The sequence below is a fragment of the Triticum urartu genome, chromosome 6A, assembly GCF_056163025.1.
Source record: "Triticum urartu cultivar PI428250 chromosome 6A, HENAU_Tu73, whole genome shotgun sequence".
Lineage (NCBI taxonomy): Eukaryota > Viridiplantae > Streptophyta > Magnoliopsida > Poales > Poaceae > Triticum > Triticum urartu.
In genome coordinates this window covers 392,619,479-392,691,567 of record NC_141878.1, presented here as the reverse complement: position 1 = coordinate 392,691,567, position 72,089 = coordinate 392,619,479, and positions in this window count along the sequence as shown.

Genomic DNA, 72,089 nt, shown 5'->3' with positions numbered 1-72,089 from the left:
CTAGACAAGCATGACCACATGGTAGTCTTACCATGAAACACTATCAAGTTCAGGTTGGGACCATCATTGCGGAAGACGAAGTCCTTGCATAAGTCATATGATTAGCTCTTACGAAGGAACTCCTTCTCCTTGAACAAATCAGTCAGTGGCTTGGTGTACTAGGAGATACATATGGAATGGAGGTAGCGAGCCTATCAAACCATAGAATACTTCGTACATCCATGACTGACTTGGGATGATACCAGGGGAAACAAAAACAATACTTCTCGAACTCACGGCGGCAACTTGCACCAAATGCACGTGAATCGGAGAAAGTCGCTTCTTTCATCCAACATATGCTTCATGAACGGAACATGAAGATAATGCTTATATAAGTTTCCAACACTAGCTGGATGTTCAACATGAATCATGGAGGAGAAAAAATGATGCTGATGGGCTCAACAACAAGTCATCGAGATTTCCATATAGATGGACTTCCACAATTATGTGAACAAAGTGATCGCATTGGTCAGAACAAAAGATATAACGGTGTATGCTTGAGGAAAAACCACGAGTAAGACAACATTACGATCATCGTTGGTTCTGATTTGATTTGAGGATAGCCCACGCTCAAATCAAAGTTTTGGCAAGACAATAGATCCAACAACTAATCAGAGGACCAATCGATGAAGAGATCACCTTTCTTCAACACACACACAAACACAAAGATATCCCTTCAGAATGAACTAAATTCGGCGAAGCTTTTATCTTCCAACTCTCCAACTTGTTGTTTAACTTAAACAACTACCTCAGGAGTATCCAAAATAGATTCTTGGAGAAATGGTGGTTTACAAGAAACCAACTTGATCACGAGCTCAACATAACAGTCAGGGAACAACCTGGTGATACTTTCGAGAAGATATTCGGAAAATCATGAACCACCGATATGTTATTGAGGTCGGGAGTAATCTTGCTTTTGAGGCAAGATGATGTGATCAAAATAAGAAAGGAATTGACACAATTCTAACTCTTTGATCAAAGAGTGCACCAAAATATGGACTAGGTAGCACGATCAATCTTAGGATGATGATTCAATAACCAACATGCTAAGAATGAAATTATTGTCCATTAACTACCAAGCAACGGAGTTGCTAGGAGTATTGATTTCACGCATCACAATTCACTTGTCGTCATTCTGGTTACAATAAAACGGAAATCAAGGAATGAACAATGATGGCAAGAAGTATCACTACATCAAGAATTCATAAGATATGGTGCAATTCTCATGACAATCCTCACATAAAGGGGGTAATACTCCAGGGTAGAACAAAACAAAAGCTTGATTGGAATTTTGATCTGCGGAGCACAACTACTTTGACCCAATACTGGATATGGATGAGGTACTGGAGTTTGTTTCTCCTAGTCATTCTTAAATAGAACGGATTGACAGACCACAAGAGTAATAAGGCATCGATGAACACGAATGAACACAAACTCTTCACTATCAATTGATAGACGAGGGACAGAAAATAACTAAAGAGGGACAACTCAAAGGAACATATGATTTTCTGAGTTGTGGGTGCATAGATTAGCATGTCGAATGAGTTCAACATATTTCTTCCGGATAACCCATGCAGAAAGGTAGAACTGGCAGATTCATAATATAATGGAGAAATCATCAAGAGCACTCTTGTTGTGATCATTGGCTCATCGAGCTTCTGCCATAATGGTTCATGGTATTGGAAGAATGATATACCATGAATCTCGAGGACTATGGCAAAGGTTACTAATATCCTAAAGGAACGAGCAAACACTATCAACATGAGGTAAGTAGAGTGAATCTTGGGTCCAAGGACCCGGAAATAAAATACCTACTAGCTAAATAACATCACGAGATGCTTTCGAGAATGGTGGCTAGAATCATCACACTGGGAACACGAAACATGGCTAGATTACTAACTCTAAGATACCCTAGTGTCATAATAACAACTCCAACGTATATGTCGAGGCAATAGAGTACCTCAACTCACCGATTAGTGTGCTTAATCTGGCCCAAAAGGACATCAGGAACGGGAGGAAGGGATTTGCAGATGTATCATATTGTTTAGAAACCTCGGAGGACTCAGACAGCATAACGGTTGTAAATGCTCAAAATGATTTGAGACATCCTGCAAAATGGTGGCATAACCACTCAACATCACAATATCAAGGTTCTGAGGCCATCTATGAACATAGTAAAGTAGTAGAACTGAACTGAGGCTTGAATCCATCAATCCTATGAGTCTACGGATTAGTAATACGTGATCCTGATAGAAGATGAGAAAGCCTAGTTCCTAATCCCCGTAGAAAAAAAGAAATTGACTCAGAGCAGAAGGGCATAAGGTAAAGGAGTAAAAAGAACCTTACGTTCCCTTCCATAATCAATTCCCTTATATAACTAAAGCATTTCTAGATTCAACTCCGACCAGCTTGTCTTGGTAATCTTACAGGCAGTCAGGCTCTGATACCAACGCTGTCAGGACCACGATTCTAAGTCACACCAATCTAGCATGTAACACATCATATCACCTTGCAGCCTCACGCACGGTATTCCCACGGGTGCCACCTTACCTGGCCCGGGACCGTTTGCGCCTTTTGGCTCACGTATATGATAGTGTCGCTAGCATCCATATGACAGAGAACCCGGGCCGACATGACTAGTCGGGAACCCAAAGTGACACTAACTTACGGGGACAAGCATACATGAATCAACATCGAGCATGTCGGTTAACAGCGTGTGAATCCGGGCAGTAGCACTAGGCTAACAGGACTCCGGTGAACCGGGCTGTAGCAGGCTAGGCAGGACTCTGGATGTCACTGCGTGACATTTCCCCGAAGGGACAGACACAGGAACGAAGTGAATCACATGCCGGCCAGTCAAGTGTTCCGGAGCAGCAGTGCTGGGCTAGCAGGACTCCGGTGAATCGGGCTATAGCGGACTACTATGGCTCATGGAAGCACAAGACTACATTTCCCCATAAGAGAGGCTACCCAGGATAAACAACTAGGTTGTCGAATCCCACACATACCAAGCATTTCAATCATACACACAATATGCTCGATATGTGTAAATACAACATGGCATCACAACATAACTCTACAACTCAATTATTTATTCATTAGGCTCCGAGGAGCGAGATATTACAAACATGGGTCTCATTACCCAACATTCAGAGCATACAAATCAAAGCACATGCGGAAGCTTAACATGTCAGAGTACAGACATCAACAAATGAAAAAGGCTGAGAAGCCTGACTACCTACCAGATCCTGCCGAAGGCACAAGATCGTAGCTGAGGTATCAAGCTAAACGTCGAAGTCCACATGGAACTAATAGCGAGACTGACGTCTCTCTGCAAAACATAAAATAGGCAAACGTGAGTACAAATGTACCCAGCAAGACTTACATCAGAACTAGCTACATAGGCATCAGTATCAACAAGGGGGGTGGTGGAGTTTGACTGCAGCAAGCCAGCTTTGACTCAGTGGCTATCCTAAACTATGACTACAAGTAACTCTTCTGAGGTGGCGCACACGAGTCCACATATTCACCATATCAATACACCACTATGGATCTGCTCCCGTCTCCCTACGAGAACGCCATCCATAGCACTCATGCTTATCTTGTGCATTTTCACACACTCCTCTCGCCACTTACCACCATGTAAACGTCGTGTACCTCGACAACCTTCAAGCGGAAGTCTGGCGAGGGAGTCGGCCACGACCTGACTAACCACACAAGTCTCTCGTCCAGGTTTATCGCCTATTCGGGTTCCATCCGCAAGGAGATCCGGCCGGGGTGTCGCTCATGGCCCCAAACGATGTTTGCAGGGTTCCCAAGCCCACCATCCGGGTGCCACTTTGTACACCGTGCCACTGTGCCTAGTCTGTCCCAAGCCCACATGTACCGGGTGCCACTTGGTAGACTACTAACACTACCTACAAACACCAGAAACTAGTTGCAACTCCTGGATAGAGATCGAGTTGATTAATAAGCCGAGAGGGGCCGAGTTACCGAAACCCAATGTGTGGTAGTAACTGTTCATGGATCACAAACACAGAACTCAGTTCCTGAGAACGGCTGCAATGAAACAACCCACCATGTACTTCTACATGGCCTCTCACCGCTACCTTACCAAATCGTGTTCACACACTTAGCTCTCAACGGTACGACATGTTCACCATGTTCCAATTCATTCCCGATGAATCAGACCTGACTCAACTCCAAGCAGTAGCAGGCATGACAACAAGCATGAATGAGTAGGCACATTAGGGCTCAAACAATTCCTACTCATGCTAGTGGGTTTCATCTATTTACTGTGGCAATGACAGGTCATGCAGAGGAAAGGGGTTCAACTACCGCAGCATGTAACAGTTGAATCGTTGTTGTCCTAATGCAGTAAAAGAGAGCAAGAGCGAGAGAGTGGGATTGTATCGGAATGAACAAGGGGGTTTTGCTTGCTTGACACTTCTGAAGAGGAACACACTTCATCGGTTTCATCGTTCTCGTCGTCGATACACGTCTACCGAGAGGGGACAAACACCAGCAAACATAGAAAGAATACAATCAATGCAATGCACAATATGATGCATGATCATGACATGTCAATATGCTGTGATTTGAGATAATGCAACTAAGAACAGAAGGGTTTGAGTTGATTTGAACTCAAGGTTCAAATTCAGATTCAAGCTATGAATTCAAATAGTGCATGATCATGTTTTGAACTAAACAGTGAGGTTAAGTTGTTTAAACATGCATGAAACTAGTATAGATGGATAGATTTGATTTTTCTGATCATTTTTCATATATAAATTATTTCATTTGGAGTTACGGTTGAATTTCTATGATTTTTAGAAGTTTATACTATTTTCTGGAATTTCCTGGTTTATTTTAATCCAGAAAATGTATTATGACATCAGCACTACGTCACTGCGACGTCAGCAGGTCAACTAGGTCGGTCCAGGTCAAACCTGACCAGTGGGGTCCACTGGTCAGTGACTCAGTCAACTAACAGGGTTAATTAGCACTAACTAAGAGTTAATCTAGGCTAATTAGTCCCTGGACCCACACGTCAGTGACTGTGGGTTGTAAATTAAGTTAATTTAACACTTAGCTAATTAACAGGGGCCAGGGCCCATGAGGGAGTCCTGGATTAGGGGGTCTCCGGACAGCCGGACTATATCCTTTGGCCGGACTGTTGGACTATGAAGATACAAGATTGAAGACATCATCCCGTGTCCGGATGGGACTCTACTTGGCGTGGAAGGCAAGCTAGGCAATACGGATATGGATATCAACTCCTTTGTAACCGACCTTGTGTAACCCTAGCCCCCTCCGGTGTCTATATAAACCGGAGGGTTTTATTCCGTAGGACAACATACAATCATACCATAGGCTAGCTTCTAGGGTTTAGCCTCTCTGATCTCGTGGTAGATCTACTCTTGTAATACTCATATCATCAAGAACAATCAAGCAGGACGTAGGGTTTTACCTCTATCAAGAGGGCTCGAACCTGGGTAAACATCGTGTCCCCTGCCTCCTGTTACCATCCGCCTTAGACGCACAGTTCGGGACCCCCTACCCAAGATCCGCCGGTTTTGACACCGACATTGGTGCTTTCATTGAGAGTTCCACTATGTCGTCACCATAAGGCTTGATGGCCCCTTTGATCATCACTAGCGATGCGGTCCAGGGTGAGGCTTTCCTCCGTGAACAGATCTTCATATTCGGCGGCTTTGCACTGCGGGCCAATTCGCTTGGCCATCTGGAGCAGATTGAGAGCTACGCCCCTGGCCATCAGGTCAGATTTGGAAACTTGAGCTACACGGCCGATATCCGCAGAAACTTGATCGTCGACGGATTCGAGCCCATGCCGGACGCGTCGCGCAGTTGCGACGAGCAAGACATAACTCTACCGTCGGACAGTGTTCGGGAGATTGCATCTGCAGCTACTCCGGCCTTTAATCCGGAGCAAGTCGCGCCATCCGAGAGCGGAGGGATGGACCCTGCCATGTTGGCCGCACTCTCAGTAGAGATAGAGCCGGATACTAACTTCACCCCGTACGAGAGCCGTGTCGCCGAACCACTGGATTTATCCCCGGCCACGGACTCCGAGTCGCCTACATCTGTGCGTGTCGAAACCGATGGGGCACCGATCATGGAGTTCACCTCCGCGGATATCTTTCAGCACTCACCTTTCGGAGATGTGCTAAATTCATTAAGGTCTCTCTCCCTGTCAGGAGAACCCTGGCAGAACTATGTCCGGCTAGAATGGGATGCGGACAGCGAAGAAATTCGCTACCCACCCACCACCCACTTAGTAGGCACTGTCGCTGACTTAACCGACATGCTCGACTTCAACTCCGAAGACATCAACGGTATGGATGACGATGAAGGAGACGAACCGGACCACCGCCCACAGGGCGCTGGACTGCTACTTCATCACATGACGTATACATGGTGAACACCCCCAACGAAGCCAATGGCGATGAGAAAGCGGAGGATGACCCCTCCAAGAAGCAACCCAAGCATCAACGTCAGCGGCGCCGCTCTAAGTCCTGCCATAGCAAAAACAGCGATAATAATAGTCCACGCGACTCTGGAAGAGACAACAACTGCACCACCTCGGTGGCAGAACGCGATCAAGATGCAAACTGCACACATAGTACGGATCCAACGTCCGAACACAATGACGCCAAAGATACGCCTCATCAATCCCCGTCTAGGGAAGAAAATAGTCCGGACGAAGATGCACCCATCATCCCGGAAACACACTTGGAGCAAGAGAACCTCTGCAGAAGGCTTATTGCCACAGCGAGAAGCCTGAAGAAACAGAAGCAAAGGCTCAAGGTCACACAAAATACGCTCAACAGCAAGTGGAACAAAGTAACAAAGTATGCCGGAAGTTACCATCCAAATAGCTATCGAAAGCGCAAGCTATTACCGGAATTCGACGATGAGGCCTTCGAGCCCATACAGCCGAAAAGTGATACGGCCAACAGGCCGGATCCACCACCCCGTGAACACGATAGAGCAACTAACAAAGTCACGCATAAGTCAACACACGATCTACATGAGAACATGCGTCAAAAATCCGGCGTGACCAGATCTATCTATGGATCTATTAAGCGCGCTACGGTACACAACCAACACCGAATACTACAACCGTCCGAAAACCATGGCGCATCCTAATACAAGGGTGCCACACACCCCTTATGTTTCACTAGTGAGGTGCTGGATCACGAATTCCCAGAGGGATTCAAACCGGTGAACATAGAGGCGTACGACGGAACCACAGACCCTGGAGTCTGGATAGAGGACTTCATCCTCCACATCCATATGGCTCGTGGAGACGATCTCCATGCCATTATATACTTTCCCCTCAAGCTTAAAGGGCCAGCTAGTCACTGGCGGAAAAGCCTCCCCGAAAACTCAATTGGAAGTTGGGAGGAGCTTGAGGACGCTTTCCGAGCCAATTTTCAAGGGGCTTATGTTCGACCTTCGGATGTAGACGATTTAAGTCATATAATCCAACAGTCCAGAGAGTCCGCCCAAAAGCTTTGGACCAGGTTTCAAACACAGCGTCCGAGACGAATGGCTCGCCAGACACCTCGGTCAAGAAAAACCGAGAACAATGGCAGCCCTAACAAGCCTCATGACCCGCTTTTGCGCGGGTGAGGACAACTGGTTGGCCCGTAGCAGCACCAGTGACCCAAGCACATCTGAAGTCAGGGATGGCAATGGTAAACCACGACGCAACAAAAACAAGCGCCGAAATAAAGAAGGTAGCCCAGATAACACGGCAATAAACGCCGGATTCAGGGGCTCTCGACAAGGTCAGTGGAAAAAGCCTTTCAAAGGCAGTAGAGAAGGATAATCTGGCCTAAATAAAATTCTTGACAAACTCTGTCAGATTCACGGCACCCCAGACAAACCTGCAAATCATACCCATAGAGAATGTTCGGTCTTCAAGCAGGCCGGTAAGCTAAACGCCGAACACAAAGGAGAAGAGACACCAAGCGAAGACGAGGATGAACCTCGCCAGCAAAGCGCCGGAGGAAAGAAAAAGTTCACACCAAAGGTTAAAACAGTAAACGTGATCCATGTGACAATGGGGAGAAGCAGTCACGCACCCCGATGCACACGCGCCATAAAGCTCGTCACCCCCAGGCTCAACCCCTGGTTGGCCTGCCCGATCATTTTTTATCGTAGGGATCACAATACAAATATCCGACGCGAACGACTGACGGCCTTCACTACTAGGAAAAGATCTACTAGTGGCGCACCAGTTTTGCCTCCTAATGTCGCACTACTGGTGCGCCACTAGTACCACGCCACTAGTATTATATACTAATGGCGCACCACGCCGTGCGCTATTAGTGTAGACCAACATGCGCCATTAGTATGCCTCCCAGGGGGCCATATTTACCCATGTGCTTTGGCATACTAATGGTGCACTATGGGGTGATGCGCCACTAGTATCCTTTGGCATACTTATGGCGCACTGTGTAGTGATGCGCCATTAGTATCCTTTGGCATACTAATGGCGCACTTTGAGGTGATGCGCCATTAGAATGAATATTAGGTTTTATTTTATTTTATTTACTTTTCTGATTTTTACAGAGGTTACAAAATATATTATTGGACAGAATATAGACAGCACCACACAACAACAGCAGATTCATCGAATACAATAGAAGATTAGTCTCCGAATACAATTCATCATATTAGTCTCCGAATTCAAAAGACCGGACAAAGATAGAACATTACAAGTCTCAAGACCGCGAGTAGCGAGTTTGTCTTCACATTACAAGTCGATATCGATCATCTAAACTACCATCACATAGAAGAGAGCTGCGGTCATCACGATGAGCATAATCGTGATGAAACTGGTCCTCATCCAGTTCCTCCAACGCTCCCTCCGCTCTCCCGCTAGATAGCGGGCATATCTAGATTCCGCCTCCGCCCTAGTGGTGTACCCTTTGTAACTGTTACCGCTGAAACGATGAACGTGTCTCCGACACTCCTCCCAGTTGTCATAGACTCCGGGAACCTTACCCTTGTACACGACATACGACGGCATCTCTATGCATAAGACAAACACAAGACAATACATAAGCAATATATAAGTATGCAACAAAAGGATCAGAAGAGAAAAGCAAGACATTAATAGCACGATTCATGGTCCTACTAATAAATATCATCGATTACATCTAAGTTGAACGACTGTCCAAATCAAAGAGACATACAATTCATTAAAGTTTAATTACAACATGAGCCAATCAATATTTCAGAACTACACATAGCATCACTACTTTCGACTCGACTCATGGGACCAGAGCATGGATGAAGCCGCCGTCTGTCGTGATGGTCATGAAATCGCGGGCGTTGTCAGCCTGCATTTGTAGCATTGTGTCTATCTCACTGTTGGATGGTTGATATCTAAGGTAGAACTGCCCCGAGGTATGAAGGACATATTGATGGATGATTTCCGCAAACTCCGACAGAATGCGAAAGAATTCTTGTCTGATGTCCGCGTCCTGGATTGCCGACAAGCTCGCGGCCCAATCTTTGAGATTATCTGGTAGCAGAAGGTGATGAAGGTCCTGTACGATCGCCCGCATGTGATGTAGGGCGTAGTAGGCATCCTTCTGACCGCCAGACGGCTGCTTGACGCAGGACAACTTAGTATTCTGGGCGAACACGTGCCTGCCGTACCTACGAACTGGCCTGCTGAAGGTGCCTCCAGATTTGGCGTAGCCGGGGAGAACATCATCAGGAACTTTCTTGATATTTGTGTAGTCTATCTTGGAGTCACGGTTCGGGTCGAAATACGTGGCCATGGAATATTTCGGGCTTAAGAGGATGAGTGTGCAATGTGTGTCACTGCACAGAACACGGAATGTTAGAAAAAAAAGAACGATCAAAATCTAAGAAATCATATGTTACGGGGCGGTTAGGGGATGACTTACTCGGGAAAGTAAGGCACGAGGAAGTTATCCTTATCTGGGTTTGCGAGAATAACGCCTTCGAGGTATGAACTAGCGACTTGGCGGTCCCCAGCGCTGCCCAAGAGCTTGGCACGCATGTAGAAGGGGTCGACTATCACGATGTCCGGGGTCTTATCTCTAATGATCCGCATCTCCATACTTAGCGAAAACAGCCGAAGGAAGGTGTAGTGCAGCGGATGAAGGTTAAACATAGCAAAGATGTCATCAAACCGCAGGACGATTGTACCCCCGATGGCGCCATCCACAAAGCCCTTGCCCTCTGGCACCTTGGCCATGAAAACCGGGTATGCCACATCATTCTCTCTGAGATGCCGCTTCTCCAAAGAAAGAACACTGTCATGTAGACTCCGCATAGCACCGGTTGCAGCATTGAGCATATTTGTCGGTAGCATCGCCCTACCCGCCACATGCACCCTCCTCGAGATATCCTTAGGTGAAGGTGGCCCGTTGAAAGTGCAACTATCCCTGGGTGGTTTTGGTAATTCCTAACAACATATAGCTCATTGAGCTAACATTATGCCAAGATTAATATTTCAAGAAAAGCTCAATGAATGGCATGGCATGGATGAGGAAAGTGGATCCCTCAAAATTCGAAGGACAAAAAGTTTGGCTCAAGCTTGAAGCTCAAGACTCTACATTTTATATTTTAGTGATCCAAGATCACATTGAGTCTATGGAAAAGCCAATACTATCAAGGAGGGATAAGGTGTTGCTTAATGGCTTGCTTGCTCAAAATGTTTAGTGATATGCTCCAAAATCCTCAACTACCTTCCCACATCCACATATGACCTAAACCAAAAGTCAAACTCGGCCCCACCGATTCTTTCTATCCGGCGCCACCGAGTTTCAAATGTCATAGCCACTGCCACAAACCCTAGGCAAATCGGTCTCACCGATAGGGATCTCGGTCTCACCGAGATGGGATTGTAATCTCTCTGTTTCCCTTCGTAACGTTTCGGTCTTACCGAGATGAGTGATCGGTCCCACCGAGATTGCAATGTAAACTCTCTGTTTCCCTTTTGTAACATTTCGGTCTCACCGAGATGAGCGAATCGGTCCCACCGAGTTTACCTGACCAACTCTCTGGTTAGCTTATTACCAAAATCGATCCCACCGAGTTTGTGTAATCGGTCACACCGAGATTACGTTATGCCCTAGCCCTAACCATATCGGTCCTACCGAGTGCATCTCAGTCCCACCGAAAATCCTAACGGTCACTAGGTTTGCTGAATCGGTCCGACTGAGTTTAACCATTCGGTCCCACCGAGTTTGGCAAATTGTGTGTAACGGTTAGATTTTGTGTGGAGGCTATATATACCCCTCCACCCACTCTTCATTCGTGGAGAGAGCCATCAGAACATACCTACACTTCCAATACACATTTTCTGAGAGAGAACCACCTACACTTGTGTTGAGGTCAAGATATTCCATTCCAACCATATGAATCTTGATCTCTAGCCTTCCCCAAGTTGCTTTCCACTCAAATCTTCTTTCCACCAAATCCAAATCCTGTGAGAGAGAGTTGAGTGTTGGGGAGACTATCATTTGAAGCACAAGAGCAAGGAGTTCATTATCAACACACCATTTGTTACTTCTTGGAGAGTGGTGTCTCCTAGATTGGCTAGGAGTCACTAGGGAGCCTCCGACAAGATTGTGGAGTTGAACCAAGGAGTTTGTAAGGGCAAGGAGATCGCCTATATCGTGAAGATCTACCGCTAGTGAGGCAAGTCCTTCGTGGGCGACGGCCGTGATGGAATAGACAAGGTTGCTTCTTCATGGACCCTTCATGGGTGGAGCCCTCCGTGGACTCGCGCAACCATTACCCTCCGTGGGTTGAAGTCTCCATCAACGTGGATGTACGATAGCACCACCTATCGGAACCACGACAAAAACATCCGTGTCTCCAATTGCGTTTGAGTCCTCCAAACCCTTCCCTTTACATTCTTGAAAGTTGCATGCTTTACTTTCCGCTGGTCATATACTATTTTGCATGCTTGCTTGAATTGTGTGGAGATTGCTTGACTTGTGCTAAGATAGCTAAAATCTGCCAAGAACTGAAACTGGAAACAGGCTTGATTTTTATTTGGTCAAGTAGTCTAATCACCCCCCTCTAGACATACTTTCAATCCTACAAGTGGTATCAGAGCTTTGGTCTCCATTTGCTTTAATTTCCATAGCTTTTGGCGGTCATAGCCTTGGTTTCACAACCTAGGAGAGTATGGCGTCTAGAGAGGGAAATTATCACCATAGAGGTCCTTACTTTGATGGCACTAATTTTGCTAGTTGGAAGCATAAAATGAAAATGCATATTCTTGGACATAACACCGCCGTTTGGGCTATTGTGTGTATTGGCTTGCAAGGTGAATTCTTTAACAGGAAAGAACCGAACCGTGAAGCCACCACGGAAGAGTTGAAAATGCTGCAATACAACGCTCAAGCTTGTGATATCTTCTTCAACAGATTGTGCCCTGAAGAATTCAACAAAATCAGCCGTCTTGAGAATGAAAAAGAAATTTGGGATACTTTGATTGATATGCACGAAGGTACCGATTCCATCAAGGAATCCAAATTGGATGTGCTTCAAAGTCAACTTGACAAGTTCAAAATGAAGGATGGTGAAGGTGTTGCTGAAATGTACTCTAGGCTTGCTCTTATCACAAATGAGATTGCCGGCTTAGGGAGTGAAGAGATGACCGATAGATTCATCATCAAGAAGATCCTAAGAGCCTTGGATGGAAAATATGATACCGTGTGCACATTGATCCAAATGATGCCAAATTACAAAGATCTCAAGCCAACGGAAGTCATCGGAAGAATTGTTGCTCATGAGATGTCACTCAAGGATAAAGAGGAACTTCACAACAAATCAAGTGGTTCTTACAAAGCCTCATGTGAAGCCCCCACATCATCGAGTGAGAAACAAACCTTCAATGAAGAATTGAGCTTAATGGTGAAGAACTTCAACAAGTTCTACAAGAGTAGAAGCAAAGAGAGAAGCTCCAAGTCAAGGTCCTACAACGACAAAAGATCTTATAGTCGAGAGAGAAATTGCTACAGTTGTGGAAGGCCCGGACACTATTCCAATGAGTGTACGACCCCCTACAAGAGAAGACAAGATTCTCCCAAGATAAGAAGTAGAAGAGAAGAATCACCATCTAGAGAAAGGAGTAGAGATGATCGTTATGAACGAAGACCCTCACGGAGAAGCAAGGATTCGGAAAGAAAGGACAAGTCATCAAGGAGCTACACAAAACGAAGACATCAAGCTCATGTTGGTGAATGGGTATCCGGCTCCGACTCCGACAACCACTCCGAGAGAAGCTATCACTCCGACTTCGAATATACTCAAGATGAAGGTGTTGCCGGTCTAGCACTTGTGACAACCAACTCCTACGACATATTTGACTCACCAAATGAAGGAGTTGGAACATGGTTCATGGCTAAAGGCCCAAAGGTATCACACCCCGAGTATGTTGATTTCAATAGTGATGAAGATGACTTGTTAGGTGATGATGATTTACTTGTTGACAACTCTAGTGATGAATACTGTGATGAAACGTCAATTAATCATGCTAATCAAGATAAAATGAATGACAATGATAAGGAGAAGATTGAGTCTCTAACTAAAGAACTAAACATTCTTATGTTAGCTCATGAAACTATCTTAGGAGATCATCGAGAACTTTTAAGGACTCATGAGAAATTACGCTTTGAAAAGCTCAACCTTGAGCAAGAGCATGAGTTCTTAAAAGCAATCAATGATGATCTTTGTAAGAAAAGTTCTTCTTATATTGCCAAGCGTTTACTCTTATCCACTTACATGCCTCAATTCAAGTCTAGTAACAAGAACAATAAAGATTCTTCCTCTAGTAGTAACAATAATCATGCTAAATCCAATATTGTTGCTTCTAGTAGTTCTCTTGATTCCACTAATGATTCTCATAGCCAAGTTACACTTGAGAAAGAAAATAGCTTATTGAAGGGAATTATAGAGAAAGGTGTTTACAAGAGCCTTGCCGGAAGTAAGCAATTCGAGGAAATTGTACGCAAGCAAGGAAGGCACTGGAAGAATCAAGGTGTTGGTTTTGAATGAAAGTTCAATGCCAATGGAGTTGAGTGGGAAGAAGATCAATACCCCAAGACGAAGTTTGTTCCTCAACAAGAGAAGTATGATCCTACTTCTTTGAAAGGGACACAAGCTCAAGATGATCTTCCACCACAAGACCACAAGCAAAAAGGCAAGGACAAGCTTCAAGAGGAAATTGATGCATTTGAAGAAGCTCCTAAGGCCTTGGTCAAGTGGGTTCCCAAGACTACTTCAAGTTCCACTTCATCAAGTACAACTACAACACCGAGGATTCCCATCAAGATGGTGTGGATCCTGAAGAAGAAGAACTAGAGAGTTCTCGAGGGTGACTCCGCCAACATACTTCACACTTATCATCTTGGCAAGAACAAGTGCAATCAACTTCCACATCTTGCACTAGTTCAAGGAGTCACAAATCCTCTTGTTGGTAAGACAAGGGACAAGGTAACCTAAAATCTTTCATAGACATCATCTTGTGTGTGCATCACTTTATGTCTATGGATATCCTTCTTTGTTCCTTATGGGACTAACCCGTGTAGGTATTGAAAGTGCAACTCACTCCAATGGATAGCTTCAAATGATCTACGTCAACATTGAGCATCCACATCTTCAACATCTACATGAAGTCATCATCGACAAAACCCAAGGTTAGTTCATCCCTCTTAGGGGGGGATCTCACATCTAGGGGGAGATTTACTCTAAGAATTGAGCTAAAGCAACTCTAATGGTGTGAACACAACAATGCTTTATGTAAAAGTGGTAACCCCACTTGTGCTTAAACGATGAGTATGACCTATGATCAAATGTTCTCATTTGACTCCTAAGTCAATATACTCATATATAGATGACCTGGTCATCGCAAATTGTTTGATAGATGCTAGAATTGGTTGTGCATGCTTTGCCACATATTTCAACTGCCATTTTATTGTGTGAGCATGTTGATTGCATATTTTACTCATTCGAGGACATCCACTTGTTGTTTTGATTGATTGGTTTTATTTTCTTTTGCCAAGTGGATGGACAAGAATGCCTAAGAACCCTCTCTAGCTATCTATGCTTTTCTCATCTCAAACTCTATTCATGCTACATCACAAAATTTGATCAAGTCAGATTCGAACCACTCTGTGTGAGGAGCACTCGGAGTCCCCGATTCGTCATAGACTTAAACTTCCAAAACTTCTCTATGCGTTTCGGTCTAACCGATTCATCCATTTCGGTCATACCGAGATCACTAAGTCGATCTAGGTTTTCAATCTCAGTGCAACCGATTTGAACCTTTCGTTCACACTGAGTTTCAGTAATTGATTGCAGTTATGAATCTCGGTGCCACCGAGTTGTTCCACTCGGTCACACCGACAGGGTCGGGCTATATATACCCACGGGTCAAATTTTGGAAAACTTTCTGAACCTCCTCGACCCGCGCTTAGCCCGCTCTGCCTCCAGGGTCTCCGTATCGTCTTCCTCGTTGCCAGCCGCATCCTGCCGCTGGTCTCCGCCGCCGTCAACGGGAATCATCCCCGCCGTTGCCGCCATAGAGAATTCATTGCCGAACTAGGGTATGAACTCGATCACTATGCTATCCCTATCTGATTCCTAGCACATTGTGTTCGCCATGTATCTTGCCACGATTGAGATCATTATTATCCAGTCAAAACACTCCGTAGTTTAGTCGTGAATTGAAAATTTAGGGTTAGGTTTCCGCTGAAACCATCTCGGACCCACCGAGTTGTGGAACTCGGTACCACCGATTCGGCTCAGGCCATTGCACATGTAATTTTCGGTCTGACCGAGAATTGCAAATCGGTGTGACTGAGTTTAGGACTTTGTGAAACCCTAGCAGTCTCGGTGCCACCAAACTGTGACTCGGTCTGACCGAGTTCCCTAGTTTAGGTTCCAATAGCTGCTTCGGTATCACCGAGTTTACAAATCGGTTGATCCAAAATGCTTTCTGTGGAAAACTAAAACTAAGTTTTTGACTCATTCTTTTGCAAAAACCTCCGCATTTTGTGATGCTCATCCACTCTATCTCATCTATATCTATTCACAGGGTCTGCTATTAGTGTTTGCAATATGTCTGATCAGAGTGACAACCAGAACATGTCAAAGGAGCAGGTTCACCTAAGTGAGGGCACTAGTCCCTCTAGCAGTTCAGATGATGGTAGCAGGAGGGGCCGCTTGCTGGCAAGGTGCCGGCCGGCGTACACCCGGGTGCATTAAGCTCCAATGCCCGTGTCAGCGTCGGAGACACGAATACCGCCTCCGCCGGCGACACCAATGGCGCCGCTTGCGCGTTGTGCGAGTTGCTGGCCGTGAAGCTGGGAATCGAGGGAGGCCCCTGTTGGCCGCCCGCAATCCACGTCGTCAGCCCATGAATCAACGTAGGCACCATGGCGTTGAGCGTCGTTCCCAGTTGTTGTTGCACTTGCTCTTGGACAATCTCCGGAATCCGCGCCACTTGTGCCTTGAGTGCTTCAACCTCGCGCGACTGGCTTTCCGAGTTGGTCTATTTCTCCTTTCGCCCACCAGCGGTATAGTATGACGACCATTTTGTGGACAAGCCTTTGCTGGCCACACGACCAGCAGACGCCGGCTTACTAAGCTTATCCTTGTATTTCATTATATAAAGTGGTGTCGAAAGGGGAGCTCTGAGACGACCCCGTGCTACTGCTTTCATTGTCCTGCGGAAGGAACATGAACCATTTAGAAATATTGGGATTAATTAGAATGCAACCATATGGAGCTAATTACGCGGGGGTGTATTCCTTACCAGAACAAGCTCAAGCGCCCTATCTTCGGATCTGTGGTAAGATCCTTTGTTATTGGGTCCTTCTTGTACCAGGCCCTGAGAAAGTTCCTGGTCTGCTTGTCACGGTATTTCTCGAAGCGGGGCGGTAGGCCTTGCTCGGCACGCTCCGCGTCCTCTTTCTCCCATACAGGCTCTGAAGGAAATATGCCCTAGAGGCAATAATAAAAGTTATTTTTTATTTCCTTATATCATGATAAATGTTTATTATTCATGCTAGAATTGTATTAACCGGAAACATAATACATGTGTGAATACATAGACAAACAGAGTGTCACTAGTATGCCTCTACTTGACTAGCTCGTTGATCAAAGATGGTTATGTTTCCTTTCCATAGACATGAGTTGTCATTTGATTAACGGGATCACATCATTAGGAGAATGATGTGATTGACTTGACCCATTCCGTTAGCATAGCACTTGATCGTTTAGTTTGTTGCTATTGCTTTCTTCATAACTTATACATGTTCCTATGACTATGAGATTATGCAACTCCCGTTTACCGGAGGAACACTTTGTGTGCTACCGAATGTCAAAACGTAACTGGGTGATTATAAAGGTGCTCTACAGGTGTCTCCAAAGGTACTTGTTGGGTTGGCGTATTTCGAGATTAGGATTTGTCACTCCGATTGTCGGAGAGGTATCTCTGGGCCCTCTCGGTAATGCACATCACTCAAGCCTTGCAAGAATTGCAACTAATAAGTTAGTTGCGGGATGATGTATTACGAAACGAGTAAAGAGACTTGCCGGTAACGAGATTGAACTAGGTATTGAGATACCGACGATCGAATCTTGGGCAAGTAACATACCGATGACAAAGGGAACAACGTATGTTGTTATGCGGTTTGACCGATAAAGATCTTCGTAGAATATGTACGACACAATATGAGCATCCAGGTTCCGCTATTGGTTATTTACCGGAGACGTGTCTCGGTCATGTCTACATAGTTCTCGAACCCGTAGGGTCCGCACGCTTAAAGTTCAATGACGATTATATTATGAGTTTATGTGTTTTGATGTACCGAAGGAGTTCAGAGTCCCGGATGAGATCGGGGACATGATGAGGAGTCAAAATGGTCGAGACGTAAAGATCGATATTTTGGACGACTATATTCGGACATCGGAAAGGTTCCGAGTGATTCGGGTATTTTCGGGAATACCGGGGAGTTACGGGAATTCGTACTGGGCCTTAATGGGCCATACGGGAAAGGAGAGATAGGCCTCAAAGGGTGGCCGCACCCCTCCCCATGGGCTGGTCCGAATTGGACTAGGGACGGGGGCGCCCCTTCCTTCCTTCTCCTTTTCCCTTCCCTTTCCTTCCCTCCTACTCCTACTACATGGAATGGCTCCTAGTTCTACTAGGAAAGGGGGAATCCTACTCCCGGTGGGAGTAGGACTCCCCTAGGGCGCGCCATAGAGAAGGCCGGCCCTCCCCCTCCTCCACTCCTTTATATACGGGGGCAGGGGGCACCCCAAAGACACAACAATTGATCTCTTAGCCGTGTGCAGTGCCCCCCTCCACCATAATCCACCTCGGTCATATCATAGCGGTGCTTAGGCGAAGCCCTGCATCGGTAGAACATCATCATCGTCACCACGCCGTCGTGCTGACGATACTCTCCCTCAACACTCGGCTGGATCGGAGTTCGACGGACGTCATCGAGTTGAACGTGTGCAGAACTCGGAGGTGTCGTGCGTTCGGTACTTGATCGGTCGGATCGTGAAGATGTACGACTACATCAACCGCGTTGTGCTAACGCTTCCGCTTTCGGTCTACGAGGGTACGTGGACAACACTCTCCCCTCTCGTTGCTATGCATCACCATGATCTTGCATGTGCGTAGGAAATTTTTGAAATTACTACGTTCCCCAACAGTGGCATCCGAGCTAGGTTTTATGAGTTGATGTAATATGCACGAGTAGAACACAAGTGAGTTGTGGGCGATGTAAGTCATACTGCTTACCAGCATGTCACACTTTGGTTCGGCGGTATTGTTGGATGAAGCGGCCCGGACCGACATTACGCGTACACTTACGCGAGATTGGTTTTACCACCCTGCTATGCACACAGGTGACTAGCGGGTGTCAGTTTCTCCAAATTTAGTTGAATCGAGTGTGGCTACGCCCGGTCCTTGAGAAGGTTAAAACAACACTAACTTGACAAACTATCGTTGTGGTTTTGATGCGTAGGTAAGTACGGTTCTTGCTCAGCCCGTAGCAGCCACGTATAACTTGCAACAACAAAGTAGAGGACGTCTAACTTATTTTTGCAGGGTATGTTGTGATGTGATATGGTCAAGACGTGATGAGATATAAGTTGTTGTATAAGATGATCATGTTTTGTTGAAGTTATCGGCAACTGGCAGAAGCCTTATGGTTGTCTCTTTATTGCATAAGATGCAAGCGCCAAATAATTGCTTTACTTTATCGCTATGCGATAGCAATAGTCGCAAGAGCAATAGTTGGCGAGACGACCATGTGATGACACATTGATATAGATCAAGATGATGGAGATCATGGTGTCATGTCGGTGACGACGGAAATCATGACGATGCTTTGGAGATGGAGATCAAAGGCACAAGATGATGATGGCCATATCATGTCACATATTTTGATTCCATGTGATGTTTATCTTTTATACATCTTATTTTGCTTAGTTCTACGGTAGCTTTATAAGATGATCTCTCACTAATTATCAAGGTACAAGTGTTCTCCCTGAGTATGCACCATTGCGAAAGTTCTTCGTGCTGAGACACCACGTGATGATCGGGTGTGATAGGCTCTACATTCAAATACAACGGGTGCAAAACAGTTGCACAAGCAGAATACTCAGGTTAAACATGACGAGCCTAGCATATAACAGATATGGCCTCGGAACACTAAGATCGAAAGGTCGAGCATCAATCATATAGTAGATATGATCAACATAGTGATGTTCACCATTGAAACTACTCCATCTCACGTGATGATCGGACATGGTTTAGTTGATATGGATCACGTGATCACTTAGAGGATTAGAGGGATGTCTATCTAAGTGGGAGTTCTTAAGTAATATGATTAATTGAACTTAAATTTATCATGAACTTAGTCTTGGTAGTATTAGCATATCTATGTTGTAGATCAATAGCTCGCGTTTAGCTCCCCTGTTTTATTTTTGATATGTTACTAGAGAAAACTAAGTTGAAAGATGTTAGTAGCAATGATGCGGATTGGATCCGTGATCTGAGGTTTATCCTCATTGCTGCACAGAAGAATTATGTCCTTGATGCACTGCTAGGTGACAAACCTATTGCAGGAGCAGATGCAGATGTTATGAATGTTTGGCTAGCTCAATATGATGACTACTTGATAGTTTAGTGCACCATGCTTAAACGTCTTAGAATCGGGACTTCAAAGATGTTTTGAACGTCATGGACCATATGATATGTTCCAGGAGTTGAAGTTAATATTTCAAGCAAATACCCGAGTTGAGAGATATGAAGTCTCCAACAAGTTCTATAGCTAAAAGATGGAGGAGAATAGCTCAAGCAGTGAGCATGTGCGCATATTGTCTGGGTACTACACTCGCTTGAATCAAGTGGGAGTTAATCTTCTAGATAAAATAGTGATTGACAGAATTCTCTAGTGACCATCACCAAGTTAGTAGAACTTCGTGATGAACTATAATATGCAAGGGATAACGGAAACGATTCCCAAGCTCTTTGTGATGCTGAAATCAACGAAGGTAGAAATCAAGAAAAGCATCAAGTGTTGATGGTAAACAAAACCACTAGTTTCAAGTAAAGGGACAAAGGGAAGAAAGGGGAACTTCAAGAAGAACGGCAAGCAAGTTGCTGCTCAAGTGAAAAAACCCAAGTCTGGACCTAAGCCTGAAACTGAGTTCTTCTACTACAAAGGGATTGGTCACTGGAAGCGGAACTACCAAAACTAATTGACGGATAAGAAGGATGGCAAAGTGAACATATGTATATTTGATATACATGTTATTGATGTGTACTTACTAGTGTTTATAGCAACCCCTCAGTATTTGATACTAGTTCAGTTGCTAAGAATAGTAACTCGAAACGGGAGTTGCAGAATGAACAGAGACTAGTTAAGGGTGAAGTGACGATGTGTATTGGAAATGGTTCCAAGATTGATATGATCATCATCGCACACTCCCTATACTTTCGGAATTAGTGTTAAACCTAAAATAAATGTTATTTAGTGTTTGCGTTGAGTATGAATATGATTGGATCATGTTTATTGCAATACGGTTATTCATGTAAATTAGAGAATAATTGTTGTTCTGTTTACATGAATAAAACCTTCTATGGTTATACACCCAATGAAAATGGTTTGTTGGATCTCGATCGTGGTGATACACATTTTTATAATATTGAAGCCAAAAGATGCAAAGTTAATAATGATAGTGCAACTTATTTGTGGGACTGCCATTTAGGTCATATTGGTGTAAAGCGCATGAAGAAACTCCATGCTGATGGACTTTTGGAATCACTTGATTATGAATCAGTTGATGCTTGCGAACCATGCTTCATGGGCAAGATGACTAAGACTCTGTTCTCTGGAACAATGCAGCAAGCAACAGATTTGTTGGAAATCATGCATACTGATGTATGTGGTCCGATGAATATTGAAGCTCATGGCAGGTATCATTATTTTCTAATCTTCATAGATGATTTGAGCAGATATGAGTATATCTACTTGATGAAACACAAGTCTAAAACATTTGAAAAGTTCAAAGAATTTCAGAGTGAAGTGGAGAATCATCGTAACAAAAAAAAGTTTCTACGATATGATCGCAGAAGTAAAATATTTGAGTTACGAGTTTGGCCTTCAGTTAAAACAATGTGAAATAGTTTCACTACTCACGCCACCTGGAACACCACAATGTAATGGTGTGTCCAAACGTCATAACCGTGCTTTATTAGATATGGTGCGATCTATGATGTCTCTTACTGATTTACCGCTATCATTTTGGGGTTATGCATTAGAGACAGCTACATTCACGTTAAATAGGGCACCATGTAAATCCGTTGAGACGACACTGTATGAACTATGGTTTGGCAAGAAACATAAGTTGTTGTTTCTTAAAGTTTGAGGTTGCAATGCTTATGTGAAAAGTTTCAACCTGATAAGCTCAAACCCAAATCGGAGAAGTGCGTCTTCACAGGATACCCAAAAGAAAATGTTGGGTACACCTTCTATCACAGATATGAAGGCAAGATATTTGTTGCTGAGAATGGATCCTTTCTAGAGAAGGAGTTTCTCTCAAAAGAAGTGAGTGGGAGGAAAGTAGAACTTGATGAGGTAACTGTACCTGCTCCCTTATTGGAAAGTAGTTCATCACAGAAATCTGTTCCTGTGACTACTACACCAATTAGTGAGGAAGCTAATGATGATGATCATGTAACTTCTGATCAAGTTACTACCGAACCTCGTAGGTAAACCAGAGTGATATCCGCATGAGAGTGGTACGGTAATCCTGTTCTGGAGGTCATGTTACTTGACCATGACGAGCCTACGAACTATGAGGAAGCGATGATGAGCCCAGATTCCGCAAAATGGATTGAGGCCATGAAATCTGAGATGAGATCCATGTATGAGAACAAAGTATGGACTTTGATTGACTTGCCCATTGATCAGCGAGCCATTGAGATTAAATGGATCTTCAAGAGGAAGACGGACGCTGATAGTAGTGTTACTATCTACAAAGCTAGAATTGTCGCAAAAAGGTTTTCAACAAGTTCAAGGTGTTGACTACGATGAGAGTTTCTTACTCGTATATATGCTTAAGTCTGTCCGAATCATGTTAGCAATTGCCGCATTTTATGAAATCTGGCAAATGGATAAATAAAACTGCATTTCTTAATGGATTTATTAAAAAAGAGTTGTATATGATGCAACCAGAAGGTTTTGTCAATCCTAAAGTTACTAACAAAATATGCAAGCTCCAGTGATCCATCTATGGACTGCTGCAAGCATCTCGGAGTTGGAATATATGCTTTGATAAGTTGATCAAAGCATATAGTTTTATACAGACTTGCGGTGAAGCCTGTATTTACAAGAAAGTGAGTGGGAGCACTACAGCATTTCTGATAAGTATATGTGAATGCCATATTGTTGATCGGAGATAATGTAGAATTATTCCGCAAAGCATAAAGGAATGTTTGAAAGGAGTTTTTCAAAGAAAGACCTCGGTGAAGCTCCTTACATATTGAGCATCAAGATCTATAGAAATAGATCAAGACACTTGATAAGTTTTTCAATGAGTACATACCTTGACAAGATTTTGAAGTAGTTCAAAATGGAACAGTCAAAGAAGGAGTTCTTGCCTGTCTTACAAGGTGTGAAGTTGAGTAAGACTCAAAACCCAACCACGGCAGAAGATAGATAGAGAATGAAAGTCATTCCCTATGCCTCAGCCATAGGTTCTATAAAGTATGACATGTTGTGTACCAGACCTATTGTATACCCTGCCCTGAGTTTGGCAAGGGAGTACAATAGTGATCTAGGAGTAGATCACTGGACATTGGTCAAAATTGTCCTTAGTAGAGTAAGGATATGTTTCTCGATTATGGAGGTGACAAAAGGTTCGTCGTAAAGGGTTACGTCGATGCATGTTTTGACACTGATCCAGATGACTCAAAGTCTCAATCTGGATACATATTGAAAGTGGGAGAAATTAGCTAGAGTAGCTCTATGCAGAGCATTGTTGACATAGAAATTTGCAAAATACATACGGATCTGAATGTGGGAGACCTGTTGACTAAACTTCTCTCACAAGAAAAACATGAACACACCTTAGTACTCTTTGGGTATTAATCACATAGTGATGTGAACTAGATTATGGACTCTAGTAAACCCTTTGGGTGTTGGTCACATGACGATGTGAACTATGGGTGTTAATAACATGGTAATGTGAACTATTGATGTTAAATCACATGGCGATTTGAACTAGATTATTGACTCTAGTGCAAGTGGGAGCCTGAAGGAAATATGCCCTAGAGGCAATAATAAAAGTTATTATTTATTTCCTTATATCATAATAAATGTTTATTATTCATGCTAGAATTGTATTAACCGGAAACATAATACCTGTGTGAATACATAGACAAACAGAGTGTCACTAGTATGCCTCTACTTGACTAGCTCGTTGATCAAAGATGGTTATGTTTCCTAGCCATAGACATGAGTTGTCATTTGATTAATGGGATCACATCATTAGGAGAATGATGTGATTGACTTGACCCATTCCGTTAGCTTAGCACTTGATTGTTTAGTTTGTTGCTATTGCTTTCTTCATAACTTATACATGTTCCTATGACTATGAGATTATGCAACTCCCGTTTACCAGAGGAACACTTTGTGTGCTACCAAACGTCACAACGTAACTGGGTGATTATAAAGGTGCTCTACAGGTGTCTTCAAAGGTACTTGTTGGGTTGGCATATTTCGAGATTAGGATTTGTCACTCCGATTGTCGGAGAGGTATCTCTGGGCCCTCTCGGTAATGCACATCACTCAAGCCTTGCAAGAATTGCAACTAATAAGTTAGTTGCGGGATGATGTATTACGGAACGAGTAAAGAGACTTGCTGGTAACGAGATTGAACTAGGTATTGAGATACCGACGATCGAATCTCGGGCAAGTAACATACCGATGACAAAGGGAACAATGTATGTTGTTATGCGGTTTGATCGATAAAGATCTTCGTAGAATATGTACGACACAATATGAGCATCCAGGTTCCGCTATTGGTTATTGACCGGAGACGTGTCTCGGTCATGTCTACATAGTTCTCGAACCCATAGGGTCCACACGCTTAAAGTTCGAGGACGGTTATATTATGAGTTTATGTGTTTTGATGTACCGAAGGAGTTCGGAGTCCCGGATGAGATCTGGGATATGACGAGGAGTCTCGAAATGGTCGAGACGTAAAGATCGATATATTGGACGACTATATTCGGACATCGGAAAGGTTCAGAGTGATTCGGGTATTTTCGGGAGTACCAGGGAGTTACGGGAATTAGTACTGGGCCTTAATGGGCCATACGGGAAAGGAGAGAAAGGCCTCAAAGGGTGGTCGCACCCCTCCCCATGGGCTGGTCCGAATTGGACTAGGGATGGGGGGCGCCCCTTCCTTCCTTCTCCTTTTCCCTTCCCTTTCCTTCCCTCCTACTCCTACTACATGGAAGGGCTCCTAGTTCTACTAGGAAAGGGGGAATCCTACTCCCGGTGGGAGTAGGACTCCCCTAGGGCACACCATAGAGAGGGCCGGCCCTCCCCCTCCTCCACTCCTTTATATACGGGGGCAGGGGGCACCCCAAAGACACAACAATTGATCTCTTGATCTCTTAGCCGTGTGCGGTGCCCCCCTCCACCACAATCCACCTCGGTCATATCGTAGCGGTGCTTAGGCGAAGCCCTGCGTCGGTAGAACATCATCATCGTCACCACGCCGTCGTGCTGACGATACTCTCCCTCAACACTCGGCTGGATCGGAGTTCGAGGGACGTCATCGAGTTGAACGTGTGCAGAACTCGGAGGTGTCATGCGTTCGGTACTTGATCGGTCGGATCGTGAAGACGTACGACTACATCAACCGCGTTGTGCTAACGCTTCCGCTTTCGGTCTACGAGGGTACGTGGACAACACTCTCCCCTCTCGTTGCTATGCATCACCATGATCTTGCGTGTGCGTAGGAAATTTTTGAAATTACTATGTTCTCCAACAGGCTCCGCCACTCTGTAACCGCCGGGACCGAGTTGGTGGACCCCTAAGTTCAACTGCCGCATTTCTTTCCCCCACTGACTTGATTCGGAGGTTGTGCTGCTCTCGCACTTGATCTTTAACTCCTTGTAGTCATCTTCGCTCATCAAAGAATATTTCGCCTTGATCTTCTCATAACTATCACCTTTTTCAATCATTGCCTTCACCGTGCTTCTCCAAGTAGACAGGGCCGTGCTCATCCTCGTGAGGGCGGCATTGTTCACTTTATTCCCTGAGAGGCATGTGTTTGCAAAGTCAGTGGGGAACTTGCATCGTTCGTGCAGCTTCGTGAAGAGGAGGCTGCGCAAATTCCCTCGATCCTTATGCCTTAGGTTCTCGGTGTTGATCGAGACGGTGCTCCGGAGAATGCACCCGAGCTGAACCGAGTACCCCTTGACTACTTCTTTGGGCGCCGTCGGATGCCCGTCGGAGTTCACTTCAGTAAATTCCTCCTTGACGGTGTCGAGCATGCTCGGGCGCCGGTCCTTCCGTTGCCTATTCGGTTGGCTGCCATCTGTGCGTTCGCCGCCATCATCATTGGTGGCATCCACGGCGGCACCATCAGTGGTGTCATCCCCGGCGCCACTAGGGCTTGTGTAGTCAGGATCGGTGTCTTCTGCGGCGTCCTCATAGCGGTGAGGTTCTTCCTCCAACTCCTGGGATAGCTCCCAGAATTGCTTGCCGCCCGAACCGCCGGCCTCATCGTTGTGGGCCATGTTTCGCTCTAAATAGGAAAGAAGTTTGGTCAAAAAGTTGGTTATTGTCAAGGAACAAGATCATGGTCTCATCATTTAGGGTTTGTCGACACCGAGGCATCCTAAAAGCTAAGCTTTTATCATTTAGGGTTTGTCTATGCCGAGGCACCCTAAAAGCCTAAGCGTACATCATTTAGGTTCTCATCGCGACACCGAGGCACCCTAAAAGCCAAGGTTTCATCATTTAGGGTTTGTCGACGCCGAGGCACCCTAAATGCTAAGTTAAGTTTTCATCATTTAGGGTTTATCGTTGCCGAGGCACCCTAGGTTGGGCCTAATCACTTGACACTAATCACTTGGCTCTATTGCCACCTATGTTGGGTTTATCATCTAGGGTTTATCGATGCTAAGGAGAATTCTAAGTTGGGCCTAATCACTTGGCTCTATTGCCACCTATGGTTTAATGCAGCAAGAATGGCAGGGTAGTTGATCCTACTTAACTAAGTACTAAGATACCCCGGCCCATGCATTAGTCGCAAGTACCCCATATGTCCTATTTTTAGCAAAGTCATGCTAAAATTCACGGAAAATTTCAGCACGACCTTTGCTGAAAATAGGACATATGGAGTACATGAATTTGCCGGAACGGAAGTTAATCGACATTCCAGCAAACTCAAGGGCCTCTCGGGGTACCTGCAAAATCATTATCCCCGAGTAATGAAGTCGCCAATGGGTCATTTCAGAAGATCACAAGTAGCATCATCACAAGTACAACATCATTACAAGTACAGCAGCAGCAACAGTGAATACAGGCATAACAGCAGCAGCAGCAAGTTAATTCTTATTTTTCATAAACATTAATTCTAGATGCCATAATCAGATCGAAATTTCAAACCACACACTTACTTTCAACTATAAACAAAACTGACTTGCTGTTAATGAACAATGGCTATATATATATATATATATATATATATATATAACTCCATTGCAAATGTGCCATGTCAATAAAACAACTCATGGAAGTAAACAACTCATTATCATGGCAGTCCACTATATATTTTTATGACAAAATACATCATTATCAGGGCACATTAACAGCAAGGTGAGACTAGGCACTGATGCAGCAGTCTAAGTAGACTATGAAATATGCAATGTTAGAAGTAAAATGAGTCAATCATCACATCATCCTAATGTGACTACTGAAATAACACAACCATCAACCGGAAAAATCTGGTAACATGAAAACATACTTGCAACAATCAGTGCATGCTTTTAGTTTGGTCACTGAATGTAGTCTGTTTTGTTCACTAAACACAACTACCCCAAAATAAACAAATACACTACAAGCCTATTGTTGAAGATTCTTCAGATCAAACAACCCCATTATTTGGTTTTGATGGCTTGGACAACGGGAAGTTGCTAAAACATGACTATAAACTGGTAATGTTGTGCCTTGGATATATTATACTAAACTGGTAATGGAATAAAGATGCTTAAAACAAAACTTTTGCCTAACTATTTGGTCTGAAAGTGTTTCCTTCTGGTAGCCACTTCACAACTGCACATTACAAACAATGACCAATACCATATTAAATTCTCACTGTTGACAATTTGGATTCAATCACCTTCATTTGATCAAAGATGTTCAGCAACACTACAGTTGTCATAACTAAACAAGAAAAAGAACAGAAGCCTCACACTATCCTCAAATTAGCAAGCATATTGTTAAGACAATTTTTCAAACCAAACAACCTCAAAAAATTTGATCTAGAAAGAACAGCGGAGGCTGTTCCGAATGAATTATTATATGTAAAAAAACTAGGCACAATGATTCAGAAGCAAGAAAAGCTCAGCTGATAATTTGCAGAGTGACAGTATTAATGTTCTGTGTTGTGAGGACCAGCAGGAATCAAGAGGAATTTGTTCGGTTAATCCACACTAATTATGCATCAGTCAATAATACTAAAATGTATGGAGAGAAGTAATTAGACTTGTAAGCCATTGCTAGCGAGTACAAGCATGCAGGAGAAAAATTATAACATGCCGCCATGGCCCTAGGGTTTGCAGGGGAGGGGTGGAGGAGAAGGGAAGAATCGCCAGGGAGGGGATGGAGGAATGGAGGAAGACGCCGGCGTTGAAGCTCCGGCAGCGGCTGGGCGTTGAAGCTCCAGTGACACGTGGCGGGCTCCTCCACTCGCCTGTCTCTGCATCTCGGCTTGGGCGGGAGGATGTCGAGGGCGCAGGCGCGGGCGGAGGGGGGACGGCGAGGGAGGCGGCGCTCGGCTCGGCGTCGCGTGGCCTTGCTGAGCTGAGGTAGAGGCGGTCATCGTCTCCTCCTCCTCGTCGTCCTCCTCCTAGTCCTCCTCCACCGGCTTGGGGCACGGTGGAGCTGCAGTGCTGGGGGCGCGGGGGCGGGGGAGCTGCGGTGGTGGGGGCGCGGGGGCGGCGGGGGTGGAGTCCGGCGGGGGTCGGGGCGGCGGCGGCGGGGCAACACGCGGGTGGATCTGGCGAGGGAGAGGGACGAAGGGGATCTGGCGAGAGGGAGAGGGAGGAATTAGCTAGGGGGGAAGCTTACTAATGGCGCACCCCGCAGCGGTGCGCCATTAGTATGTTTTTTGGATATCAATGGCGCACCCGTGGTCGGTGCGCCATTAGTAATCCTTTTTATATATTAATGGCGCACCAGCCAGAGGTGCGCCATTAGTAATATTTTATATATATATATATATATAGCAATGGCGCACCAGCCAGAGTTGCGCCATAAGTAATTTTTTTATTATTTTTTGTTGCATCTAATTTTTTTTAGAAAATGAATATGAATATGAAACAGTAATAATTTTTAATAAAAACAGTAATAAGTTTTTAAAAAATATCATCAAATTTGTTATTTGAAAATATTTATGAATATGAAAAAATATCATCAAATTTATTATTTGAAAATATAATCAAATTTGTTATTTGAAAATATAATCAAATTTGTTTTTTCTTGCAATTTTAGTTGCATTCATTTGTGACGGTGGAGCGGGTCGGGGAGGGTGCGGGGGGTCATCGGCGGCAGTGGAGCGGGGGAGGGGTGCGGTGGGTCGGCGGCGGCGGTGGAGCGAGGGAGGGTGCGGGGGGTCGGCAGCGGCGGCCGGTGGAGCGGGGGAGAGGGTGCGGGGGGTCGGCGGCGGCGGCCGGTGGAGCGGGGGAGAGAGTGCGGGGGGTGCTCGGCGGCGAGGGGGGCTGGATCTGGCGAGGTGGGATAGCGATTGAGATGGAGGGGGATCGAGATCGAGTCTCCATGAAATTTAAAAACATTCATGAGTTCAAAAAGTGCCCATGAAATACAATCGAGAAATGAGGGCTACAATTTAAATACAATCGATCTTAGCTAGCTATCTGTTCACAATCTTGTTGCCCTTATTTTTCGTAAATGGAGTTCTTCTCTAGAACGGACGTCCTTTAGGTAGGGTGGTCCTGCTTCTTCTTGTGGTGTATGCTGATACTTCATCGTCGTCGTCATGTTCCATCTTCGGGTCGCCGCACTTGTCGAAGTCTTGCTCATTGGCGACTCCATCCATTCCGATGATCTTCCTTTTGCCTCTCCTCACGACAACACGACTGGGTTTGGCAGGTCGGTAATGAGGAAGCATTGGTCCACTTGGGAAGCCAGTACCCATGGCTCATTTTTCGCGGTGACGTTTGCGCCCGCGGTCTTGGATTTGGCTTCGGGTATAACCATGGTGGTGAAATACCAGTCTTCTTTTATGACATTGTTGGCCCATCTAACACGGAACATCGGAACCTTCTCTCCAGCGTAGCTCAGCTCCCAGATCTCCTCGACCCTTCCGTAGTATCTGTCCTTGTCATTACCGGTGTAGGATTCCATCGTTACCCCAGAATTCTGATAACCATCGCTCTTCATGTCTTTTCCCTCGGTGTAGAATGTGTAGCCATTGATATCGTACGCCTCATACGTCATCAGGTTGTGCTCGGCGCCCTGTGACAAGGCGAATATGAGTTGTTCTTCCGCGGAAGAATCCTCATGTAAAGGGTACGACAGAAGGTTTTGCTTGAACCAACGCGTGAAACATGAGTTGTGCTCTTTGATTATATCTCCGTCCGTCCTCTGTTGGCCTCGGTCATTGTACGTCTTCGCAATAATGGTTTTGTGCTCTACCACCCAAGGATCGACCACGTCTATGTGTTGTAGCGCGACTAGGTTTGCTCTTTCAAAGTCGGCGAGTCGACCCTCGAAGTCGACATGCATTTCGCGGCGACCCTCACGGTGACCCCATCCAGCGAGCCTGCCGAGGTTCCTGTTGATGGGCAGACCAACGGGGTTCTCGATGCCTAGATAATTCGTGCAGTAGGAGATGCACTCTTCAGTCAGAAAGGCCCTGGCTATGCTTCCCTCTGGACGTGACATGTTGCGAACGTATCCTTTGATGACACCATTCATCCTTTCGAACGGCATCATGTTGTGCAAGAACGTCGGCCCGAGTTGGATGATATCCTCCACGATATGGACCAGCAGATGCACCATAACGTCGAAGAATATGGGCGGGAAGTACATCTCAAGCTCGCATAGTATCACCACGATCTCTTCCTGTAGCCTTCTGAGTTGCCTCACGCCAACCGACTTCCGAGAGATGACATCGAAAAAGTTGCATAGGCCAAATAGCGTTTCACGAACGTGCGCGTCCATGATCCCACGGATTGCAACTGAAGTATCTGCGTCATCAGCACGTGACAGTCGTGAGACTTCATCCCGCTGAACTTCTGCTTCGCTGGGTCTAGGTATCTGCTTATCTTCCCCGAGTAACCGTAAGGAAGTTTTACTCCTACGTGGCAGGTGAAAAACTGATCGATCTCCTCCTGACTTAGAGTGAAGCACGCGGGAGGGTAGTCATTTACGGTCTTCTTGGCCTTTTTGCCTTTGCGACGACTTTCCGTGTCCTGCTTCGCCTCATCATCATCATCATCATTAGTGTGAAGCTCCTCCCTGATGCCCATTGATTTCGAGTCTGCCCTTGCTTTCGGCCCATCTTTGGTCCTCTCTGGCATGTTGAGCAGGGTACCTAGCAGACTCCCGCACACGTTCTTCGTGATATGCATGACATCAAGGCTGTGAGGCACACGGTGGATCTTCCAGTACGGCACGTCCCAGAAAACAGACCTCGTTTTCCATACCTTCAGCAGCGGCTCTAGCGCCTTTCGCTTCTTTCCCGGCTCTGGCACCTTTTGCTGCTTTCTCGGCAGTGGGCAATCTTTCCAAGTTTTCAACAGCTCGTCTATTTCCTTGCCGCTCCTCATATGCGGGCGTCTTTGGGGTTCGGTTTCACCATCGAACAGATCCTTGCGTTTCCTCCACGGGTCATCATCGCGAAGCCACCTTCGATGTCCCATGAACACGGTTTTCGAAGACCCGGGATCTCTATCTAGCTGGCGATACATTGTGTCAGCCATGCACCTGACGCATCCAGAAAATCCGTGGACCACCTGCCCCGCGAGATATCCGTAACCGAGATAGTCGTGCACCATCATGAGCAGTACGACTCTCATAGGGAAATATTCTTTCTCTGCGGCATCCCACGTATTGGCTGGCATTTTCAACAGCGTGTCTAGATCCTCTTTCAGCAGCCCCAGATACAGATTGATGTCGTTCCCTGGTTGTTTCGGCCCTTCAATTAGCATACTCATGTGAATGTACTTCCTCTTCATGCACAACCAGGGGGGAAGGATGTACATCCACACAAACACAGGCCAGGTGCTATGTGTGCTTCTCTGGCTGCCAAATGGATTGACTCCATTGGTGCTCGCACCCAGCACGATGTTCCTTGGATCCTTCCCAAATTCTGGGTGTTCGAAGTTCAACGCTTGCCACTGGCTCCCATCCTTAGGGTGACTCAGCATCTTGTCTTTTTTATTTTTCTCCGGATCATTTGCGGCATCTTCTCGCTTCTTCTCCTCCCTATCCGCGTGGCAATGCGGGAGCTTTGCTACCTTAGGTCCGCGAAATACCGCTGCACACGAGGAGTGATCGGAAAGTACCACACCGATCTTCTTGTATCGAGTGACGCCGCACACCGGATATATGGTAGACTCCGCGTGCTCGTCCCGATAAATGATGCAATTGTTCATGCACACATGGTATTTCACGTGCGGTAAATCCAAAGGACACACGATTTTCTTCGCCTCCCCGAAACTGGTCGGGCACTTGTTCCCCTTGGGAAGACGTTCGTGCCAGAATGACATGTTCTCATCGAAGCATGCGTCGGTCATTTTGTGTTTTACCTTCATCTCCAGAGCCATGAGCGTTACTTTTAGGTGGGTATCCTCGGGCCTGCATCCTTCATACAATGGAGTAACCGCGTCTATCTCCAGGTGATCCAGCTTGGCTTTGTCTTGGGCGGCATCTCTTGCATTATCTGTCTGCTTGTGAAGCAGCTCTTGAATATGAGGGTCCTGCACCCAGCCCATCGATGGTCCATCGTCGTCTGCTCCGCCGGCATCTTCATCTTCATGATCATGCCCTTCGTCTGCTCTGGCATCTTCCTCATCATCATGTTCGGCATCTTCTACATGCCGACTGTGTACAGCATCACCGTCGTGATCATGTCCTGGAGATTCTTTGTCTTCTCGCCCGCCCGAGCCGCGGTGGTTGTCTTGCTTCCCTTCCTCATTTCTTGCCCGTCCCCCATGGATGACTTCATAGTCATGTTCATCACCTTGCCACCGATAGCCATCCATGAAACCACGCAAGAGCAGGTGATCCCGCACCTGCCCGTAATCCGAGTCCGCAATAAGGCTCTTCAGCTTGCATCTTCGACACGGCCAACTTATCTCCGTCTCGTTCTTTTGAAGCATCTCAGTCTTCGCGGAGCTCAAAAACCTATTCACGATGCCTTCGGTCATCGTGCGGACCATGGTCGCCTGCGGGGTAGAGCAAAACGATATTTTAGAACCAAGAAAAAATTTGACATGACTTTCCCTGAAATTAGGACCAAAAAGAATGCATAGTGCCAAAATTCTCGCCGAAACGGAAATGAATCAACATTCCGGCAAAATATTGGCAACTATCGCATTTCAAATACCGGTACCTGCAAACACAAACATATATGCAACACCACAAACATATGCAACACCACAAACATACATAGATCTAGCTAGGCCACAAAAAGTGCATGGGCACGTTGTTGGAGGGAGAACAACATAAAGATAGCTTCCCCCTTACTTACCTATCAAAAAAAAGGTAATTTAACCAATTAATTTGGATGAATCTATGGTGCAATGAGGTGAGGAGGAGGAGGCAGCCGAGACAAGCTTGGAGGAGGAGGTGGAGAGAATGAAGTGGGGAAAGTGAGTGGGTAGGTGTGGCTGTACAAAATATCTTGTTGGTCCCAGGTTACTAATGGTGCACCACCTGAAAATGCGCCATTACTAACCCTGGTTACTAATGGCGCACCTGTTGGTGGTGCGACATTAGTAGTTTCGCAAAAAAATAAAAAAAAATGTATACTAATGGCGCACCATGGCATAGTGTGCCATTACTAGTTTAAACTAGTAATGGCGCACTATGCCACGGTGCGCCATTAGTAGTTTTGCAAAAAAAGAATTAAAAAAATACAGTAGTGGCGCACTGTGTGGCTGGTGCGCCATTACTAGTTAGAACTAGTAATGGCGCACTGTGCCTGGTTGCGCCATTAGTATGTTTGGAAAAATGAAAGAAAATTGTTACTAGTGGCGCACCATGTGTCTGGTGTGCCATTAGTGTCTTCCACACTAATGGCGCACCTGCACATGGTGCGCCACTGCTATATAGTAGTGGCGCACCACATGTCAGGTGCGTCATTAGTATGCATTTCATCTATAGCCCTTTTCCTAGTTGTGGTTGGTGTTAGACCCAATAATAAACGGGTACCATTTCACAAGGGTCCTAATGGACGGCGGCAGTGATCTAAATCTGATATATCAAGACACAGTCCGTAAAATGGGGATACACCCGACACAAATAAGCCACAGTAATACTACCTTCAAGGGAGTAATACCAGGCCAAAAGGCCCGCTGTACGGGCTCTCTACCACTAGAGGTGGTATTCGGTTCTCCCGATAACTTCCGAAGCGAAACGTTAACTTTTCACGTCGCTCCATTCCGAAGTGATTATCAAGCACTGCTCGGAAGAGCGGCTTTCACTCGTTTTAACGCAATACCGCATTATGCTTTTCTCAAGCTCAAGATGCCCGGTCCACGAGGCGTCATCACAGTTAGCAGAAATGCCAACTGTTCTTTACGTACGGAAGAGGACGCAACGGCTCTAACAATCGCACACTAGACGACCTCACTAACCAGAAAAAAGGCAGGTCATCAAGACCATGGACACGGTTAGACGAGTCCGGCGTTCCATCATACATGCATGAGATTGGTTTTCGAACCCTCATAAAACGACACCAGGGGCTTCTCGCATGCAATTAGGGCCAGCCCGGCTCAACCAGGCCTCTCGGGAATTTTGATAATTCATTCTTCTTTTTGGCACGGCAACTTTCACCTAAGTTCTTTCCTTTTCCAGGTGACAATCGTGCTACACCCGTCCAGGACACTGCACAACGGAGACACAAGCGCAGACGTGCAGCAGGGACCCGCCCAAAGGTTTCTTTTAGATTAAGGCCCTGTGTAAACCTTTTTTACTGTCTCTTCTTGCTCACATCCTCCGGATACTCCAGACAACCGAGAAGGATGCCGGCGTTATTGGCATGTGGCCACGCCAGGATTTTGCACGTACCTGGACACATGGGGTTTCTTATAAAGGGCATTTTTAGCCCGATATATGTTATAAAGACCAAACACCTTAGGGAGTGTTCGGCATCACGAGTTTGGCCCTATATGCATCAGCTCCGAATCATGTCTTTGGTCAAATGTTGGGTTTGCCCAGCTCCCACGTTTTGGTACCTTACGTTCCTTTATATCGGCTAAGGTAGCACTGGGAGAACTACTGCGATTGTGCCCTGGTTCATCCGGATGAGAACCTCAGTAGAGAAAGCCGAAAACTGACTGTCATTATTATAGTGAGAGACTGGTCAACCACTTGATGACTAATCGGAATCTTCGGGATTCCTCCGCATTAACGAAGGGCCATTTCCTGGTCATGTACGTACGCACCCCGTATTCGGACGAGCGCAGAAGTACCAGGGGCTATATAGTAGCCCCACTGTTAAACTCCTATGGGTAAGTGAAAGTATTAAAGCAATATAGTCCGATTGCCTCGTTCGCTACGCTATCACCTCCTTAACGGACCAAGACATTGGATCAAGTGTGGATATGCATCTTTTGCGAACACCCCCTCATTATATGCATGGGGACGGGAGCCGACTACTGCAAACTGTCAGGTTATATACATATATACATAGACGGCCGCACCTAAGGCATCATAGTACTTTCGGGCAAAAGTATAAATACAACCTTGATTAATTCAAAAAAACATTGTTTGTACAATGGGACTACATGTCACTGGAAAATAATATTCTTCGAGCACTGAGCCTCTATCGAACGAGCGCCTTCAAGGACTTCTTCAAAGTAGTGCTCGGCAGCCACTTGGCCTATGGCCGTACCCTGTGCCACAACAGTGGTGGCCTCCATCTCCACCCAGTATGTTTTGACACGGTCAAGGGCCATTCGCGCACCTTCTATGCACGCCGATCTTTTTATAGCATCGATGTGTGGCACAGCATCATGGAATTGTTGCACTAACCTAAAGTAGCTATTCGGCCTTGGCCCTCCCGGCCACAGATGATCCACAACGGACCTCATGGCAAGTCCGGACAACCTATGGAGCTCGGCCCAACCGGTCAATCGCTCATTCAGCAGCAGCAGACGGACTGGAGCGTGAAACTGTGACCAGAACAGCTTTTCCTCTTTGGGACCTTTCGGATCCTTGAAGTACTCGGCTGCATCAGCAACACTTGCAGCCAAATCCATGTACGCGTCCGCAGAACTCCATAGCCGGTCCAGAGGAGCATACTTCAGATCTCCGAACTTAGTCCGCAACAAGAAGGGCTTCCCTGACACAATATCTCCAGCTTGATTCAGCTCCTCCTTCATCGCTCTAATTTTGGAGCGGGCTTCCTTGGTAGCCACCTGGGCCTTCTCCAGGTCCGTCGCCTACGCCCGGTTTTTCTTCTTCAAGAAGCTGGTAACGGTCAGCAGCATCTTTTAACTCTATAACCATCTTTGCTATTTTTCCTTGCTCTCACAATGCGCGCCTTGTATGGCCCTTAACTCTTCGGCCGCCTTTAAAGCGGCCGCATTGCTACTCCTTGCTTGCTCCTTGGCTCGGGCGAGCTCCGCCCAAAGGGTCTCCACGGTGGCAGCTCCATCTGCAGTCACAACATATTAAAGATACTAGCATCATGCTTCTCTTATTATGTCACGATCACCAGAAAAATCACTCACCCCGAGCCTCGTCAAGCCGCTTGTTGACAAGCACGATGTCGGCATCTGCCGCATCCAGTTGCAGCCTTAGTTTGGCAAACCCATCAGTCCGGCTAGCCGCCGGAGCTTCAACCACTTACACATAAAGGCGGTCTGGTTATTACCTGGGACTATGATCCTCTGTTTGCCACCATTCTCGACGACAACCAGAGTCTCAGGGGCTACTATCTGCATGGGCATACCTAACATATGCGGTACTGTTAAAAGCAAACATTATTTCACGTACCTCAAAGCCTTTCAGCAGACTCATAAAAGCTTCATGCAACCCGCTTTCAGTGGATGAAATCCTTTCAATTACCGTATCCATTAGCGTACGATGTGCTTCCGAGATGGAATCTTGCCTCAGAAGATCCTTCAGCATGTCCGACCACACACTGTACGGACCCTTGCTGTCGCTCTCCTTACGAGCCGGATACTAGGGATTTCGGGCAGCCAAATGGTTATCCTCTGGCCCTAGTGGATCCGGAGATACCCTTCGCGACGACACTTCAAGGTTGCACGCTTCTTGAGCTGGGGAGTCCGGGGGAGGCGTTTCTCTCTCCATCATCTCCGGAAGAAGATCCCCCAAAGATGAACTCTGTCGAGAAGGGTAGCGATCCGGACTACAATTTATAAGCATCAGTTATTGTCTTCGGAAGTAAGATAGGATATCATCACTATTAAGTACTTTTTGATTACTTACAACTCGGTAGAGGGCTGATCCCCGCGCGGACATTGTGCGGCAAGAATACCCTCCAAGGCAGGACCCTCTGGCTGAGATTTCTTCTCCCGTTTGGAAACCTTAATTTCCGGATCATCAAAGGTAGTCCTCTTCCTTCCCCGGGGAGAGAGAATGTCAGATTCTTCCCCTGTGTTATCCTCCCTCGCGGAGGCGCTCATTCCCACGGTTGGAATAGGTAGCGAAGGAGGCGCGCTTTCGCCCTCTTTATTCCCCCCATCATCTTCCTTTGAGGGCACTAGACAAGGTGTTGGCTCGAACATCTTTTCCAGCACCGGATTGTCCAAGCCCTCAGGAAGGGGGGACGAACACCGGATCATCTTCGTCTTTGTTGTCCAGTCATGGTCAAAGAACGATTCTTCAGAATGATGTCATGATAAATAAAAGGACAGTGTGTTCGGCCATGGGATTACTTACTTGGGCAGCGGTGCGGTCGCAGCTTAGGCCCATGTCCTTGGTGGTGTCCGGGCACTCTATTTGGGGTCCGAAGAACGATTTGTACATCTCCTCTTGCGTCATGCTGAGGAAATGCAGAATAGTGCACGGTCCTTCCGGGTTGAATTCCCACATGCGGAGGGGTCGGCGTTTGCAAGGCTGGACTCGACGAACCAGCATAACTTGCATTACCATAACCAGACTGAAGTCTCCCTCGAAGAGATCCCGGATATGGCTCTGCAGTACTGGCACGTCCTTGGCTGGACCCCAGCTCAGCCCCCTGTTGATCGATGACATTAGTTGTGGTGGGGGGCCCGAGCGAAAGGTGGGGGCAGCTACCCATTTGGCACTTCGGGGAGCTGTGATGAAAAACCACCCCCGCTGCCACAATCCGGACACCTCTGGAAAGGAACCCTTTGGCCATGGAGCGTCAGCAATTTTGCTTATTAAAGCACCTCCGCACACTGCGTACTGCCCCTCGACCGTCCTCGGCTTCACATCGAAGGTCTTGAGCCACAGGCCGAAGTGAGGGGTAATGCGGAGGAAGGCCTCACATACGACAATGAATGACGAGATGTGAAGAAGGGAATCCGGGGCCAGATCATGAAAATCCAGCCCGTAATAGAACATAAGACCCCTAACAAAGGGATCCAGAGCGAGGCCTAGCCCTCGGAGGAAGTGGGAGACAAACACAACCTCGGGCGGGTTCGGGAGTAGGGACGACCTGCCCTCTGGCGGGCAGCCTATGCGAAATTTCGGCAGTCAGATATCTGGCCTCGCTCAAATTCTTTATGTCCTCCTCCGTGACGGAGGAAGGCATCCACTGGCCTTGAAGGCTGGATCCGGACATGATTGAAGGTCCGAAGCACCTGACCTGAGCTTTGGGTGTTAGAACTCGAGGCGGGGGAAGGATTCGATTGAGCGCGGGGAAAAAAAGAAAAAGCCTTGTCCCTTTATAAAGAGGGTGAATATCAGGCGTCCTCTGTCGTGGTTCTAAGTCTGATAGTAATGTAGGGGGGTAAGTATGGAGAGGCAAGATCTTAGCTATGGAGAAGTTGTAAGCACACAAAGCTTACGAGTTCAGGCCCTTCTCAAAGGAAGTAATAGCCCTACGTCTCGGAGCCCTGAGGCAGTCGACTGGATTATGCGTGTATGGTTTACAGGGGTTAGGAGGGGGTGGCTTATATAGAGTTGGCCCGACCCCTCCGGCCCTCAGTTATGCAGGGTTTTAAATACATTAAGGTCGGGCGTTACTGGTAACGCCCTTAATAAACTGCTATAATGACCATAAAGGCTACTTAATAACCGACCATTAGCATGCGAAGTGCCTTTAGGTCTTCTAGCCGTCGAGTGGTTTGGTCTTGGTCGAGTGTCTTCGAGTCTGTCGAGTGGAACACCTCCAAGTCGATTGAAAGGTGATTTCTTCTAGAGATGTCCTTGGGTAGGGTAGTTTGGACAGGTCCATGGCCCTACCCTAGGTACATAGCTTCATCATTAGCCCCTGAATGGATCGAGGTTTGAGTGGGGAAGGAGTTGAGAATTTTCCCGACTCATTTTTCATGCCATGAGTATATTTGGTTTCGGATCAATGAACCCTGAGTGATGACAGAAACTTCCTTTTCAGTCGCCTTGATCCATTCTTAGCTTTCTTTCGAGTGAGTTTCTTTACTTGAAAGGCTCTGAGTGACGGTGCGGACAAGATCTTCGGCCTGACAAGTTGTTCTGCTGCCCGCAGATTTCGCGGGATCCGAATTTTGGGAAGCACGCGGGACGGGGGAAGCCGCAGTAATCGGATGGGATAGAGCGGAACCGCCTCGATCCCCGTGCCACCTTTTTCACCACGTATCACGCGCGCGATCGTTACGGGATTTGACAGGGCCGCCCGGGCCTACCAGTCAGCCACTCGGAAGCGGCCTCATATAAGGCGTCGGACCGGGGTCTCTTCGAACGGTGCATCCTCATTATCTCTTCTCCTCTTCACGCTCCCTCGCCGCACTCGCCCTCGCCCCAGTGCCACCGCTCCATACGCGTTTCCCCGGTGACGATGGGGAAGGAGAATATAGCGACTCTAGAGCGGGCGGAGTAGGCAACGGCGAGGTCGAAGGGGAAGGCGACCAGTCGGGGCGGGTCCTCCTCATGAACCGGCCTGCCGAAGGGCTGGATCCAGGGCGACTGGATCCATTCAACGATCACCCAAGAACACCTCGACGACCTAGCCGAAGGAGGTTTGATCCCCTATGAATCGGCACGGCTCCCGGGGAAGGAATCCGAGCCGCAACCTCGGGAGGGTGAGCGCGTTCTCCTTGCCACCCACGTCGACCATGGATTTTCCTTGCCTCCTCACCCTTTCTTTCGGGGATTTCTGAACTTCTTTGGGGCACAACTCCACCACTTCACTCCCAACACAATCGTTTATCTCGTCGCTTTTGTTTCTTTGTGTGAGAATTTCCTGGGTTGTCGGCCTCACTGGGGCCTTTTCAAGCACATTTTCACTTGTCGCTCCCAGACGGTGAAAAAAGCTAATCCGAGTGACGAGAGGACTCAGGTGATTCAGATGTGTGGGGGTCTTGGTGTCTAGATGAGAGGGAAAAGCTCCTTTCCGGCCATGATTCTTCCCGACTCAGTTCGCGGATGGCAGTCGACCTGGTTTTACTGCAAAGACCAGTCGACGCTAGGGCAGTCGACTGGCCTCCCTCCTTTCACCATGGACCGAGTGAGGAAAGCCTCCCCTTTGAAGGTGCTCCCGGAGGAGATGGCGCAGGTGAGGGTGCTGGTAGAGCGAGTGGTCCAGCTTATCTGTGACGGGGTCACTGGTATGGATCTCTTGGAGGTCTTCCTTCAGTGGCGCATCCAGCCACTTCAAGCCCGAGACCATCCGATGTGGATGTATTCGGGTCTTGAAGACTCCACTCGGATTCACCCAGAGGAGGTCAATGACGACACACTGGAGAAGTGGTTGTCGGGCATGACCGGAAACAAGGACAACCCCAGGGGAGCCAGGAGAGTTCCTCCACTCGACCAGTCTCATGTACCAGAGAAGGTTCGATTCTGAGTTTTTGTTTGTAATCTGAATTCACTCGCGCAGCTGCCTATACTGAGTCGACTGACTTTGTTCTGCCTGCTTTCTTTCAGGCCATTATTGAAATGGATTCAATGCCCAATGGAGAGCAAGAGCAGGACCCGGAAGGAGAAGCGAGCGGCGGCGACAGTGGCAAATGGGAGTCTGACGGTAGAGGAGACGAAGAAAGCGACGATCCAAGTGACGAAGAAGAAGTCGAGTCGCCTCCTTGCAGGGAGAGGCGGTCCAAACTTGACCAAGGACGACCGAGCGCCCGTGAAAAGGTGATTGCTCAAGCTGGTCAGTCTTCAAAGCGTCCTCGGACCTCTTCGCCAACTCTGACTGAAAAAGTGTCAAAGCATCCCAAAGTCGCAGAGCCGAAGCTTCGGAAGGCGTTGCCAAAGATTAAGATTGACATCCACATCGCTTCCGCGTGAGTGTCTCCCTTCATATTTACTCGACGCTCTGTGCTGTTTGTTTTTCTTGTTTTAACAGGACGAACTTTGGAACTGTCAGCGCTTCTACTTCCGGGACCTCAGCTTACAGGGACGATGATGAGGTGATGGAGGATGCGGTCACTTCTAATCTGGGTATGATTTCTGCCATACTGTCTTTATTTTGGTCGATTCAACTGCAATGTGTACCATCGGGTGATGTGATTTTGCCGATTGAACTTTGAACAGCCCCTAACATTATTGACCTCCCTAATGATGATGATGAAGAGCCCGAGAGGTCTTTGACGAGGAAAAATAGCCAAGCTCCTGCGAGCGAGGTGCCACAATCGATGCCGAGGGCGGAGCCAGTCGTTCAGGATGCTGGCGATGCCAATCGGGGTTCTGTTACCTTCACCATGCCATTGTCGAGTGCCTTGCCTTCCTCGTCGACTGCTCAGGCCCCTGTCGACCCGCCTTCAGTTTTTGCGACCCATCATGTCCCAGAGGACGAGGTGAATGCTGCCAGGGAAGCCATACGCCAGGCGGGCATTATGATGGAGAAGATGAAGACGATGCGGGACGCCAGCCAAGCCACCTATGATGCCAGCTCGGCTCTCCAGAGCAACGTTTAGGTTAGTTGGTCGCCGCTTGTTCTTTTAGGATACGCTATCTGAAGACTCTTTCCGAAAATATTTGCATCTGTACACCCACTGGGTGCGTCGATTGAATTTTTGAACTAGTGGGGGCACGCTAAGTGCACCCACTGGGTGTAGTCCTCGAGACTACGGTGGACTGCTGGTAGTCGACTGTAGTCTTTGCATTTTGTCGAGTGTAAATCGAACTGGTAGTTTGTCTCTTCCACTCGATCTGGTCGAGTGGGATCAGAACCGGTCGGGGGCCGCAAAGTGCACCCACTGGGTGTAGTCCCCGAGACCGCGGTGGACTGCTGGTAGTCAACTGTGGTCTGAGTTCTACTTCTCTTTCTTTTTTTTACTCCCTGCACTTGACTCCGGCGGGCCGGTCGAGTGGGATCAGAACCGGTGGGGGCACACAAAGTGCACCCACTGGGTGTAGTCCCGAGACTATGGTGGACTGCGGGCAGTCGACCGTAGTATTAGTACTTATTGTCTTTGTTGTTTTTCGCTGTAAAATAACTTTTCCCCTTTTGATTTCGGAAATCTTGTGATCTTGGAGCTCGCTTTGCTGACTTGGAGAAACAGCAGATTCAACTGAACCTTGACTTGGAGCTGGCCAAGACAGAGCTGCAAAAGGTCAAGGACAGCGCCACTGGTAAGACGAGTTTGTCGACTGGACTGTCTTAGGCTTGAGTACCCTTCTGCTATTTCTGAATCAATCATCATTTCTTTGCAGAAAAACTGAGAGAAGCTCTGGCGAAGAAGGATCAGGATTTGGCTGCTGCTCGAAAGGAGGCTGACGACAGGACCGCTCTGGCTGAACAGAAGCTGGCTTCGGTGGGCCAGTTGGAAGAAGAGAATACCAAGCTGAAATCTGCTCTGAATGAAGCCAACAAGGAGTGCTCGCGCTGGAAGAAGGAGAACCTCAACCTGGGCGAGAAGATGGAAGGCATCGCTCGCAGGAGGGACGATCTGGAGAGCTACCTGAGGAGCCTTGCCAAGAAGTTGTTCATCAAGCTTGAAGGTGCACATTTTGTTCCGAATGATTTTTTTTGTGTCGACTCAGCGTATGAAAATTGACTTATTCTTAGATCGTGAATGCAGAGTTTTGCCAGAACTTCGAGGAGGAGACTGGGCGGATCGAACCAGGTTTGGATCCAATCAATTCTCCCATGAAAGATGAAACTGCCATGAATCTGCTCCGACTGGAATCCCGCATCGACGGTGTCGTGGACTACTTGGCTCGACTGAAGGTCGCCATGTCACGGATCGACTCGGCACTTTGGCCAGAGGCTACGCTCCAAAATGATCTTGAATCCCTGATGACTCGACTTAACGAAATCCCTGACTGAGTGCAGGAGTGGAAGAAGTCTTCTGCTAGGTGTGGCGCTGATGTGGCTCTGTCTTTGGTTCGCGTCCATTGCAAGGAGGTGCGACAAGATAAGCTGGCAACAATCAAGGTCGCCAACACCCAGAAGCATGACTTCCGATCTTTTATGGAGACTTTCATCGCTGCAGCCACTCGGATCACCGACGACGTCGACTTAGACGAGTTCGTCAAGCCTGCTAGCCCTGCTCCCGCGGAGTGAACAAACTTTTATGCCTCACCTTGAATTTGCCTCGGAATGCCGAGTGGTTTTTGTAACCGTTAAACTCTTTCAGGCTGAATACCCGAGCACTTCGATTTGTGGTCCGAAACCTTTAGGATTTATCTGAACTTGGTTTATCGTTGAATATCTTCATGAATCCCCTGCTGAGTGAGCCCGTTCTTTATTCGAGACAACTTTTATATTTGTAGCGCAGCTCTAAAGGAGAAGGAAGCAGTCGACCCGCGTCTTGTCGTCCTTGCGGGTCGGCAATGGAGTGCGCATTGTATTTGTGGGGAAGCTCCTCGAGAGAAGGTTGCAGTCGACCCGCACCTCATTACTACAGAGCGAGAGGGGGCGCACATTGTATTTGTGGTGAAGCTCCCCAGGAGAAGGTGGCAGTCGACCCGCACCTCGTTACTGCAGAGCGGGATGGAGCGCACATTGTATTTGTGGTGAAGCTCCCCAGGAGAAGGTGGCAGTCGACCTGCACCTCGTCGTCCTTGAGGGTTGAGATGTGTTTCGTAATTAGGTGAGTACTGGACCGCAGCTAAGCCTCCGAGTGGGAGGTTTGCTCTCCACTCGATGGGATTTTTTAAATACTTAGGCATGTACCGGACTGCAGCTAACTCTCTGAGTGAGAAAACTTAGGCGAGTACTGGACTGCAGCTAAGCCTCCGAGTGGGAGGATTTCTCTCCACTCGGTAGGATTTTTGCAAACTTAGGCGAGTGCCGGACTGCAGCTAAGTCTCCGAGTGAGAAGACTTAGGCGAGTACTGGACTGCAGCTAAGCCCCGGAGTGGGAGGATTGCTCTTCACTCGGTAGGATTTTTTCAAACTTAGTCGAGTGCCGGACTACAGCTAAGTCTCCGAGTGCAAAGACTTAGGCGAGTACTGTACTGTAGCTAAGCCCCCGAGTGGGAGGATTGCTCCCCACTCATTAGGATTTTTTCAAACTTAGGCGAGTGTCGGACTGCAGCTAAGTCTCCGAGTGAGAAGACTTAGGCGAGTACTAGACTGCAGCTAAGCCCCCGAGTGGGAGGATCGCTCTCCACTCGGTAGGATTTTTTCAAACTTAGGCGAGTGCCGGACTGCAGCTAAGTTTCTATGTGAGAAGACTTAGGCGAGTACTGGACTGCAGCTAAGCCCCCGAGTGGGAGGATTGCTCTCCACTCGGTAGGATTTTTTCAAACTTAGGCGAGTGCCGGACTGCAGCTAAGTCTCCGAGTGAGAAGACTTAGGCGAGTACTGGACTGCAGCTAAGCCCCCGAGTGGGAGGATCGCTCTCCACTCGGTAGGATTTTTTAAAAACTTAGGCGAAGCGGATTCGAAGCTAAGCCACCCACCGGGGGATTTCTTACGAAAATAAAAACAATAACAATCGCTGAGAAAATTATAATGCTCTTGTCTTTGATAAATAAACTACAGGAGTTTTTTCTTATTACATCTCATCCGAGTGAGAATTCAAGTATAAAAGGGGCGGAGAAGCTCCGCATTCCAGGCTCGTGGCTCATCAATCTGGCGATCGACATTATAGAGGTGATACGCTCCATTGTGGAGGACTCTGGTGACTATGAAGGGGCCTTCCCAAGTAGGTGCGAGTTTGTGTGGTTTCTGCTGATCCACTCGGAGGACTAAGTCTTCTTGGAAGGCTCGACTCTTCACATGTCTGGCATGGAATCGACGCAAGTCTTGCTGATAGATGGTCGATCGGATCATGGCCATTTCTCTTTCTTCTTCCAAGAGGTTGACTGCATCTTGCCGGGCTTGTTCTGCTTCTTCTTCAGAGTAGAGCTCGACTCGAGGGGCGTTGTGAAGCATGTCACTCGGCAAGACTGCTTCGGCTCCGTAGACTAGAAAGAATGTGGTTCTTCCGGTTGATCGGTTTGGGGTCGTACTCAATCCCCAAAGAACTAATGGAAGCTCGTCGACCCATGCACCTGCTGTCTTCTTGAGATCGCGCATCAATCGAGGTTTCCGTCTTTTGAGAATTAGGCCATTTGCTCTTTCCGCCTGTCCATTCGACTGAGGGTGAGCGACCGAAGCATAGTCGACTCGTGTGCCCTAAGAGGCACAAAAGGCCCTGAATTTGTCGGAATCGAAGTTTGACCCATTGTCAGTGAAGATGTTGTGCGGAACTCCATATCTGAAAATCAACTCTCTGATGAAACTAATAGTAGTGCAAGCATCAAGATTCTTGATAGGCTTAGCTTCAATCCATTTGGTGAACTTGTCGACTACTACTAGCACATGAGTGAAGCCGCTCCTTGCCGTTTTCAGTGGTTCAACCATGTCCAGCCCCCAAACAGCGAAGGGCCAGATGAGTGGAATGGTTTTCAGAGCTGATGCGGGCTTGTGCGACATATTGGAGTAATACTGACATCCTTCACATTTGTCAACTATCTCTTTTGCCATTTCATTGGCCCTTGGCCACTAAAATCCCACTCGGTATGCTTTAGCCACAATGGTCCGAGAGGACGCATGATGACCACAGGTCCCCGAGTGGATATCGTCAAGGATCATCTGACCTTCTTCTGGTGTTATACACATCTGACTGACTCCAGTCGCGCTTTCTCTATACAACTGTCCCTTTATGAATGTAAAGGCCTTGGATCGACGGACGATCTATCGAGCCTCTTCTTCGTCCTCTGGGAGTTCTTTCCTTAGGATGCACGCGATGTAAGGTACTGTCTAGTCGGGAGTGATGACTAAGACTTCAATGATCAGGTCGACCACAGTTGGAACTTCCACTTCCGTCGGATCCGTGGCACTTTTTGGCTGCGGGGCTTCTTCAGTGAAGGGATCCTCCTGAACTGATGGTGTGTGGATGTGTTCCAAAAACACATTGCTGGGAATGGCTTCTCTTTTGGAACCTATTTTTGCCAAATCATCAGCTGCTTGATTTTTCAGTCGGGGTATGTGATGAAGCTCTAACCCCTCGAATTTCTTCTCCAGCTTTCTCACTGCATTGTAATAACCAGTCATGGCTGGACTTCTGACGTCCCATTCCTTCATCACCTGATTAACCACCAAATCCGAGTCGCCATAGACCACGAGGTGACAGACGCCGAGTGAAATGGCCATGCGCAACCCATATAAAAGTGCTTCATATTCCACCTCGTTATTGGTGGAATCAAAGTGGATTTGAAGAACATATCTGAGCTTATCTCCTCGGGGGGAGACCACACCACCCCGGCACCGGAACCATTCAGCATTTTGGAACCGTCGAAGAACATGGTCCAATGCTCCGAGTGAACCTGAGTCGGCAGTTGCTGTTCAATCCACTCGGCGACGAAATCTGCTATTTCCTGGGACTTGATAGCTTTCTTTGCCTTGAACTTGATATCTAGAGGAAGGAGTTCAATCGCCCATTTTGCCACTCGACCAGTTGCATCTCTGTTATGCAGGATCTCTGACAACGGAGCGTCGCTAACGACTGTAATGGAATGATCAGAGAAGTAGTGAGCAACTTTCTTTGTGGTCATATAAATCCCAAATACAAGCTTCTGATAATGAGGATATCTTTGCTTAGACAGGGTCAAAACTTCAGAAATATAATATACTGGGCGCTGAACTTTGAAGGCTTTTCCTTCTTCTTCCCGCTCGACCGTAAGTACCGTACTGACGACTTGTCCCGTGGCTGCGATGTAAAGCAGCAAAGGCTCCTTGCTGATTGGGGCAGCAACCACCGGCTGGGTGGAGAGCAGGGCTTTGAGCTCTGCAAACGCTGCATCAGCTTCAGGAGTCCACTCGAACTTGTCGGACTTCTTCATCAATCGGTAAAGAGGCAATGCCTTTTCACCAAGACGGGATATGAATCGACTTAAAGCGGCCAAGCAACCAGTAAGCTTCTGGACGTCGTGCACTCGCACAGGACTTTTCATTCGGAGTATAGTACCGATTTTTCTGGATTGGCATTGATTCCCCGTTCGGAAACGAGAAAACCGAGTAATTTTCCGCCAGGAACTCCGAATGTGCACTTTGATGGATTAAGCTTGATATCATACCTCCTGAGGTTCGCAAAGGTTTCAGCAAGGTCAGCCAGCAGGTCGGAACCCTTCTGTGACTTGACCACAATGTCATCCATGGATGCTTCCACATTCCGACTGATTTGAGTGAGCAAACACTTCTGAATCATCCTCATGAATGTGGCTCCGGCATTCTTGAGGCCGAACGGCAGGGTAACATAACAGAAGCACCCGAATGGAGTGATGAAAGTTGTTTTGATCTCGTTAGGTCCATACAGACGGATCTGATGGTACCCAGAATAAGCGTCTAAAAAAGACAGTCGCTCACATCCCGCAGTCAAGTCGACTATCTGATCAATGCAGGGGAGAGGAAAATGATCTTTTAGGCAGGCCCGATTGATATGTTTAAAGTCAATGCACATGCGAAGTGACTTGTCCTTCTTGGGGACCATGACAACGTTGGCGAGCCACTCGGAGTGGTAGATTTCTCGGATGAACTCTGCTGCTAAGAGCCGAGCCACCTCTTCGCCAATAGCCTTTCTCTTCTGGACGGTGGACCGTCGGAGATGTTCCTTGACACGTTTTACTTTTGAGTCGACTCTTAGGCGGTGCTCAGCCAGCTCCCTGGGAACACCCGGCATGTCAGAAGGCTTCCATGCGAAAATGTCCCAGTTCTCACGGAGGAACTGGATGAGCGCTTCTTCCTATTTGGAGTCGAGTGTTGTTGAGATATGAGTTGGAGCAGCGCTGGGATCGGTCGGGTGGATGTGAGCTGTCTTCGTTTTGCCAGACGACTGAAAAGCTGATTCTGTGGCGGGCTTCTTGGCTCGCAACAAATCACTCGGGTCTGCAGTCTTCTGGTATTCCTGCAGCTCCACCAGCACCATCTGAGCATCAGCGATCTTTGAACATTTCTAAAAACACTCTTCGGCTTTCTTCCGATTGCCCGTAATAGTGATCACACCTTTGGGGCCAGGCATCTTCAACTTCAGATACACATAACATGGACGGGCCATGAAGCGTGCATAAGCCGGCCCGCCCAAAATAGCGTGATAGGCACTCTGGAAGTCTACAACTTCAAACGTCAACTTTTCTTTGCGGTAATTCTTGGAATCACCAAAAACCACATCAAGAGTAATCTGGCCGAGTGATTCAGCCTTCTTCCCAGGAATGACTCCATGGAAACTCATGTTGCTGGTACTGAGCCTGGACATCGGAATGCCCATCCCTTTCAACGTCTCAGCATATAATATATTCAAACCACTGCCACCATCCATCAAGACTTTGGTCAGTCGAGTGCCTTCAACAACTGGGTCGACCACCAAAGCTTACCTCCCAGGTGTGGCGATATGCGTTGGGTGATTGGACCGGTCGAATGTTATGGCAGTCTAAGACCACTTCAGATAACTGGGTGTCGCCAGAGCAACCATATTCACCTCTCGGTTGATAACTTTCAGTCGACTTTTGCTTTCAACATCAGCAAAAATCATCAGGGTGGAATTGACCTGAGGGTATCCATCGTCACTATCTTCCTTGTCCTCAACTTTGTCCGACTCCTTTTCCTTATCTTTGTCCTGCTTGCCCTGGAACTGCAGGATCAAGAGTCGACACTGTCGAGTGGTATGTTTTGGGTAAATGAAATTACCCTCTTCATCTTTCTTGGTGTGGACGAGACATGGCAAATCCAACACATCATTTCCGTCCTAGTCTTTAACTTTCTTGGGGTTCCAAGGTCCTTTGGGTTTCCCCTTAAACTTTCCCTGGGTTACAACCAAGGCTTCCCCAGGAGCAGCTGGTTCGGCTTTCTGCTTCTGTTTCCGATTGGAATTTCCTCCGGTTTCTTGGGCGACTGACTTGAGCTTGCCACTCCTGAGTAGATCCTCATCTTCACCATTAGCGTACTTGGTGGCAATCTCCATCATCCGATTCAGAGACATATCTCCGGTCCAAATGAATTTCAGATTCAGTTATCTGTACTTGACACCTTCTTTGAAGGCATAGACTGCTTGGTGGTCAGGCACATTCTCCACCGTGTGATGTAACGTGATCCATCTCTGGATGTAATCCCTCAAAGTTTCATTCGGCTTCTGCACGCAAGACCGCAGTTCCGTCAGCCCTGCCAGTCGCTTGCATGTTCCTTCGAATGTGGTGACAAACACTCGGGCGAGATCTTCCCAAGTGTAAATGCTGCTGGGCGCTAACTGGTTCAGCCACGCTCTGGCCGAGCCCTCTAACATGACAGGCAGGTGCTTCAGGGCCACTTCGTCATTGCCGCCGCCAATCTGGATGGCCACTCGGTAGTCTTCAAGCCAAGTATCGGGCTTGGACTCACCAGTGAACTTACTGACTCCAGTCACCAACCTGAAGTTGAGAGGAATCACAGCGGCCCTGATGGCTCTACTAAAGCACTCTGGCCCCGAAGCATGTGCTCTGCTGCTGGTAGGTGCATCTCTGTCATGACCTTCTCAGTGAGCTCTGTTCCTGTCGACCAATCCTTGAACGAGAATGGATCTCGCATCAAAGCCTGGCTCCCTGGAGTCGACTGGAATCCTTCGCCCAACACTACGAGGGCGCCTGTCATCCTGCTGTCGAGGCGCATATGACCCGCTCCTCGGGGGAGGGGTGGGCACTCGACGTCGATCGTCACGATGGAATTGGCGGTCATATTGCTCACGGTTCCTGTACTGATTACGCCGGTACCCACGTCCCTCACGCCTTGGGGGCGATCTTTTGCTATGGGCCGACTGGACTGTGTCCGCAGCAACGGATCTGCTGTGAATCCTGTTCCGCGATTGAGAAACAGCGGAATTCTGGTCTCCTGCTGCCCGGAGTAACACTCTGATCTGCAGCAAGCCTCTGCCAGCCTCCGACTGGGAAGGCTGAATCGACTCTGATCTACAGTTCGATATACCTGCGGGGGCGGAAAGAGCTGACGTTGACTAGATTCGGGAACCCGTTGTCGCGCACGTTCGTCGAGTGCTCGCTGGAGGTTCTCCAGTCGAGTGCACTCGGCCAAGTTTGCCAGGCATGCGTCCTCCAAGGCATGAGCCTCGGGGGTTTCTCTGACGATAGGAGTGTGCAGTGCATCCATGTTCCGGCGATGAAGTTCTTCCCTCTGCAACGACGTGAGAGGCTCGGGGAGATATTCCTCATGGGGACGCGATGGGTCGCCCCCACCCGCGCCTCCGTCGGTGCGGGGAAAACCGGAGGACTGGGCGGTCCATCGACCATCAGAACCTCCGCCGCCGGATCACTGCTGTCGCACTCGGATGCGGTCTCTGTAGAGCCAGTCGACAGATCGAACAGGCCGTAGAGGGATTCGTCGGGCTCGATAGACGCGACTTGAGGGGTGGCCGACTGGCGTGCCACCGCGTGTCTCACCCACCATTGAAGTCTCGACCGACCGGAGTGCTTGCGCTGGCGGGAAACAGGGAGGGAAGACAACACAGGAGCCGACCGATAGGGGGTCGACGGTTGCCGCAAGAGAACGTCGCGGACGCACGCGCTAAAGTGCGTTGCTCCGCGGGCGGGGAGTGCATCCATGTCGAGCGGAGCCTCCTGAAGCCAAGCGGAGTCGTCGGTGATGAACGCGAGTGCGCCGAGACGGATCTCGCGGCCCTCCACCAAAACTCCGCCAGAAACCATGATGATTTGGATCAGAAAAGATCGCAACTCCTCCAACAAATCGCTAAAACACCTGCCCCGCGGTGGGTGCCAACTGTCGTGGTTCTACGTCTGACAGTAATGTAGGGGGTAAGTATGGCGAGGCAAGATCTTAGCTATGGAGAAGTTGTAAGCACACGAAGTTTACGAGTTCAGGCCCTTCTCGGAGGAAGTAATAGCCCTACGTCTCGGAGCCCTGAGGCGGTCGACTGGATTATGCGTGTATGGTTTACAGGGGTGTGAACCCTTTACACTGAGGAGGGGGTGGCTTATATAGAGTTCGCCCGACCCCTCCAGCCCTCAGTTATGCATGGTTTTAAATAAATTAAGGTCGGGCGTTACTGGTAACGCCCTTAATAAAGTGCTATAATGACCATAAAGGCTACTTAATAACCGACCGTTAGCATGCGGAGTGCCTTTAGGTCTTTTGGCCGTCGAGTGGTTTGGACTTGGTCGAGTGATCACTTCTTGGTCGAGTGTCTTCGAGTCTGTCGAGTGGAACACCTCCAAGTCGATTGAAAGGTGATTTCTTCTAGAGATGTCCTTGGGTAGGGTAGTTTGGACAGGTCCATGACCCTACCCTAGGTACATAGCTTCATCATCCTCCTCGTGGCCGTTTGAGACTTACCTAAGATCTAGGAGTCATACCAACAGGCATGGTTGGGTTACCCACGTTTGTATTGATGAGAATCCCATGATAAGGGGAACACGATCTCTGCTTTGACAAGACGTGTCAAGAAACCGCCTCGCGTTATGTGCGGGGCTGGTTAAAGAAAAATGGTTCAAATAATGACCGGGCCATGGCATGATGTCATGCTGTCAAAACGTGTCAGCGGATTAGATTTGTGGAAATATTATTCTCTCTACGGTGGTGTGTGGAACTTATTTTGCAGGGTCGGACACTATCCTTGTATTCAAACTCTTCCGTGGTGTATTCAGAGGAGGAACCCATCTTGCAATGCCGAAGACAACACTGTGTGTCGGACTCATCGTCATTGAAGCCTGGTTCAGGGGCTACTGAGGGAGTCTTGGATTAGGGGGTCTCCGGACAGCCGGACTATATCCTTTGGCCGGACTGTTGGATATGAAGATACAAGATTGAAGACTTCGTCCTGTGTCCGGATGGGACTCTACTTGGCGTGGAAGGCAAGCTAGGCAATACGGATATGGATATCTCCTCCTTTGTAACCGACCTTGTGTAACCCTAGCCCCCTCCGGTGTCTATATAAACCTGAGGGTTTTAGTCCGTAGGACATCATACAATCATACCATAGGATAGCTTCTAGGGTTTAGCCTCTCTAATCTTGTGGTACATCTACTCTTGTAATACTCATATCATCAAGAATAATCAAGCAGGACGTAGGGTTTTACCTCTATCAAGAGGGCCCGAACCTGGGTAAACATCGTGTCCCTGCCTCCTGTTACCATCCGCCTTAGACGCGGAGTTCGGGACCCCCTACCCGAGATCCGCCGGTTTTGACACCGACAGCCCACATGTCAGCGGCTAACCTAACTAACCTAAATAGGATTATCACTGACTAACTTAGTTAGCCAGGCGGGGCCTGCATGTCAGTGAGAGAGAGGGTTCAAACCCCTGGTCAGTCGGGGTCAAACCCCGCCGGTCAAAGGGGTCAACCTGCCGGCGTTTAGCCGCCGGCGTGGCCGGACGCGGCGAAGAGCGTCGGAAACGCTGCTCCGTCCACGGTTCGAAGCGCAGGTGGACGCTACGGGTAGCTGACGGTGTGGCGCATCCAACGGTGGCCTTGGATGGAGCTGGGGTGGCTGAAAATGACGACGGCGACGAGTCGGGCGGCGGCCGGAGCTCGGGTGTTTGCGGAATTGGTGCTGCGGTGTGCAAACGAGCGCAGCGAGGTGCTGGGGAGACTCTACACGCGGTGGTGAGCATGTTGGGCGCATGCCCGGAACCAAATGGTCACCGGAGAATCACCGACGACGAGCGCAGGCGGTGGCGCGTTTCGGCCGCGGTGGGGAACGGAGCTAGGGGACAAGGGCGAACGCTAAAGAAGAGGGGAAAAGAGAGGAGCTCACGGCGGAGTTGATGAGCAGGTCAGTAGCTCGGGGGAGGCGTCGGAGCGAGCGGGGCGGCGAGAGCGATTTCCGGCGGGCGCGGTGAAGATGAGCTCGAAGATGACGTTGCAGAGCTCCCGCCGTTGAACGGGTTGGCGTAGACGATGCAGGAGTGGACGATGGTTCTTCTAGACGCATCGACAAGATGAGGGGTGGACGGTGGCTGTGGCTACGGCGAGCGGCAGCGACGGTGGCGTTCGGCCGTGCGCGTGAGAGAGACAGAGGGGAGGAGGAGCACGGGGAGAGTGAGAGAGAGCCAGAGGGGTTGCGTGGCGCCCTTAGCCAGCTCCAGACGGTCGGCGGCAAGCAGGAGGTGGCAAGCTACGGGTGTGTGTGCGTCGAGCACACGCTCTGCGTCCGACTGGCGCGAGGTTGAAGACGCCTCTGCCCCTGGTGGGCTGGGCCGGCCTACTGGGCCGCCAGGTGGGCTGCAGGTAAGGTTTTTGTCCTTTCTTGTTCTTTTCTAATTCTGTTCTGTTTTCTATTTTGCATGTTTGGTTTGAATTTGGTTTTGAAACCAATTCAATTTTTTTCCTTCTAAAAATATTTTTAGGATCTAAAAGAATTAAACCAATGCTCCACAAAATATTTCAGAATTATTGGACCTATATTGATTTAATAGTAGATATAAATCCAATTCAAATAGCTATTTACTTAATTCAAATGCCCAAAATAAATGTTTCTGCGACACCAAAAATATTGGTTTGGGTTTTACTTCTTGCCAAAATTTCCAGAGGATAACAGGAACATTTTCTTAGACTTCTTTGAAGCAATTTTTTTATCTTGATCATTTTTAAAAGGATTCTGAGGCTTCGAAAATTCCTCAATTCAAATTTCATTTGAATTAAAACATGATGGAACAACCAAGCTAGTCCAAGGCCAAGGTAAAGCTAGGGATGTGACACACCTGTGTACAACGTTGATGGCAGGTACATGGTTGCTGCCTGATGCCACGTGCTACATTAAGGTCCTTCATTTTTCCCATATAACTCGTGAGTCTTTTGCTATCCTTGCAAGTTTAATTTCATGGCCACACCAGTATGTTTCTTTTTCCTATGTGTTACCTTAATTTGCCACTTTAGCTATTTGAAGTTGGTTGCCCGTACATTTGTCAGCATTAGTGCCCTGTGACTGTACTTGCCATGGTATCCCCCTGAGTGTGGTTGAGTCATAAGAACCTGCCAAAAATGACATTGTATGACATAAGTAGAATGGCATCTTCCTCATCACAAACATGTCAACTGTTCCTTCTTTTTTATCATGCATCATACCGATGCCCGCATACTGCTCTAGTAGTGGCAGCAACGGGCCTGCAGAAATTAGTTGATTGTACTCTCCTGCATCCCGAGGGGGCGTTTCTAGCCTTTGAGAAAACCAAGAATCAGTGCCGTCTTCGTGATTCATTTCTTCCGCTTTTTCTGCCACTGTGTTTTCAGTCACTCATGAACAAGAACGCATCAGCAATCCGCAAAATCCATTCTTGCTGTTTGCACATAGAAGATAACACGGCAATCTTATCACATTTCCTGCATAGGCGGCCAACACATCATGGCAAGTAGGACATGCACATTCAGTCTCTTTTCTAAAATCTGGATGCCAGCTATCATTTTGAAGCAATGGCAACAGTCAATAAAATAGGATGGCAAGCAACAACATAACATGGTGGTAGCTAACGACAACGATAGGTGGCAACTAACGTTATATACAAGTGGTAATTATTTTTCCTCCCTCCCTATGCCAAATTCCTCCGTTCTCTCCCTATTTTTAGTGATTCCTACGCATCCTTCATTACCAACTACTCGCACCAAGCCAACCCATAAGCTTAGCTCAGCTCTAGCATAGTATAAGGCAGATCTGGCGTATGTTGGTCGGGAAATGCGAATACAAACAAATCCGTGGGGTGTTTGCCCTGACAACGTGGATCTAGTCGCCATCTTCATGGGCAATCTGCAATTTCAAATTTCTAGACAGAAGAATGACGAGAAATAGAAGGAGATCGGAGATCCACCTATTTTTAGCTAGTCGTCTTGGGAGGGCGGGGTTGGGGGTGGGTGGTTAGCGGTGGGGAGGCACTAGGGGTCTGCTCTGGTTGCGATGGCAACCAGAGAAGGAAGGCGATGGAGGTAGGGGATCGAGAGGTAGGAGACGATGTCGGCAGGTCTGTCTGGGGATCGAAAGGAGGTTGGGACGATTGGCGTGTTGGGTCGCGCGGGCAGCGCGGTCGTTCACCCGGACGTGTGGGCGATTTTGCCACACACCGGACGTGCGGGTTGTGGCTGCGTGTGCCCAGACGCGGTCGTGCGGGCGGGGTCGTCTCCATGCCACACAGGGCGTGCGGCACAGCCACCTGATATGCCACACGTGTGGCAGTTATCGGCGTCCAATAAAATTGGGTTGCCTCCCAACAAGCGCCATCGTTTAACACCCCTAGGTGGGCATAAAATCAAGAATACATCTAGGTATTGTCATATTTGGTTGGTATTTCTTCAATGGAACAGTTATATCCCTTAGGAGTTTCCTTCTTTTCATTAATGATCAAACTCCTAGGCAAGAAATCAAGAAATTCATTTGTAGCAAAAGGTTCCTTAATGATAGCGAAAAAGTTGGGGTGAACACTTATTGATTTGAGATCCGCATTTTCCTTACTAGAAGATTCATCTTTATTATTAGGCACATACATGGACTTGGCAACTTTAGTAGTAAGAGGATTTGGGGTATTTTTCACGAAAGAAAAGGCAGACCCTAAGTATGTAATAATATCCTCAAGTTTATCAATTCTTGTGGAATCTTGATCTATCTTTTCGTTAACTATGGGTTCCTTTTCTTTAAAAAAATTAAGACCAACTCCTACCTTAGATCCATATTGGGTAATTTGGTTGTGGATCTTTTTATTCAAATTTTCAATCAACTCTACAGTGGCAACTTTATTTTCAATAATTTCAAGCCTTTGAATCACATGTTCCAAAGTTAAAATAGTTCCATTAACCAAAAGAGGTGGTGGGCCAAACAAATCTAACATAAAATTGTAAGAATCAAAAGTATGGCTACCCAAGAAACTCCCTCCGGTAATGGTATCAAGAATATATCTTTTCCAAGGAGTGATGCCTACATAAAAATTGCGAAGAAGAACAGAAGTAGATTGCTTCTTAGTAGATCTATTCTAAGCATTACAAATTCTATGCCAAGAATCTTTTAGATTTTCTCCCTCCCTTTGTTTAAAATTAAGAACTTCATGATCGGGAGTACTGATAATGATAGAAGGACTAGCCATGACGACGAAACAAACAATCTAACACACGGACACACAAGAAGCAAGCGGAAAGAGACGGGCGAAAAAGAAGGGCGAATAGAAAAGAAGCGAATAAAATGGCAAGGGTGAGGTGGGGGAGAGGAAAACGAGAGGCAAATGGCAAATAATATAATGTGAGGGATAAGAGTTTGTGATGGGTACTTGGTATGTATTGACTTGTACGTGGATCTCCCCGGCAGAGGTGCTAGAAATCCTTCTTGCTACCTCTTGAGCATGTGTTGGTTTTCTCTGGAAGAGGAAAGGGTGATGCAGCAAAGTAGCGTAAGTATTTCCCTCAGTTTTTGAGAACCAAGGTATCAATCCTGTAGGAGACTACACGCAAGTCCCTCATACCTGCAGAAACAATCAAGAACCTTGCATCCAACGCGATAAAGGGGTTGTCAATCCCTTCACGACCACTTGCAAAAGTGAGATCTGATAAAGATAATAAGATAAATATTTTTGGTATTTTTGTTGTATAGATTGAAAAGTAAATATTGCAAAATAAACGGCGATAGAAATAACTAGTTGACGGGAGAATAATATAATGGAGAATAGACCCGGGGGCCATAGGTTTCACTAGTGGCTTCTCTCAAGATAGCATAATCTACGGTGGGCGAACAAATTACTGTCGAGCAATTGATAGAAAAGCGAATAGTTATGAGAATATCTAGGCATGATCATGTATATAGGCATCACGTCTGTGACAAGTAGACTGAAACGAGTCTGCATCTACTACTATTACTCCACACATCGACGGCTATCCAGCATGCATCTAGAGTATTAAGTTCAAGAGAATAGAGTAACACATTAGGCAAGATGACATGAGGTAGAGGGATAAACTCAAGCAATATGGTATAAACCCATCTGTTTATCCTCGATGGCAACAATACAATACGTGCCTTGCTTCCCCTGCTATCACTAGGAAAGGACACCGCAAGATTGAACCCAAAGCTAAGCACTTCTCCCATTGCAAGAAAGATCAATCTAGTAGGCCAAACCAAACTAATATTTCGAAGAGACTTGAAAAGATATTTAAATCATGCATAAAAGAATTCATAGAAGAATCAAATATTATTCATAGATAATCTTGATCATAAACCCATAATTCATTGGATCTTGACAAACACACTGCAAAAAGAATTACATTGAATAGATCTCTAAGAGAATCGAGGAGAACTTTGTATTGACATCCAAAGAGAGATAAGAAGCCATCTAGCTAATAAGTATGGACCCGAAGGTCTATGGTAAACTACTCACACATCATCGGAGAGGCTATGGTGTTGATGTAGAAGCCCTCCATGATCGATTCCCCCTCCGGCGAAGCATCGGAAAAGGCCCCAAGATGGGATCTCACGGGTACAGAAGGTTGCGACGGTGTAATTAGGGTTTCATGGTGCTCCTGGATGTTTTCAGGGTATATGGATATATATATATAGGTGAAAGAAGTAGGTCGGTGGAGCTGCGAGGGGCGCACGAGGGTGGGGGCGTGCCTGCCCCCCCCTGGGCACGCCCTCCTACCTCGTGGCCAGCTCGCTGCTTCCTTGACGTCCACTCCAAGTTTCCTAGATCACGTTTGTTCCAAAAAATATCCTCGCGAAGGTTTCATTTTGTTTGCATTCCGTTTGATATTCCTTTTCTACGAAACACTGAAATAGGCAAAAAAAACTAGCAATTTGCATTGGGCCTTCGGTTAATAGGTTAGTCCCAAAAATAATATGAAAGTGCATAATAAAGCCCATTAAACATCCAAAACAGATAATATAATAGCATGGAACAATCAAAAATTATAAATACGTTGGAGACGTATCAGGCTGCGGAGTGGGGTCACATGCATTGAAGCAATCTCATTTGACGAGCTTGCAGGTGGTGGGGCTAAATTCTACCCCAAGTCAACAATGCACCCGATCGTGAGCCTTATATGATTTTTATAGTCAGCCTGCTCTTTCAAGAACGTGCCTTCTAAACAAAATCTAAAAGCTAGGAAGGAGAATACCGGGTGAAAGCTAGGAAGGAGAATACCGGGTGATTGAAGCTAATAGATGGGCCACAAAAGGTAGAGGAGAGGGGGTAGAGGGCCCGCCCATGTCCCGACCAGTCCATCGTCGTAGCCAACTTATCATTCCAATGAGAGTTTGAAGCCAAAAGAGGAGAATTCTGGAATGCCTGTCAACGTTCAGATAAGGTGTGTATCCCTCAAAAAGTGAAAAAAAGATAAAACAACTTTCTTGTTGTCAAGTAGTAAACCATAGCCTAATTGTCTGTAGGTTGAATAAGCTATGACCCTCTTTAGATTGTTCTGAGAGATGCTTCTTCCTCTTCAAATTGGAAGTGCAATAAGAAATGCGGTAAATAGGAGTTCCATCCTTTATCTTTTTTCTAAAAGGAACAATAAATAGCTCATGTGGGATAGAGATCTGCGGTAAACGAGTGATAGCCTCGAGTGCCTAAATATCATCAGCGTCATATTCGGCTCGGCAATGTACGCGCGTGCGCCTAGGCGATTTCCTCCCTTGCGTGTTTGTGATTTGACCTTTTTTTAATCGGTACTATAGTAGCTCTTTGGTTAGTTATTGGTCCAGAATTGTTAAAGAATGAAGGTACCCCATTAACTATGTCGGGTAATGCCGTCAAGGAATCTCCTTGCCTCCCTAGAAGTTTGAGATCGTGCCCGACCATTTTGGAGTTTGTTCAGGAGATCCTTCAGCGCCCGAGGGCTATTTCACCAACCATCACTTCTACTTTGTATCTGCCAAAGAAAGTTTTTCTTCCTTCCCTTCGGTATTCCTTAACTTGGAGATACTCCTTCGGTTTCAGTAGGGTTGAAATTGGATCAGAGAAAAGAGATGTTAGGTTTAGGCTAAAATGTCATGGTGTTCATGTGGCACATCCCAAGCCAAGGGTAGCGCTGCGCTCCCCCCCCCCCCACTAGAGAAGGTGCGGCCCGCACCGATATAGTGCTTGACCCCTAGGTGTCTAGTCAGCTGCTCTGCCTCAACGCATTTCGGGGAGAACCACTCGTCTGAGAGATTAGCAAGCACCTCAGGGTTGTGAGAAATCCATCCCCAAAACCAAGGCCGGGGCATCACCTTGAATTCAAAGAGACGGTTCTTCAGGCTGTTTTGTATATATCCTCTCAATCCAGTTGGAAGAAGAAGCTAATATATCCCAATCCATCGGGTCTAAGTCCCCTTCCAATCAGATTCATAAACACCTAACGTAAAGGATCTCATCGAATACTATTAAATGCTTTTGAAGAGAACCCAACTACACATCACCATCGCAAAGGTTTCTTCGTAAATCAATTAATCTCACTCAAGAGAAAAGATGTGAAAGCAAGTCAAGCAATGCCAGATGATGATAAAATAGCAACCTCGAATTCCCACGTTCCAGCCTGCATTATGCCAGCAGGTCCCATCCCCAATTTCTCCTAGCCTAGATTTTCACTACATTCTTTGGGATACTGAAATTGGATTTCCTTATTGATTCATGTGTCGCTTAGATTGTACTTTTTCCTCTAATGAAGCTAATGCCAAGTTAAAGACCTTAAATGGAAAGACACAAGAGGTGGCAAAAACGAAGGTGGAATAAAAAGCTCGGGATGGATTTTGGAGTCTTTGTGCGAGTCGTATGCGGTGAGAGTCGCACATACAATAAGGATGGGGGGGTTCACGAAAGCATGTCGAGCGAAGGAATAGAACACGTTTCATTCCCCTCCCTAATCACTAAATTTGTATTGTCCGCTAGCATTTTATCATGGAAGTTCGTGAAAGAATGTTCTTGTTTTTTGTAGTGATTAGTTTCATGCGCTCTAAGCCCCCTCTTTTGCGCCTAACTTGACTCTGATTCTCCCACTATGAGAGCTGATCGAGGGGCTAGTTTGGCTATAGAATGGAATTTATGAAAGCCCCTCATCTTCCCGGACCAAGAGGTACAGGATTCTCTTTCAGATAGGCCTTGAAAGGAGAAGAAAGGCTGAAATGCCAATGGAACTCTGCACTTGACTTGAGAAGGGCGAAGCCTTCATGACCGAATTGAGTTGTTGTTATGGTAAGTTAACATGGTTCGAAAAGTCGGTACCTTACTTGTCCTTGAGCTGGTCAACTATATCCTCCAAAGTGAAGACTCATTTATTTCTTGCCTACAATCCGAACTAAGGACGCGTTTTTGGAGTTAGCTCATCGGCATTGCTGTTGAGTCGTGTCCCCAATCAAGGGGACCCGTCTATCCAGTCAACTAGGAAGATGGATTTAAGGCGATTTCGTTCACAAGCTGGCAAATTCCACCATTTCTCCCTTTTTTTACTCAACCAAGAAATAAGATCAGACGTGATTCCTGGTTCGTCTCCATTTTAGTGAGGAAGATCAGATTCTTGATGGTTTTTCCCTTTGTTTGATCGAGTGATGCCGAATCTTTATAGCGTATTTTCTCATCTTCCTAAAAGCTTTAGCAATGCAAGACCTGTTTTTCCAGTTTGTCTGTCCCCGATTATAAGTTCTTGTTGACCGTGGCGCGGGCGATTTCCTCCCTTGCGTGTGCACGAGTTCTCCCTCACAGAATAGGGGCCCATTCCAATCTTGTCTAACTTTGCTAACTTCCCCTTAATACTTGATACTTGATTTATGACTTCCTCTACCTAGACCGACACCTACATTGAATTTAACTTTATTATGGAGCTAAGGAAGGACCTACGGGTGGTGTTTCTGGTAAAGGGGGAATCTCCAGCACTAATCTATTTTTAACGTCTAATTAGAGCGGGGAATCATTCACCCGAATAGGCAAATACTGAAAATACGATAATTATCTCTTGATCCGGAAGTACCAGCTCCCCAGATTCAAAAAAGGGAGGAAGAGGGCCTCCTGTGGTGTGGTCCAACCCATTGGCGGAGTCAAAAGTTTTAGCGGAAGGGTGCGAAATATATTTCCCTGATGGAGACTTCCATAAAGTACTCTACTCTCCCTTGCTCATTCAAAGTATTCCACTCACTAGGATCTGAAAAAAGGTTAAGCTTTCTTCCATCCTTCCTAGCTCCTCGAGCTTGCACCCGCTCTAAAAAGAAAAAAGAAAGGTTGAATCGTTTCACTTTGAAAGGAACTCTAGCTATATGAGATCGAAATCACTCTATCTACGAACACTTCCCCATTCCTTTAACTTGAAACAAGGGAGTAAGGGCTAGGGGGGGTCAAGCCGCCCTATTCTATTACCAGACAAAATGTTGGTCATCTTTCATATCGAGCCATTCAAGCAGTGCGTCGGGCTACAATCGGACAATTGTGATCCGGGAGTCCCGTGACGAAGGGCTTTTCTTTTCCCTTCGTGGTTAGTTTTAGTTCAAATGACGAATTGAGACCTGAACTGAGGAAGCGTTTTTGGAGTTAGCTCACCATCGCGAGTGAATCGGGTTGAAAGTGAAAGTCGCCAAAAATTGGAGCCATGGTAGCTACAATAAATCAATTATGCCTTAAGCCCAAAACTCTTCCTGCCCTACTTCCAAGTCAAGCACATTAGAGTTTGGCCTTAGCAGGACAGGCGTTTCATTCACAGGACCTCGGCCAATTCGCGCAACATCTTATTCAGGATCTCGATGCTCCCAAGAGTTGTCCATTCCTTCATCACTGATGGACTCGGAGTGGCATAACCCCTTTAGAATAATTCACTGGTACAGGTGGAGCAGAAAACTTTCATAGAAAAGGGATAGAAAGTTAGATCTACATGAGATATCACCTGAATTGCCCCATCTATCCTCCTAAGGATAAGTTTAAAAGCACCAAATTTGATGACTTATTAAGGGAAATATGAGGTAAGAGCATGCTATTGAAGACCCAACTCCGAATTTCAGAACCTTCTCCCCATCGTCTAGAATTTCTTCTTTCAACAAGTACATCGACGAGGGTGTAGATGACTTGAGTGACGAATGTTCATGTGCTACAAGCTCCCGATTCTCTTTTTTTTTCTAATTCGCACTTCTCTTTCTCTCTAAAATACTTTATCAAGTTAAGGGGCAAAGAGAACGTGCTTTCGCTACTAAGAAAACGAATGGTCAGTGCAAGGGTTTGACGCAACATGGCTCTCTTAGTTCGCTCGTGGAGTTCAGCAGTTTTGAAGACTGAAGCTCTTCTTACAAGTATCAACAGTGGTGGATAAAAGTCACTTCATTAACTTATTAAATAATGTTCACTCTGATTGTACTGGAAGGTGCGGCTGGATCACCTCCTTTTCAGGGAGAGCTAATGCGTTCTCGAGAAACAGTCAAATTGACCTTCGCCACCCTTACCAAAAAAGAAATTAAGCGCTCTTTTGAGATTTTCTGGTGGACCTGCCATGCAATATCTTTGGTCTTTGACTGGAACCCTGTAGCGACCAGACCTCAAACAGTCAGATCTCTGTGCTTCAGTGTCATCCCTGGATCAGTAATGCTGACACGCACAGTACTTGAAGGATTTATAACAGAGTAGCAATCACACAATTAATACATCGAATGTCTCAAAAGAGAACTTATTACAAATAATATGGCTTAAGGCCATCTAATAACGATAATAGCGGAAGGCTTGGAAGATAAGTGAGTCCGTCAACTCCAATGGCATCACTGAGTATAGAACCACAACCTAAGGCTCATTATTCGTCGTCTGAAAAGTCTGCAACATGAACGTTGCAGCCCGAAAACGGGTCAGCACATGGAATATGCTGGCAGAGTAACACATAGAGAGTAGTGAACAGAATAGGCTATACTACTTGCATATATGGCTGGTGGAAAGCTCTATGGTTACAGTTTTGTGTAAAGCCAGTTTTTCCCTACTGCAAAGGAATAAATTTTATTTAACTATCATGGTGGTTGTTAAACATTGAGAGCGTAGACACCCTCTCAATCACAATTAATCAGCATCATTAATACCCAACAAAATTAATTAAAGTAACATGATGAGATTCACATGATAATCCAGGTACTAGATACTCAAGTTGTCCATAACCGGGGACACGGCTAACCATGATTACTTTAAACACTCTGCAGAGGTTTGTGCACTTTTCCCCACAAGACTCGATCTCCTCCATTGGGATTCTCACACTACATGGTGTTTGAGAACGGATGACCGAGACATAGTTTTTCAGAAGCGCTAGCACCTTACGATCGGGTAGACCGTTACACCTACTTTCCCTTACATCTACTAGTCCACCACTTTAAGAGTTCGCACGACTTAATCAACTATGCTAGAGCCCATAGTAGCTTGTGGCTGCATACAGAAGTTTCTACTATGAATAATCTCATGATCCCTTTGAGCCTGGGTGGCGGTCCATAAAGAAAAATAGGCAATCACTAGAATACCCAGGTGCCTCAATCCACCCAGATGTGTATTAGAGTTGCCACCTTAAGTTAACCATTAATTAAACAATCTCACATCTGTCATGAATACACTTAAACCCAAACCACGTCTACGAGCATATAGCATAGCAATATAAGCATAACATAGAAGTAACTCCCAGGGTTTGATAATAAACAGGTGAATAGGTACAACCTCATCTACTTCCCAAACCCACAATTTAATTCAGATCCTAACCTTGCAATTGTTTGAGAATTGATCTAATGCAATAAAACTGGGTAGTAAAAGCTATGATCAAAGTGTTACTTGCCTTGCTGATGATCCATGAAACCTAGAGATTCGAAGTAGCAAGCGCCGCACTCCGGGTACTCTATCGCAAACAAACAAGCATACAATAAGCACTCATCTAATGCATAGGTAAAAATAAATTAAGATATCTAACCAGAAAGTTAAACTTAAGAACTCCGGTTTGCAAAAAGAAACAATTCGAACAAAACAACGAAAGTCAAACGGCGAAAGAAACAGGCTTCGTTTACTAATTTGGACCTAATTCAAATTTTACAGAAGTAAAAACTTTTTTGGTTGGTTAAACGGAAAGAGGGTTTCGAGACAAAACTCTAGGCGCTTGAATCACCTAATTCCGATTAACGAGCAAAAAGTTATACTAAAATGAAAAACAGATCGGAAATCGCGATCAGAAATAAAATGAACGAACGTACGTGCGTTTGCTAAATAAACTAAACCGAAAAAAACCAAACGAAAACCGGGCAGTTTTCTCAAGGAAACCGGCGGCGGCGGTGGTCAACCTCATCGGCGGGACGGCGGTGTCGGGGCGGCTCCAGCGTCGGGCGGGGGCTCCGGTGGGCGGGGGGGTCGGCGCCGGAGCGACGAGCGGTGGCGTCGGGTGACGGCGGGACGGCGGGCGGCGGCGTCGGGCGGCGGGCGACGACGTTGGCGGCGGCGCTAGGGTTTGGGGCAGCTCGGGCTGGGCTACGGGGTGGCCTCCCCGACTTATAAGGGTAGGCCCAGTTAGGTCGGTTCGTTTGTTTGTTTTTTTAAAAATAATTTCGCGTAGAAAAACAAATAAAAGAAATACTAAACGGACTCCAAAAATCCCGAAATAAATTTTCCCCGACTTCTAAAATCAAGCTGGATAAGATGAACATTTATTTGGGGCCTAAATGCAATTTTGAAGAACGCGTATTTTTCCTAATTCAAATAAAATAGCGAGAAAACTCCGAAATAAAATCTTATTTGATTTTTTTTATTAAATCCTCAATATTTCTTTATTTTTGGGAAAGTTATTTTAATCCCTCACTCTTATTTTTATAACTGAAATAATTGAAGAGAAAATAAATAAAATCAAATGATCCTATTTTCAAAATTTGAGAAAACCCAAATATGAAAATAACGAAATCCCCAACTCTGTCCATGGGTCCTTGAGTTGCGTAGGATTTCTAGGATCTAGCCAAAATGCAATAAAATATGATATGCAATGATGATCTAATGTATAACATTCCAAATTGAAAATTTGGGATGTTACAAACCTACCCCCCTTAAGATGAATCTCGCCCTCGAGATTCGGGTTGGCTAGCAAATCGGTGAGGGTGGTCCTTCCGTAGATCTTCCTCTCGTTCCCGGGTGGCTTCATCCTCGGTATGGTGGCTCCACTGAACTTTGCAAAACTTTATAACCTTGCTTCGGGTGACTCGGCTGGCAAAGTCGAGAATCTTGACTGGTTTCTCGTCATAAGTCAAATCACTATCCAAATGAATCGCTTCCAGCGGCACTGTATCTCTCAGCGGTATATCCGCCATCTCTGCGTGGCACTTCTTCAACTGGGAAATGTGGAACACGTAGTGAACTCCCGACAATCCCTCAGGCAGTTCCAATTTATAAGCAACTTCTCCCATGCGTTCCAAAACTTTGTATGGTCCCACAAAACGTGGCGCTAACTTTCCCTTAACTCCAACGCGCTTAACTCCTTGAAGTGGAGATACATGAAGATAAACTCTATCTCCGGCTTCATAAACTGTCTCCTTGCGTTTAGAATCTGCATAGCTCTTCTGCCTAGACTGGGCTACCTTGAGCCGATCGCGAATCAACTTCACCTTCTGTTCAGACTCCTTAATCAGATCTGGTCCAAATAACTGGCGGTCTCCAACTTCATCCCACGACAATGGTGTTCTGCACCTTCTTCCATACAAGGCTTCAAAAGGGGCCATCTTCAAACTAGATTGATAACTATTGTTGTAAGAAAACTCCGCATATGGCAAGTTGTCATCCCAACTAGATCCATAATCTAGCGCACAAGCTCTCAGCATATCCTCAAAAATCTGATTGACTCTCTCGGTCTGTCCATCGGTCTGCGGATGAAAAGTTGTACTGAACTCTAGGCTGGTACCCAAAGTTCCGTGCAACTGATTCCAGAACTTTGAGGTAAACTGGGTTCCTCTATCTAATACAATGCTCCTCGAAACTCCAGGTAGACATTCAATCCTGGTCATGTATATCTTTGCCAACTTAGCACTGGTGTAAGCGGTCTTCACTGGGATGAAATGAGCTACCTTCGTCAAGCGATCGACTATAACCCATATCGAGTCATATCCTGAACGGGTCCTGGGTAATCCTGTGATAAAATCCATGCCTAGTTTATCCTACTTCCATTCGGGTATCGGCAATAGCTGTAGTAATCCTGCTGGCTTTTGATGCTCTGCCTTCACTCTCTGACATACATCACAGACTGCTACATACGCCGCAATATCCTTCTTCATTCCGGTCCACCAGAAAGTGTCCTTCAAATCCAAATACATCTTGGTGTTTCCTGGGTGAATCGAGTATGACGAATCATGGGCCTCTTGAAAAATTAATTTCCTGATCTCCGGGTCATTAGGCACATAAACGCGAACCTCAAACCATAAGGTATCGTGTTCATCCTCACGAAATCCTTTAACTTTTCCCTTGCTCACCTTCTCCTTTATGGTGGCAATTTCCTTGTCGGTCTTCTAAGCTTCTCTGATCTTATCCATCAGAGTAGACTGAACCTCCAATGCTGCTACATAGCCTCTCAGAACTATCTCCAAACATAGCTCACGAAGATCATCGGCTAATTCTTTTGGTAACTCTCCGGTCATTAGTGTGTTTACATGGCTCTTGCGGCTCAATGCGTCAGCTACTACGTTAGCCTTTCCGGGATGATAATGCAATATCATATCATAATCCTTGATGAGCTCCAACCATCTCCTTTGCCTGAGATTCAACTCCTTTTGCGTGAAGATGTACTTCAAACTCTTGTGATCCGTGTACACCTCACAATGGTTTCCGATGAGAAAATGTCTCCATGTCTTCAAAGCGCGCACTATGGCTGCTAACTTCAAGTCGTGAGTAGCATAATTCAACTCATGGGGCTTAAGCTGTCGTGAGGCATATGAAACAACTCTACCCTCCTGCATAAGCATTGCTCCAAGTCCTCGACGTGAAGCATCGCAATATACCTCATAATCCTTGCGCTGATCTGGTAGAATCAACACTGGCGAGGTAACCAAATATTTCTTCAACTCCTGGAAACTGGCCTCACATTCCTCAATCCATTTGAACTTGGTATCCTTCTTCAACAACTCTGTCATAGGTTTTGCAATCTTTGAGAAATTTTCAATGAGTCTCCGGTAGTATCCTGCGAGTCCAAGAAAACTCCGAATCTCTCCAACTGTTGTTGGGGCTTCCCAATTTGTCAGAGTGACAACCTTGGTGGGATCTACTGCTATTCCTTCTCCGGATATAACATGTCCGAGGAATCCAACTTCCTTCAACCAAAACTCACATTTGCTGATTTTGGCGTATAGCTGATGTTCTCCGAGCTTAGCAAGTACCAAATGCAAATGTTCTTTATGTTCTTCTTCATTCTTTGAGTAAACCAGAATATCCTCAATGAATACTACGACAAACTTATCCGAAAACTCCATAAACACTTTGTTCATCATGTTCATAAAATAGGCAGGTGCGTTAGTCAGACCAGATGACATAACGGTATACTCATACAGCCCGTACCTTGTGATAAAAGCTATCTTAGGTATGTCCTGCTCTCGAATCTTCAACTGGTGGTATCCTGATCGCAAATCGATCTTGGAAAATACCTTATCTCCTTGCAATTGGTCAAACAAATCATTAATAATTGGCAGTGGGTACTTATTCTTGATTGTCACTTCATTCAATCCTCGATAATCAACAACCATCCTTAACGATCCATCCTCCTTTTCCACTAGAAGTACTGGTGATCCCCAAGGTGACGAACTTGGGCGAATATAACCCTTATCCAGTAACTCCTTAATCTGCTTCTTAATCTCCTCTAAATCCTTTGCAGGCATTCTGTACGGTCTCTTAGATATTGGCCATGTGCCTGACAAAAGCTCAATCAAAAACTCAATGTCTCTATCCGGTGGCATGCTTGGAAACTCTTCTGGAAATACATCTAGAAAATCCTTTACCACCGGTACTTCCTCCTGCACAACTCCTGTTAAGGAATTTACTTGAGTCCTATTCGGCACATGCCGTGATACATACTTGATCCTTCTTCCCTCTGGGGTGGTAAACAAAATCGACTTACTGGCGCAATCGATGTTTCCTCCATACATCGATAGCCAATCCATACCCAGAATTACATCCAAACCTTGCGATTCCAAAATGATTAAATCTGAGGGAAACACATGTCTACCTATACTCAATGGCACTTGAAAACATCCTCTACTTGCCATATACTCCGCTCCTGGTGAGCTTACTAACATAGGTGTTCTAAGAACCTTGGTGGGCAGTTTATACTTATCCACAAATCACCTTCATATGTATGAATACGATGCACTAGTATCAAAAAGAACGATTGCAGTAAATGACTTAACCAAAAACTTACCTATTACTGCATCTGGCTAGGCTTCAACCTCTTCCACATTAACGTGGTTCACCTATCCCCTGTTGAAAGGGTTTGGTTTCTTCCCTGAGCTTCCATTGCCATTTCCATTCTAGGCTTCAGGACATTCATTGGCATAATGTCCGGTCTTCTGACACTTATAACAAGTGACTTGGGTCAGGTCTCTCTTGGCTAGGGTTGATGGGTTGGTACAGTTTTGACCGTTGCTTCCCCCATTCCCATTACCATTCTTGGGGCCATTATGATTATGCGAACTCCCTCCTCCATGGGTATGTTGAAAATGTCCTCCCGATTTTGGGGTAAAACGTGGCTTCTACTGAGCTCCTGAATTGTATTTCCCTTGTCCATAATTCCTTTTGCGGTTCTCAATCTGTTGCCGCTTCCCTTTAATCATAGGAGCATGATCTACCAACTCCTGGTAGTTGTTGAAAGTTGCTACCATCAACTGCATGCTCAACTCATCATTCAGTCCTTCCAAAAATTTCTCCTGCTTAGCTGCATCCGTAGCAACGTCATCCGGGGCATAACGTGCTAACTTACTAAAGTCATCCACATATTGGCCAACTGTCAGTCCTCCTTGGCGCAAGTTGCGAAACTCACGCTTCTTCATGGCCATAGCTCCTGCTGAAACATGGGCAGTACAAAAAGCCTGCTGAAACTGATCCCATGTGACTGTGTCGATAGGATAAGTGGCTATGAAATTCTCCCACCATGATGTTGCGGGTCCTTCAAGCTGATGTGCGGCAAAACGCACCTTTTCCGCATCTGTGCATCCAGCTGTGGTCAATTCCCTCCCTGTCTTGCGGAGCCAATCATCTGCCACTATCATCTCGGTCCTACTGGAGAACACTGGCGGATTCAGTCTAAGGAAACAGGTTAAGTGATCAACAGGTGGTGGTGGTGGTGGGTTCTTGTTGTTGTCGTTCCCCTGATTCTGATTCTGGACTAGCAACTGCATCAATGCATTCTGCTGCTGGATCAACTGAGTGAGCTCCAGTGGGAAAGCAAATCTAGTGTCATGTCTCGGAGGCATCTGAGGGTTTAGAAAAGATGAGAATATAGAATAGATTGAGGTCTAGAGAGAAAACACTACTCATATGCACATGAGGCAAATGCAAACAAAATCACTTCATTCAATTCAAACAAGGGCATACAATCGGTCTAACTATCGCAAAAGTGCATCGGACTACTCTATTTACATGGTGGAATACTACTACTGATGTGGTGGTCTACTAAAAATATTCCTCGGTTGTAGACTCCATGATATCTGCTCCAGCTTCGTCTTCAAAGTCATCATCGCTCAGATCAGAGTCGGTGTCGTCGATGATGATGTAGTCCTACGGGCGAATCTCCTTGGGTTCTTTGATTTCTTCTACTGGTGTGGGGTCCCTATGAATATTCCGGTCTTCTTAATCAGGTCGTCATTCTTCTCCATGAATACTTCGATTTCCTCCTCATGATCATCATGTGTAGCCTTGAGTTCTTCCTCCAGTTCCGTGATTCTTGTCGTTGCCTTCTTCAGATCTGTCATGCCTGCGCACATCTGGTTCTCCTGGCGTCGAATGTGTTGGTTTAGTTCCTGGATGAAAGCTGTGATTGATCTATCCTTCCGGGTGCTGATCATCTCCCATTTCTCATCTCAGCGCCCACAAATCTGGTAGATAGTATCCTTGAGATCATTGTGGTAAACTTCTCCAATACGTCCCATGGTGATGTGGGCTGCCATGCTCTTTCCTAGACTCCAGGTTGGTGCATCAAAGGAAAACTCTATGGGCTCGGTGACTGGCGCGAATGTCCTTCCGAGAACTTGAACTTGAATCATCCAGCGCTCCTCCTTGGGTAAAGTGGCGTTGTAGGTCCCGGTGAAGCTTGGTACTCCGACGTTCAGGTACTTAGTGACTTCCTTTAGGTGGCGTCCAAAGGGTGTGTCTTCATCCGGTTGCATGAACTTGTTCCTTGCATCCGCCATCCTAAAAGAGTAGAAAAGATGAGGAGTCAGAAATGAGAAGAGAGTAGTGATCTAGGTCTTTATCTTAGGGGTCATGCACTACAGTCAACGTGTGCTCTGATACCATCTTGTAGCGACCAGACCTCAAACGGTCTGATCTCTGTGCTTCAGTGTCATCCCTGGATCAGTAATGCTGACACGCACAGTACTTGAAGGATTTATAACAGAGTAGCAATCACACAATTAATACATCGAATGTCTCAAAAGAGAACTTATTACAAATAATACTGCTTAAGGCCATCTAATAACGATAACAGCGGAAGGCTTGGAAGATAAGTGAGTCCATCAACTCCAACGACATCACTGAGTATAGAACCATGACCTAAGGCTCCTTATTCATCGTCTGAAAAGTCTGCAACATGAATGTTGCAGCCTGAAAACGGGTCAGCACATCGAATATGCTGGCAGAGTAACACATAGAGAGTAGTGAACAGAATAGGCTATACTACATGCATATATGGCTGGTGGAAAGCTCTATGGTTACAGTTTTGCGTAAATCCAGTTTTTCCCTACTACAAAGGAATAAATTTTATTTAACTATCATGGTGGTTGTTGAACATTGAGAGCGTAGACACCCTCTCAATCCCAATTAAACATCATCATTAAAACCCAACAAAATTAATTAAAGTCACACGATGAGATTCACATGATAATCCAAGTACTAGATACTCAAGTTGTCCATAACCGGGGACACGGCTAACCATGATTAGTTTAAACACTCTGCAGAGGTTTGCGCACTTTCCCCACAAGACTCGATCTCCTCCGTTGGGATTCTCGCACTACATGGTGTTTGAGAAACGGATAACCGAGACATAGTTTTTCAGAAGCTCTAGCACCTTACGATCGGGTAGACCGTTACACCTACTTTCCCCTACATCTGCTAGTCTACCACTGTAAGAGTTCACACGACTTAATCAACTATGCTAGAGCCCATAGTAGCTTGTGGGTGCACACGGAAGTTTCTAGTATGAATAATCTCATGATCCCTTTGAGTCTGGGTGGCGGTCCATAAAGAAAAACAGGCAATCGCTGGAATACCCATGTGCCTCAATCCACCCAGATGTGTATTAGAGTTGCCACCTTAAGTAAACCAATAATTAAACAATCTCACAT